The sequence below is a fragment of the Nicotiana tomentosiformis genome, chromosome 7, assembly GCF_000390325.3.
Source record: "Nicotiana tomentosiformis chromosome 7, ASM39032v3, whole genome shotgun sequence".
Taxonomy (NCBI): Eukaryota; Viridiplantae; Streptophyta; class Magnoliopsida; order Solanales; family Solanaceae; genus Nicotiana; species Nicotiana tomentosiformis.
In genome coordinates, this window is record NC_090818.1 from 16,234,442 (window position 1) to 16,306,530 (window position 72,089).

At 38.2% G+C, this 72,089-nt stretch overlaps 2 protein-coding genes, 1 long non-coding RNA gene and 1 pseudogene across 6 annotated transcripts; 2 read left to right on the top strand and 2 right to left on the bottom strand.

The window, feature by feature from the left end:
- The first annotated feature begins 12,601 nt into the window (after nucleotides 1-12,601).
- LOC104113251 (sesquiterpene synthase 15b-like) lies at nucleotides 12,602-16,700 on the top strand (annotated as a pseudogene).
- Nucleotides 16,701-19,715: 3,015 nt separating this feature from the next.
- On the top strand, nucleotides 19,716-21,545 carry LOC104113253 (uncharacterized). Its single transcript, XM_009623366.4, has one exon. The coding sequence runs from the start codon at nucleotides 19,882-19,884 to the stop codon at nucleotides 21,037-21,039; it is 1,158 nt and encodes a 385-aa protein (XP_009621661.1). The 5' UTR covers nucleotides 19,716-19,881; the 3' UTR covers nucleotides 21,040-21,545.
- A 103-nt stretch (nucleotides 21,546-21,648) lies between these two features.
- Nucleotides 21,649-36,243, bottom strand: LOC104113252 (ATP-dependent helicase rhp16-like). Of its 4 annotated transcripts, none has more exons than XM_070181336.1 (15): nucleotides 36,057-36,243; nucleotides 34,736-35,664; nucleotides 34,063-34,185; nucleotides 33,908-33,981; nucleotides 33,648-33,711; nucleotides 33,419-33,565; nucleotides 33,246-33,331; nucleotides 32,779-32,839; nucleotides 29,210-29,329; nucleotides 23,275-23,505; nucleotides 23,049-23,153; nucleotides 22,810-22,962; nucleotides 22,470-22,553; nucleotides 22,321-22,398; nucleotides 21,649-21,946 (listed from the first exon to the last, which is right to left on the bottom strand). In XM_070181336.1, exons 1-14 carry the CDS (start codon nucleotides 36,073-36,075, stop codon nucleotides 22,366-22,368), a joined length of 2,229 nt encoding a protein of 742 aa, XP_070037437.1. In that variant the 5' UTR covers nucleotides 36,076-36,243; the 3' UTR covers nucleotides 21,649-21,946; nucleotides 22,321-22,365. The 4 variants fall into 4 exon arrangements, with proteins under 4 accessions (XP_070037437.1, XP_070037436.1, XP_070037438.1 ...); XM_070181335.1 differs by having other exon boundaries at nucleotides 22,465-22,553; XM_070181337.1 differs by lacking the exon at nucleotides 22,470-22,553.
- Nucleotides 36,244-41,148: 4,905 nt separating this feature from the next.
- On the bottom strand, nucleotides 41,149-43,426 carry LOC138895102 (uncharacterized). The gene is made up of 2 exons (XR_011409299.1): nucleotides 42,890-43,426; nucleotides 41,149-41,518 (listed from the first exon to the last, which is right to left on the bottom strand). It is a non-coding gene; the product is annotated as an uncharacterized lncRNA (long non-coding RNA).
- Nucleotides 43,427-72,089: the final 28,663 nt, after the last annotated feature.

The following is a 72,089-nucleotide window of genomic DNA, read 5'->3' on the forward strand; positions in this document are numbered from 1 at the left end:
TTGTTGTGTATACATTCATGCCTTTATCTTGTCTAGAAGGTTATGCTCTTGTGGGAAATGGTTCATCTACCACATGTCGTGCTCACATGCCATTATGTGCTTTCAACATACAGGTTTAGGGCCAACCAACTACGTTGATAAACAATATAGTGTTGCTGCTTACTTAATGTAATGACCCGACCGGTCGTTTTGAGTACTACAACCCTGTTTCCTCATTTACTGCTCAAATTGGGCTTTACAGTTGTTGTGTGACTTGCCGGGGGCAATTGGTTTGGGTCCGGTGAGGTTTTGAAATGAATTGGAACACTTAGTTCCAAGGTTTAAAACTTAAGTTAAAATAGTGATCGGATATCGACTTATATGTAAACGACCTCGGAATTTAATTCTGATGATTCCAATAGCTCCGTATAGTGATTTTGGACTTAGGAGAGTGTCCGAAAAATTATTTGGAGGTCCGTAGTGGAATTAGGCTTGAAATGCCGAAAGTTGAAGTTTTGGGAAGTTTGATCGAGGGGTTGACTTTTTGATATCGGGGTCAGAATCCGATTCTGAAAATTTGAATACCTCTGTTATATCATTTATTACTTGAGTGCAAAATTTGTGGTCAATCGGACGTGAATTGATAGGTTCCGGAGTCGTTTGTAGAAACTAGAAATTTCAAAATTCATTAGGCTTGAATTGGGGTGTAATTCATGGTTTAGCGTTGTTTGAGGTGATTTGAGGGTTTGACTAAGTCCGTATGATATTTTAGGACTTGTCGGTATATTTGGTTGAGGTCCCGAGGGGCTCGGGTGAGTTCCGGGGGGTTAACAGATCATTTTTGGCCTTGGTGAGATTGCTAATATCCGTTGGTGCATTTTTCTGATTTTTCTCTTTCGCATTTGCGAGTAGGCCCTCGCGTTCGCGAAGAGTGTTTTCTGAGTGTGAGGTTTTGCTCTTCGCATTCGCGAAGGTGAGGACGTGAACACGAAGGTATGGTCTGTGTGTGCATCGCGAACGCATGAGAGGTGTCGCGTTCGTGAAGAGGAGTGAGGCGAGTGGGGACCCCGGGTTCTTGTTCTACGCGTTCGCGAGGTGGCGGTCACATTCGCGAAGGTCTGAGCTGGTAAAGCTTCGCATTCGCGAAGCCGTAGTCGCGTTCGCGAAGGGTAAGATTTGCAAAGTTTCTAGTTCGCGAAGCCGAGGTCACGTTCGCGAAGAGTTAAATTTTTGGGCAGTCGAGTTGTGCTTCGCGAACGCGAGGGACTTGTCGCGTTCGCAAAGAAGAAAATCCTGGGCAGTGAGTTTAAGTTCTGAGAATGGTACTTCGTCCCATTTTCTATTTTTAACAGATTTGAGCTTGGGAAGAGGCGATCTTCGAGAGTTTTTCAAGGAAAACAACAGGGTAAGTGATTCTAACTCGGTTTTCGTTAAATTACACGAATCTATTATTGTTTTTATCAACAAATTAGTGTTTTGGGTTGAAAATAGTAGAAAAAGTCATAAACTTTAATTGAGAGACTGGAGAGATTGATGACTAAGGGAGGCCGAGGGCTTGATTGTGAGGATATTTTTGGAATCGGGCTGCACGCCGCAGCAGGCCATGTTGGCTTTATATATATTATACTATTGCACGTGAGTTGGCCGTGCGGATCTATATATTATACTATTGCACGTGAGTTGGCCGTGCAGATCTATATATTACACTATTGCACGTGAGTTGGCCGTGCGGATCCAGATATTATTATAGCACGTGAGTTGGTCGTGCGAATCCAGATATTATTATAGCACGTGAGTTGACTGTGCGAATCCAGATATTATTATAGCACGTGAGTTGTCCGTGCAACATGTGAGTTGTCCGTGCAGCACGTGAGTTGTCCGTGCTTATAGCGCTTGGGCTGTAGGAGCCCCTCATGAGTTTGTACACCCCCAGTGAGCGCAGTCGACTATAAACAGGGATCGGGCTGCACGCGCAGCAGGTATTGTATAGCGCTGAGTGATTGAGTGTGCTGAGCACAGTGAGAGAGAATGTGAGACAATGAGATTGAGTACTCTGAGACTGTGAGTACATGAGTGCAATCTCTGAGATACATTGCATTGACATGCATACATGACATATATGCATAGAGATGTGTTTTCCTCATGTTGTACGGTATCACATTATTCATTATTTTTCACATATGTTGACAGATGGGCAAAGTGATGCATTTAATTTACATTGGTTATCTGGGAAAGAAAATGAGATATTTTATTTACTATTGAAATGATTTTTGGAAGAATTATTGTTCCCAAATTATTCATATTTTTGGCAACTTCGGCAAACGATTTGGGTTTTTGCTGGTGTATTTGAAAGGAAGAACTATTATTTTTGAAATCATGTTTTGGCTGAGCATTTTTATCTCTGTGTTTCTTATGGTACTATTTGCTTTATGTTGTTATGGACTGTTGTAGAATAGTGGTTTTGGACCCGACCTTGGTAGAAGCTCGTCGCTACTTTCAACCTACAGCTAGGTTTATTACTTACTCAGTACATGGGGTCGGTTGTACTGATACTACACTTCTGCACATTGCGTGCAGATATTGGTTGCTGTTGTTGTTGTGCTTGATGGTTGCGGGATCTGAAGATGTACCTGCGTTCCTGTTGTAGCTGCCTCTTGTTCAGGGTAGCCTTAGATTTATATAAGCTCTGTTTATGTATTATTCAAACAGACTATGTATTTATTTCATTTTCGCTTTGTACACTCTATTCTTAGAAGCTCATGATTTGTACTATCAGTTCTTGGGAAGATGTATTGGTTTTAGATATTTTTTTTAATTAATTTTATTGGAATTAGATAGATGGAAATTGGCTTACCTAATGGGTTGGGTTAGGTACCATCACGACTAGTGGAATTTTGGGTCGTGACAAGGTGGCATTAGAGCCCTAGGTTCATAGGTTCTACAAGTCATGAGCAAGTGTCTAGTATAGTCTTGCGGATCGGTATGATGACGTCCATACTTATCTTCGAGAGGCTACGGAGCATTTAGGATATATACTTCCCATCTTTCTTTCCTTATCGTGCGGGATTGATTTAGCTTGGGACATAATTCTTTGAATTCCTTCCACGTATTCGTATGTGCACATGAGCGCTTAGTATTAGTTGTGTATCGCCGGCTTGTGATTTCAGGGATGATGTGCGAGATGTGAATTTTATGTTTTGGTGATGGGCCAGTCTGGAGGACTTGAGGCCATGGTTAGACCGTAGTTTAAGCTCGGCAGCTTCAGTTATAACTTGTACAATTGGACTCATATGTCCGGTAATGACCCTACAGTGGAAATTGTGGCTCAATTAGCGGTGAAATGGCGGTATGATGGGTATGATGTGACCGCGGGATGTGTTAAGACGATTTGAATGTGACGAGAAGTATTTTCTTGAAATGTAAAGAAATGGCCATTGGGTGCTTGATTTTTGTTTTAATGTGACGTACAGTCTCGGGTATGAATGTTTTGAAGGATCTTTCATATTGTTAAATTTTGGGGTAAATTAAATTCTCATGTCTGGATAATGAGTTTGGACTTAGATTGACTAAGTGATTGCATAGTAATTGTGACTGCGAAAAGATATAAGAAGATGCCAATTTGAGGCTAGGGAGGTGAGTTATCTCCTGGAGAGTAATCTACGTAGGTGTGTTCCTTATATATGAGTGGAGAGTTACTTTTCCGCCAGCAGGGCGTATGTGTGGAGATTTGAATTTGAATCTGGCTGAGAAAGTTGACTTGAGTGTCAAGAGAATGATTGCGAGCTTAGTAGATGATTTGGGGTATTTTTATGATTGGCATTGCATGAGCTTGAGAAACATTTTGTGATACTGACTACGGTATTATGACAGTAATAGGGTATGGGTATTGTGAGTTATGGAGTGTTTAAATTTATGGCTTTGAGCCAAGTGGGGGAGCCTGCTGCAGACGGCTTAATTTCATGGTTATATATTAAATTTTAGTTTTGGTCTGAGGCATACTTGTGGATTAGTTATGACTTGCAGAGATGGAGTTCGAGAATGACTTGAGTAAATGAATTTTTGGATACAGGTTATATTGTACTTTATGAGTATATGAAAATCGTGGGAAGAGTGAGTTGTTATGGGTGAATGATGTAGTGCGCACGAAGTATGAATTTTATAGGTGGTGTTAAAGTAGAGTTACTTCTTTAAGTGTTGTTGTGCTAAAGGGGCACGTGTCTTTTGGCACATTTGGGCGGTGCAATAAAATTTGAGCAAAGTGGGTGACTCCCGAGAAAATTCTAGTAGGTATGAGAATTATATATAGCAATTGAGAAAGTTTCCGGACTTGCGTATGGTTAAAATCTGAGATTTTCATTTGATGGTGCCTGGACTTACGGGAATTCTATATGAGTATGGATTCTACACTTTTATATAAGGAAGGTAAGAAGAACAATTTCAAATTCACATAAGGTATTTTCAGAGTAAGGGTTATAGTTGTAGTAGTTTTGAAGGTGCTTAAGAAGAGTACAGTTGCTTATGTGCCGTAGGGCATTGTGGTTCTATGCTAAGGTTTGTAGGATAAGTTGTGGTTAAATATCATGGTATTTTAGCAAGAAGAAGTATCAATTTGAAGACAAATTTAGAAGGGACTCGGAGAAAATAGGACAACTGGGTAGTAGGTTGGATCAGTATGGTAATGGATATGATCGGTTCTTTGGGTGCTTATGATGTGGGGGTTTTCTACAGGTGCTTTATGGCAATACACCTGGACTTGGCGACCTGCGTGGCTTGGTCGAGTTAGAAGAATTTAGTTTTAAGGGCTTGATTATGTGCAAATGGATTCCAAAGTATTCTTGATGGTTTCTACCGGTGTGGAGAACGTGTTGTGTATTGTGATTTCCTCCTAGAAAAAAGCAAGAGAAAGGTTTCTAACTAAAATGGTATGTAAATTAGTGGTGTTGTATAAGAAAGGAGCGGACTTCAGAAGTCGCATTGTATTTTGACTTACAGATGTATAAATTAGTATTGCGGTACTCACATGGTTGATAGACTGTGATATTCAAATTTTGTCAAGTGGCACGGAAGAACTTTTAAAGTATTTTTCGTGGGATGATCGTGTATGAGAGAGGTGTTAGGCATTCGGGCGGTGGAGATGGAATCAAATATGGTGATTTACGTGTTCTATAAATTTGGAATTTGGGAGTTTCAGGAGCAGATTGTACATGGTTGCGGACTGTGAAGTCATGGCCGAAGCTAGTCAGATGATAAGATGTATTATGAATTAGTCGCGGTGAATTTTTGGAGGGTTATTTATCTACTGTGGGTGACCAGAGTTTATTTGGGGGTCCATTGATAGGCCCAATTAAGATGTGTATTCTACACCGAACCGGAATGGTTGGTTCCATACTGCTATTATTGAGGGATGTGTCATTCAGTTGATGTTGAACTTATTCGTGTTATCAAATGATATGTGAGTTACTCCTTTATTCTACGAGGAGTTGTGATTCATTAGTTATGTGCACAGATGGTGCGGTTCTATTTGAGCTTTATAGCAAAATTTGAGTGTGATGAGTATTTGGGTATTACATGATCGATAGCATAATGGTTATGTCCTTTCAGGTTTTGTGTGGTATTTTTGTCAATTGCCTCTCCGTCGTTATTAATTTGGAGCAGGGTGGCTCGGGGTATATAATATGAACCTCGTATTAGAATCGGGTGATAGTTCTACGGTGTATGATGAATTTTCAGCGTTTCATTGCAGAGGTACTTGTTAATCTGGCGGGGCAGTTCTCTCATTTGAGTCATTTTCCATGACTGGGTACATTTGAATTGTTGCGTATTAGTGCACGGATGGCACGAGTTGTGGCTCCGAGTTATATTGGTGCGGTATGTCTGTGGAACAATTATGTTTAGTAATATAAGGTCATTGGACCTGGAATGGGTACTATCAGGTTTAATTTCTGTATATTCGGGAGTATAATATTAAAAGGCGGCTCAGAAAGTGATTATGGTTCCGGTTGGGGTGAGAGATCTCCATGACTTGTTGGTCTGATAAGGGGTTACGAGATTCTGCGTGTTTCTTTTATTATCAACAGTGTACGAAGGTTTTGGGATAAGGTTTGGTTCGATATGGGTTTAATACTAGTATGTGGGTGGTTTTGGAGTAGTCACTGTGATCAGGAATGGTGCTACGAGCATGCGAGTTGTGTAATATATTGGTTGATTATATACGGGGTTATAGTTATAGCTCGATGCAAATTGTTCGGACTTATACGATGTGTAAATGTAAGATTTGTATCTTAAAAGAAATTCTAAAGGTTGGAAATTAAACTCCAAGGTTTATGGGTTAAGGTTAAATTAATGATTTTCAGTTGTATTGTGTAGTCAAGCCTATATGGAATAGGGTGACGTGGGTTCACCCCAGAGTACGTGTGTGGTAAGATGGAACAGTGATTTGATGGCTTGGAAACAACTCTTCGCACGTTCGAGGACGAACGTATGTTTAAGTGGGGGAGAATGTAACGACCCGACCAGTCGTTTTGAGTATTACAACCTCGTTTCCCCATTTACTGCTCAAATTGGTCTTTACAGTTATTGTGTGACTTGCCGGGGCAATTGGTTTGGGTCCGGTGAGGTTTTAAAATGAATTGGAACACTTAATTCCAAGGTTTAAAGCTTAAGTTAAAATAGTAACTGGATGTCGACTTATGTGTAAACGACCTCAGAATTTAATTCTGATGATTCCAATAGCTCTGTATGATAATTTTGGACTTAGGGGCATGTCCAAAAAATTATTTGGAGGTCCGTAGTGGAATTAGGCTTGAAATGCCGAAAGTTGAATTTTTGGGAAGTTTGACCGGGGGGTTGACATTTTGCTATCAGGGTCGGAATCCGATTCTGAAAATTTAAATACCTCTGTTATGTCATTTATGACTTGTGTGCAAAATTTTAGGTTAATCGGACGTGAATTGATAGGTTCCGGAGTCGTTTCTAGAAACTAGAAATTTTAAAGTTCATTAGGCTTGAATTGGGGTGTAATTCATGGTTTTAGCGTTGTTTGAGGTGATTTGAGGGTTCGACTAAGTCTGTATGATATTTTAGGACTTGTCGGTATATTTGGTTGAGGTCCCGAGGGGCTGGGGTGAGTTCCGGGGGGTTAACAGATCAGTTTTTGCCTTGGTGAGATTGCTGATATCTGTTGCTGCATTTTTCTGATTTTTCTCTTTCGCGTTAGCGAGTGGGCCCTCGCATTCGCGAGTGGGCCCTCGCATTCGCGAAGAGTGTTTTTTGAGTGTGTGGTTTTGTTCTTCGCATTCGCGAAGGGGAGGACGCGAATGCAAAGGTATGGTCTGTGTTTGCATCGCGAACGCGTGAGAGGTGTCGCGTTCACGAACAGGAGTGAGGCGATTGGGGACCCCGGGTTCTTGTTCTATGCGTTCGCGAGGTGGCGTTCGCGTTCGCGAAGGTCTGAGCTGGTAAAGCTTCGCGTTCGCGAAGTAGTGGTCGCGTTCGCGAAGGGTAAGATTTGCAAAGTTTCGCGTTCGCGAAGCCACGGTCACGTTCGCAAAGAGTTAAATTTTTGGGTAGTCGAGTTGTGCTTCGCGAACGTGAGGGACCTGTCGCGTTCGCGAAGAAGAAAAGCCTGGGCAGTGAGTTTAAGTTCTGAAAATGGGACTCTATTTTTGAGGATTTGAGCTCGGGAAGAGGCAATTTTTGAGGATTTGAGCTCGGGAAGAGGCAATTTTCGGGAGCTTTTCAAGAGAAACAACGGGGTAAGTGATTCTAACTCGGTTTTGGTTAAATTACACGAATCTATTATTGTTTTTATCAACAAATTAGTGTTTTGGGTTGAAAATAGTAGAAAAATTCATAGACTTTAATTGAGGATTTGAAGGCCGAGTTATGGTCGGATTTGAGTAATTTTGGTATGGTTGGACTCGTGGTTGAATGGGGGTTCGGATTTTGTGAGTTTTATCAGATTCCGAGATGTGGGCCCCAAGGGTGATTTTTGGAGCGTAATTTCGGATTTTTGGAAAATATTAGTATTTTGATATGGAATTAATTTTTATAATTTTTGTGGGCTGAATCAAATTATTTTGACTAGATTCGAGCCGTTTGTAAGTTGATACGCGCATAATGGAATTTCTAGAGCATTGTTTAGCTTGCTCGGCATTGGATTTGGCTTGTTCGAAGTAAGTAACTCTTCTAATCTTGGAGTTGAGGGTATGAACCCTGAATATATGTATTTCATGAATTGTTGGGAGGTGACGCACATGCTAGGTGACGGGCATGTGGGCGTTCACTATAGAAATTGTGACATAATTATTTATGTGGAAGTTTGTAGTTAAATGATCTTGGCATTTTTCATGCGATTTTATGAGTTAAAGAAATTGAGCTGAAAAGCATATTAAAAATCATGTTGAGGCTATGTGCCAGTATTATTGGGACCCACAAAGGTCATATTATTGTGAAATATTTATTTTAAAATGAAAATTTATACTCAGTCATATTCATTTCATTGCATATCATATCTCAGTCTCTGTTATTATTTATTGATACATCATATCATCATTTTTGGGCTATTCTCATGACATTGTGAGCCAATGAAAGAGAGACTAGAGAGATTGATGACTCAGGGAGGCCGAGGGCCTAATTGTGAGGATATTTTTGGGATCGGGCTGCACGCCGCAGCAGGCCATGTTGGCTTTATATATATTATACTATTGCACGTGAGTTGGCCGTGCGAATCTATATATTATACTATTGCACGTGAGTTGGCCGTGCGGATCTATATATTATACTATTGCACGTGAGTTGGCCGTGCGGATCTAGATATTATTATAGCACGTGAGTTGGCCGTGCGAATCCAGATATTATTATAGTACGTGAGTTGGCCGTGCGGATCCAGATATTATTATAGCACGTGAGTTATCCTTGCAGCACTGAGTTGTCCGTGCGGATCCAGATATGATATTATAGCACGCGAGTTGTCCGTGCAGCACGTGAGTTGTCTGTGCTTATAGCGCTTGGGCTGTAGGAGCCCCTCATGAGTCTGTACACCCCTAGTGAGCGCAGTCGACTATAAACAGGGATCGGGCTGCACGCGCAGCAGATATTGTATAGCGCTGAGTGATTGAGTGTGCTGAGCACAGTGAGAGAGAATGCGAGACAATGAGATTGAGTACTTTGAGACTGTGAGTACATGAGTGCAATCTCTGAGATACATTGCATTGACATGCATACATGACATATATGCATAGAGATGTATTTTCCTCATGCTGTACGGTATCACATTATTCATGATTTTTCACACATGTTGACAGATGGGCATAGTGATGTATTTGTTTTACACTGGTTATCTGGGAAAGAAAATGATATATTTTATTTACGATTGAAATGATTTTTGGAAGAATTATTGTTCTCAAATTATTCATATTTTTGGCAACTTCGGCAAACGATTTGGGTTTTCACTGATGTATTTGAAAGGAAGAACTATTATTTTTGAAATCATATTTTGGCTGAGCATTTTTATCTCTGTGTTTCTTCTTATACAATTTGCTTTATATTGTTATGGACTGTTGTGGACTAGTGGTTTTGGACCAGTAGAAGCTCGTCACTACTTTCAACCTACGGCTAGGTTTGTTACTTACTCAGTACATGTGGTCGGTTATACTGATACTACACTTTTGTACATTGTGTGCAGATATTGGCTGACGTTGTTGCTGTGCTCGATGGTTGCGGGATCTGAAGATGTACCTGCGTTCCTGTTATAGCTGCCTCTTGTTCAGGGTAACCTTAGATTTATATAAGCTCTATTTATGTATTATTCAAACAGACTATGTATTTATTTCATTTTCACTTTGTACACTCTATTCTTAGAAGCTCATGATTTGTACTACCAGTTCTTGGGGAGATGTATTGGTTTTAGATTTATTTTTTTAATTAATTTCATTGGAATTGGATAGATGGAAATTGGCTTACCTAACGGGTTGGGTTAGGTGCCATCACGACTAGTGGGATTTTGGGTCGTGACACTTAAACACCTATAGTGGGCAGTTATAGCCAGTGGGTGCTGAGCCTTATTGACCGCCGGAACCATTTAAAATGGTGTGTAACAAGGACTATTTGCGTCGAATACAGGTGCAGAAGAGAACGCGTATACGGAATTAAATGGATGTTAGCGATACCGTTCATGCACGCAAATGTGGTATATGCTCGCAAACAGGACACGACCGTTAAAAATGTCCTTCGGCTGGTTTGGGTGGCAGTGGTAATCAAGCTCGTGGTGGGTGTTTTTCTAATGTGCCCAACTATCATTGAGTTTATGTTATAATAAGTAGTTGTTTTGTTTATGTTGCAAGATGTATCAAATAAAATTATGTTTCCATTGTTGTTAAATCATATTGATATTTAATATTTTTTAGTTGAGTAAATTAATGTATTTCTCCCTCCCATTCATGTAATCAAAAATAGTATTGGATTAAAAAACGGAAAAATATGTGAATATATTTGATAAATATAGTTCAAAAATAGTTGAGTTAAAGGTAGATTTTTGATAAATATGTGAATACATATAGCACGGTTAAATACTACGTTATGTGAATATATATAGCGCGGTTAAAAACTATGTTATGTGAATATATATATAGCGCAGTTATATACTACGTTATGTGAATATATATAGCGCGGTTAAATACTACGTTATGTGTATTGTCTTGTCGAACTGAAAAGCTGCGCGTCTGAGAAAAAGTTATTTTGTATCCGAAAGAATCTTTAACATGCAAAGCATAGCGCGGTTAAATACTACGTTATGTGAATATATATATATATATAGCGCTGTTAAATACTACGTTATGTGTGTTGTCTTGCCTATAAATAACGGGCGCATTCTAGTTATTTTCTGTGCTTAACAATAACCAATAGCAAAACTTTTCATAAAAGCAAGGTTTTTTTTTTTACGCTTTAACAAATATCTGAACTCCTTTATGTACTAAGGTGCCAGTGCAGCAAAAAATATATGATGAATGATTGTTGGGATGAGGTGAAGTTGGACGCCGCTACTGGATGTGTGTGAACAAGTTTTATAGGGTTCCCGATGAACCTTTTTGCAATTTTGAGGTATGGATTGATGAACCCTGTAAGTAGGAATGCTACAAACGATCTTTGCAGTATCTTCATGATTTGACCTTAAAACAGTGTGAATATGAAAAAGAATATAAATAAGAAATTGCGGAGTTAAAGGAGAAACTGAAAGAGGCAGAATTAGAAAAAAATAAGATGGAAGAGAAATTTAAGTGGTTGGAGCAGATAATAATGGGCGGCAGTGACTAAACAATGACATGTATGTGTTGAGTGTACTACTTTATCTTTATGTTTCCCATGTCATGTATTTTCATTAGTTATACTGAATTTAAATTATGTTAAGTTGCTATGTTTTATGTTTGTGTTGTAGTATTAAAATAAAGAAGGAACGGGAAAATAAAAATATAATGCGCATATTATGTAAACATAAAAAATTATTGTTATTATTTACATAAAATACAAAAAAAAAAAATCAATGTGTCCCACAACCTGTGTGCTTCAATGCAGCCGCTGGCCTGAGACGCATCCCATCCCGCCCGGCAGCACTATACCCATTTGAATTATTGTTATGTCAGTTAAACGCAAGAGACTTATTTGTGGGCCCACAAAACGGGCATAGCGCGTTTATATACCGCGCTATGCACCTGTATAGTGCGATTTAAAGTGGCGTTATATATATATATATATATATATATATAGCGCTCTTTTAAAGAGCGTTATACTTTAACGGCCAAAACTCTGTTAAAGTATAGCGCTCTTTAAAAGAGCGCTATATATAGAAAGGTCACTCATTTTTTTAAACACACATTTCCGTCACACTTGTCCAAAAAAAACACAAATAGGTTCTGGACTCCGTGAGAGAGGGGGTTAGCTGATAGGGAATAACTGATGCATCTGTATTTGTTCCCTATTAAATGCATTAATATCATAACGATAACAATAACAAACTTACAAGTACAAGTGGGGTACAAGTGAAGTTTGAGTAGGATAGTGCGTACGTATCCTTATGCCTAGCTTTTGAAAGTAAAGAGACTATTTTCGATAAATATCTAATATTATGGTATCCTAAATTATCATTAATTTATATATTTAAATATAATTAAATGATAACCTCTCTAGCATGGATAAATAAGTCTATTAAATAATATGGATCGGTCAAATCTCTTTTTTTCTTTTTGAAGTCTCCATTATCAAATTGGTGCCGTTAATTGACCTCCGGTTAATAATTAATTCTCTTTCCGTTCATTTTTATTTGCCTATTATACGAAAAATATATTTTCACTTCTACTTATCTACTATACTAAATCAAGAGAAAAATAATATTTTTTCTTGTTTTACCTTTATCATTAACTACTCATTTTCCAAATCATTTCTCAAAACTTTTGGAAATGCTATCATTATTATGGATAAAATTGTAAACTATATACTTTATTTATTTTTTGTTAAAGGGAGTACAAATTCAAAAATAGACCACTAAAAGTGATATACTTTGTATATGATATTTATTGGTATTACGAAGCTTTATAAATACTAACGGAATCATGTTGTGTGTGTCTGGGTAACCTAAAGACAACTTTCCTAATTTACATTCTTAGTTTTTAAGCCTAGTTACAGAGCCTAAGCCACACTACTTTGCATTTGGCAAAGAGCCAAGAACTGGTAATTAAAAGGTATGTTCCTGTTTTCCTTTATCAAGGGCAATTCATATAATAGTGCTGTTCTGCATAGAAGTATAGCATTACTCCTATATTGCTATATTTTGTTCATACATTAAAAAGTTACTAGTAAGTATGGAATATGTTCTAACATCCACACACTTTCAAAAAATGTGAATAATCCCCTTGTAGTAGTAAGTTAATGGATCTATTTGGGGATGCATCCTAAGAACAGAAACTTAATTACTCGCATCACGTGTTTATATCAAACCAGTAAATACATGATATATATTTTCACAAACATAATTATGACTAAACCATAATTATGATGTAAACATTGGGTGCGAATAAATTTTGACGGCACGGTGACCATAAGTTCGCCTTTTGAGTTCATTAATATCACACTAACACCTATATTGATCAATCTTGGTTCTTTTCCTTTACTCCTTCAAAAGAAGAAGAAATGGATGGGTTTGCTGGTGAGGCTGAGGTCACACGGCGCAGTGCCAATCATTATCCTACTATCTGGGGAGACCATTTTCTTGCCTATGCTGATCTCTTGGTATAATTGGATTTAGTTACTCTCTCTTTTTTTACCATCTTTTTCGGGGTTTTGAACACACTATATATGCCTTAATCCATCTTTCCAAAATACTAACATATACTCCATAGTAACAAATTTCAAAATTTACTCGTGTAGGTAGCAAATGAATGGGAAGAGAAGGAGCACGAGGACCTAAAAGAAGAAGTGAGAAAAATGCTAAAGATGGCTCCTTCCAAATCTTTGCAAAAGCTTGACATAATCAACAAAATCCAATTGCTTGGATTGGCGTACCATTTTGAACATGAGATTGAGGAATCATTGGCTTACATTTATACTAGTTATGAAAAATGGATTGGCCAAGTTGATGAAAGTGACCTTCATGCTGTTGCTCTAAGCTTTCGATTACTTAGGCAACATGGTTATTATGTTTCATCTGGTAGTAATCTTCCTCCTACTTGACATTATGCAATGAGTTTAAGTTGTCAGTGCAAAAAAGATATTAACACAATCAGATCACTTATAAGATAGCTATAACTGGTAAATTTGTAGAATGAGTATTTATTGCTAATTTAAAATTAATGATAACCAATCTACTATAATAGGTTTAGCTACACTGATAGCGCAAATAAGTTTTATACTTATGCAATTGTTACTCAAGCTTGTTTGCTCATCCGGAGCCTTGTCCTTTTTTGAATAAGAGTTAACTTTTGTGTACTGATAATATAAAAATTATTTCGGAGCAGATGTTTTTAGGAAGTTCACTGACGATCAAGTAAATTATAAGAAAGCATTGGTTAGTGACGTGCAAGGATTGTTGAGCTTGTATGAAGCAGCCCAATTTAGAGTACAGGGTGAAGGAATTCTGGACGAAGCAGTTAATTTCACCAACGCTCATTTGAAGCAAATGTTGCCTAAATTGAGCAATTCTCTCGTGATGCAAGTGAGCGATGCACTAAAGTATCCAATCAATAATACTATAGTAAGGGTAGGAACGAGGAAATACATTTCATTTTACCAAGAAGATGAATCACGCAATGAAGTGTTACTAAATGTTGCTAAATTGGATTTCAACATCTTGCAAAGGTTGCATAAAAGGGAGCTATGTGATATCACAAGGTAACTGGCAAGCTACACATTCACTAACCTAACTTTACAAAATTTAACTTTATACTCACTGACAGTGTAAACAACTTTTATATGATTAAATTACTTTATCAAATTTTCTCTTCCAATTACTTTACATTTTAGGTGGTGGAAAGAATCGGAAATAGCAGAGACACTACCTTTTGCAAGAGACAGAGTAGTTGAGTTATACTTCTGGAGTTTAGGTGTATACTTTGAGCCTCAGTATAGCGTTGCCAGAAAAATACTAACCAAAGTGTAATGCTTCTGTTCAATTATGGATGACACTTACGATACATATGGCACATTAGATGAACTTACTCTCCTCACAAAGGCAATTGAAAGGTAATTTTTTAATTTTCTCACATCAATAGCTTACTTCTTTATATTTCGACATTTGGAAAAACTAGGGCTGTCAAATTTGGCTCAAGCCCAAATAACCCGCCCAACCCGTCGTTTGGGATGATTGTTGACCCGCTCATTTATTGAGCTCAGTCTATCTTGACCCAATTTAACTCAACTTAACTTATTTAAAGTTGGGCTGATTTTTAGCCCAAATTGATCCATGAGTAACTTTACCGAAATATCTTTAAAATAATATTTTTTGTTTGATATGTTATATATGACCATAATAAAAGAAAAAAATTCTTATTTAGTAATTATACAATTCATAAGAAAACAACACAAATTAAGTAAAGCTTGTTAAAAGTTGGGCGAGTTGGGTTATGACCCAAATTTTAGCCCATCTTAATCCAATTAATTTTCGGGCGGGTCACTTGACCTGCCCAATTATTGACTCAATCCGTTTTGATCGGCCCAAAATCAGCCTAATTCGCTCATTTGACACCCCTGGGAAAAACATTAGGTAGAGAAAATAAGAACTTAGCAATGCTCTTTTGCACAGTAGAATATAATTTGACTGAATGTGATATTTGACATAAATGTAGGTGGAACATTGATGCTTCAGAAGAGTTACCGCCGTATATGAAGCTCTCTTACCGTGCTCTTCTTGATGTTTACCGTGAAGTGGAGAGAGAGTTGGAAAATCATGATAATAAGTCATTTGGAGTCGAATATTCCATAACTGAGGTAACAAAATAGTGAACAACTTCGGAGATGGATGCAAAAATTAAAACTTGATGGGTTCAACTCTTAAGTACCTGACATTTAATTCGGTTACTTTGAAAATATGAGTTTAAACTTTTAATATTTATTCAATTTTTAGTAAACCATTCACATATATATTTGCGTATCGCGTCAAAGTACTGGATTTAGTTAAACTCAGTGAACCAAATTCCATGAACTTTCAGATGAAAAAGCTGTTGAAGGCTTACTTCCAAGAGGCCAAATGGTATCATGGGATGAATGTCCCAACAATGGAGGAGTATATAAAGAATGGAATTCCATCGAGCACTTACCTATTGCTTGCCACTACTTCTTGGTTAGGCATGGGAGAGGTAGCAACTAAGGCGGCATTTGATTGGATATCAACTGAACCTACAATTCTCGTCGCTTCGTGTATAATTGCAAGATTGCTCAACGATCTTGTAACACATGAGGTCTTGTTATTTATTGGTGCAATCCTTGAATATATATAAATAAGATCTTACTTTTATATACAAACAGTATAAATGCTTTTTATACTATTAGTGTAATTTAACTTGTACCCTACAGTTATCTTCTCAAGTGACGTGATAGTATAAATATTCTTTCCATATACACAAGTAAAAAGTTGAAGAAAATTAGTGTACATGCAAATAATAGCTCAAGGATTAGGATGTATGATTTAATCCGAAATAATGTTTCCTTCTTATTTTAATTTTTTTTTTTCAATTATATTATGGATGCAGATAGAGCTTGAAAGAGGAGATGTAGCTTCAGGTATCGAATGTTACATGAATGAATATGGTGTCACAAAAGAAGAAGCATACATGGAAATTAGGAAAATAATAGAGAATAGATGGAAGGATTTGAATCGAGAATGCCTAAAACCTACAGCTGTACCAAGAGTTTTGCTAATGCCAGTGCTCAACCTTACAAGGGTTGCAGATTTCTTTTATAAAGATGAAGATGCTTATACATTTTCCAAAAATAACTTGAAAGACGTCGTCTCTATGGTGCTAATTGATCCTATCGCAACATGAGAATTTTACTTTATAGCTTGATGTTTCTTGGGTTGCGTCCAAACTAGAGTTGTCTCTGTGTAGTTAATTAGATGCTCCGACTATATACACGATTTGAGTAAGTTACTGTTGTTTGTATTGTATTTTATTGTATTGTATTGTATTGTGTTGTTACTTAAATACAATGTTTGTTTGTTTTGATTGTTATTTAAATTTTATTGTATTGTATCGTTAAATCCGTCGTTACGTAACGATGAAAAGTGTCACTTTATGGAATGGCCGCTTTGGTGTGGTCGCGTCGTTACCTTCTTTTTTTTTTCTCATCATGCTCTTCCTTATTATTAAATAATCATATTTTATCCTTTACCCTAACTTTTATATAATAATTCTACGTTGTACCTTATTTTTTCTTTATAATATTGTAAGTTTATTATTCATATTATACTGGTTCATGATATCATGAAACGACGACAAAAAAATACAATATATCCAAACATTGTATACATCAAAACGATACAGTATACTACAATACGATACGATACATTATGAAACAACACGGAACAACCGTCCAAACAAACTGGTGAGTAATGGTTCGTGGCTCACTAAGTGCTGGTCGCAGACTTATACAATTGTGACAAGAATAATAATCTAAATCCTCTTTCAGAAGTTTGGAAAGGGAAAATCATTACATAAACTTAATTTTTACTTGGGAACAAAATATCAAAATCTGAAAAATAAGGCATTTGTCTTTTGTTGTTAGAAATAATGAACGTACATGGACCGGATTGGTTCGGTTTTTATCAAAACCAAACCAAACCAACTATATTGGTTTGGATTGGTTCGGTTTTATCGGGTTTTTCGGAGTTTTATTTTGTTATATGAATATTATTTTAATCTTACCTTGTTAAATTTTTTATAAGTAAATATATGTTTAGTAAAAATTGAAAAAATTGACAAATATATGATCTATTAAAATATTCTTGTGGAAGAATTTTCTTAGTAACACATGATATTTATTTTTTAGTCGTCTGATAATAATTTTACGTTGATATACACTTTCAAGCTTAACCGAATTTAATAATTAAAAATAAAAATAAATATGAACCTATATAATGATATGTTCTATTTAATTTTAAATTATTGAAATATCATTTCAAATTCGAAAAAAGATATAATAATTTAATAGATCTTGATGTATGAATATGAAAGAACAAAGAGATTGACGTATTTCACTAACACTTGATAAGAAAGTGATCATACAACCCATTATTTAAAGTTAATAAATATAGAGCACTTCATATTTAACTAAATATTACATCCCATAAGAGAATCGCAAATGTTTTTAGACATTTTTTAAAGAAAATTCTGTAAAAACTCTTAAAGGTATATATAAAAATTATATATTTATATGTCGTTTTGGTTCAGATTTTTTAACTCAATACCAAACATATTCTGATTTTTTAATCGGCTTGGTTTGACTTTTCGGTTTGATGCGATTTTCAGGTTCGGTTTGTACACCCCTAAGAAATATTATTAATAACTTGTTCTAGAATCATGATTAATTTCATTAAAGGTATATGAATTTAATAGCTTGATATATTGACAAGGCATAATTAGTGATAAAATTAGAAAAAGAAAGTTGTCTTAATATTTACAACAATTATTAAGACGTTAAATTGCAGAGAAGTTGCAAAAATTGGTGCAGTGGAAGGTGAAGATGAAGAGGTAGGGGCGAACAAACATCGATCCAGTATTTTTGGTATAGAGATAGCAGCGACTTGGTTTTAAATTTTGATGAGTACGTGTTGGAATTAACAAAGCCAAATTGGTCAAAGACAAGATAGTATGGTTACGTAAATAATGTTGCATTGTGAAACTCAATGTAGTCTAATCTTTTGCCACCATCTTGCCTTCTTGAGCATGGATGGCAAAATAGTGGTTAACCACTCATATTATCTAATAGAAAATGAGTTGGATAATAAATTTTTTAAAAATGGGTCAAATATGGATAAAAACCATATTATCTATTTTAGAAAATGGATGACCAACGGATGACCAACGGATGACCAATAGATAACTAATGAGTTTTAACTTTTATATTTCTAAAACCTCAAATTGAGGGTTCCTCAAGTTTGGGAGACTAAGGACCCATTTGGCCATAGATTTTGCCAAAACTTTTTTTGGCAAATACATATTTGTTCATAAATTTTATCCATATTTTGGCAAATTCACAAAACCCAAAACCCAAATCCCAAAACCAACTCAAGATTGACCCAAAATATTACTATTATATTTTTTAAAAATTGCCCCAAACTTTCGTATATTATAAAAGAGCCCACCATTTATTATTTTGTAACAATGTTGTTTCGTCTTCTTGGTCATCTGATAGTGTATTATGTAGTTCATTATAAAAATGATAATTTTGTACCAAATTTATTTATGTTTCAGGACTATGGTTTGTGATAATAATAATGAATGTTATTGATGAAGGTAATATTGGGTATTTGTGATAGTTTTTAGAACTTGTGGGTATAAGTCATGTTTCATGTTTTTTTTTTCAAAAAACTAAAGTGAAATATGTTTTGAAAACTGATGTCCAAACACATTTTCATCTCCAAACCAAATTTCACCCAAATTAAATTTTTCAAAACAAATTTGGGAATCTATGGCCAAATGCTAGCTAAGAATTCTCCCAAAAGTGATCATATTCATGAAGCCATGGATAATATGGTTACTTATATTATCCGCCGGTTAACCCATTTTTTATCCGTATTAAATATGAGTCGGGTCGGATAATTTATCCGTTTTTTATACACGTTTTTGACTCGTCCCATATCCAACCCGACCCGCCCGTTTGCCGCCCCCTATTCTTGAGTCACATTTGAATCACATTGCCATGTGACTAGCATTTTGAGTATGCACTTGCTCTATATATGACAAACCAACATTTTTTTTTAATGAAGATGTCTTGGTTTTAAGAGGATTTAAGGAAAAAATTTGAATATAACAAATAAGCACCCCAGGCAACCATGTAACTTTCTACGTGTCATATAACATTATTTTATTATATGTTATAGTGCAAAATACAAGTTGACTGGTTGATAGAAACTAATTGCATCTACTAACCAAAAAGTATATAGAATATGTATATCATATGTATATAATACACAAATATACAAAAAAAAATATTGGCTATTTTTTAGAGCAACAAAAGATATGTATTTCTCTATATTATATAACTTAAAAGGGGAACTCGAATCCTACACTGCTTAGGCCTTAGTGTTGCTATGCAAAGTCTTTTGTAAAAGGGAATTCGAATCCTACGCGGCTTGGGTTTAAGTTTTGCTATGCAAAGTTTGTATAAATAAATGCAAAGTAAGTTTGGACGTTGATTATGAGATTCTCTCCGTTTGTAGTTAAACCTCCAATTCACGACATGGATACACTGAAACAGGAAGCAGAAAAGCTACGAGAAATCCTAGCCCTAGACCTCCGTTGCCGGAAATATTTCAATAAGTTGGAGATCGAACAGAAACGCCAAAAAAGAGTTCGCGAAGAGGAAAAACGCGAAGCCGAAGCGAAAGCCCTACGTAAAAAGCAATTATTAGAACAGAAGAGGAATTCTACAGTTACTAAATCCGACATACAATGCCCGATGATCAAACCGGAATATTCATCATCTTCTTCATCAGCCTCCCTTCCGCGAGAAGAAGTAATTCGCCGCCTAAGGTTTCTAAAACAACCGGTGACTTTATTCGGAGAAATTGAAGAGGCGCGGCTTGATAGGTTGAATTCTGTGCTGAAAGCTGGATTGTTTGAAGTTGATGATAGTGATATGACTGAGGGGCAAACCAATGAGTTTTTGAGATCTATTCTTGAATTGAAGAAGCGACAATCAGGGATGACGTTGAGTGCAATTAAGAAGCGCAAGGCCACAACAGATCAGGATAAAGATGATGAAGAAGATTTGAAGAGGATGAAAACGAATTTTGAGGAATTGTGTGATGAGGATAAGATTTTGGTGTTCTTCAAAAAGTTATTGAATGAGTGGAATGAGGAGATTGATGAGAATACCAGGAGTCCTAATCAGGCTGATCAAAACCGGAGGGTAGCTACATTTATGGAATGTGCTAGGGACTTGAATCCGTTATTCAAGCTGTGCAGGAAAAAGTTACTTGCTGAGGACATAAGGCAAGCACTAATTGTGATGGTTGAATGCTGTAGGAAGAGGGAATATTCAGCAGCAATGGATCAATATATTGATATAGCAATTGGTAATGCACCTTGGCCTATTGGTGTTACTATGGTTGGTATTCATGAACGTTCAGCTCGTGAGAAGATTCACACGAGTAATGTTAGTGTTGCTCATATCATGAACAATGAGACAACTAGGAAGTATCTGCAGTCGGTTAAAAGACTGGTGACATTCTGCCAACGACGTTACCCAACAATGCCATCGAAATCTGTGGAGTTCAATAGCCTTGCTAATGGCAGTGACCTGCACTCTCTGCGTGCACAAGAGGAAAGGCTTCCAATAATGCCTGCAACTTAATCGAGTATAGTATTAGCTGAAAATTGAAAAACACATGAAACTCACTCTTATTGTAATTATCTTAACGAATTGAATATAGCATTTCCACTCTCTAATCTATTTTAACAGTTACTTGAAAAGTTGCAGAAAACTGTCTAAACTGTTTTGTTGACAAGTAGCTATTTTATTACTCAAATATCATAAATTGTGAGTTGCACCAGGTGTCTTAAAATAGGCTTTACTCGACTTTGGCATCAACTACTTCAGCCTCAAATTGAGAGGAAAAACAAAGGACTCGATTCAGAATGACTACTCCAAATAAATCTCACATGATGAGCATGCAATTGAGCTAAACGGTGATCCTTTAGAAGTAAAAAAACTATAAACATTTTGTGTTCTTCCATTATGCTAAAACGTCATAAAGGTAGGTAGGCACTTTCACCTACACTTTATGCACGAGTATGTGAATGTATGCCTTACCTGATACAACAGGATAAGCTTATCTGCACCAAATCCGCGAAAGAATTGGAAGGGGCCTGAAGTTGGAAACTATCACGTAAATAAAACAAACCAAAGACAAATAGGGATGCACATTTCCATGGCCTTGCCTTGAGTGTTGAATTCAGATGCTTCTTTTATCATGTTGGTTACGTTTAAATGGAAGTTTACTAGTGGAATCAATTAGAACAATTTACAATTGAAGGAGTTAATCACATTGATTCAGAGCAACAGAAACTCACTTTGGACAGATCAAAAGCCATAGAACCACCAAGGGCAAATGTCATAACACTAGCTACAAAATTTTTGTAAGAAGCTAAAAAAAGTATATACTTGTCGATTTGTTTGCTAAACAAACTCGCACTCAAACAGGAACACCCAATCTTCTAATGATAGTTTTTCCCAGGCCTCGAAAGAACCACCGACCATCCTGCAATCAAATTTGAAAGTTCAGTATGTCAGAGGGAAAAACAAAATGGAAGGGGAAAATGGTTTTCTACAGAAAGGAAAGGGCGGAGGAAGGGAGGGTGGGAGCAAAGAAGGGAACAAGAAATCAAAATGTAACAAAAAGGTGGATGATTTACAACTTTCAAAGGAAAATCTTCAATGGCTTATCTCTGAGAGTTATTTGAATTATGAAACATTAAAAGTTTTATGAGCTCTTACCATAAGTAACTTTACCCAACTATCAGTTGTAACATCTAAAAGAAAATTACTTGATTACCATGACATCAACTCATCACCATTTTTATTGTCAGAAAACATGTGCAACAATCTAAACGACTATAAGAAAAAGGCACTTGCCTTTGAAAATGTTTCTTCTTCTCTTGTGACTGTAAGATCCTCTCGTCAATTGTATCCTCGATAACAAATCTCACAATCCTAGTAATGAGAAGACAAAAATAAGACACATTCAAGGGCAAAAAATACAAGAAATGCAAAACACACCTGACCGGTTTATGTTGCCCTATTCGATGAGCTCTATCTTGGGCTTGCTGCTCTATAGCAGGATTCAAGCAGGAATCCATCAAGAAAACCTAGCATAGGTCAATAGATGAGCCACATATCTTGACATGTATCATGCACTTATTCAATAGATAATTACAAGTCATAATTCTATCCTGAGCTGGTTCTTTAAGTGCAGAGAGAAGTGAAGTTGAAATATATCAAATGAACAAAATAACAGGAGATCTGAAGAGCAACAGGAATGCAACACTAGATATGCACAAGCCTTTGGCATCTGAAATGGTTATCAGAGTCTGCATTCACAGAGAAAGAAAGTAGATCCCTTACATGTGATGCAACTGTAAGATTGAGGGCAACACCTCCAGCTTTAAAGCTCATAAGAAATATCCTGCAATCTGGATCCTCAATAAATCTGGTAATTGCAGCATCTCTTGCAGCAATAGACATGGATCCAACTAACTGAACACATTTGATGCCTGACTGCATGCCGTATATACACAAGACAAGCTTATTTTGTTACAGATTGAAAAAAAAAGGAGCTAGAGAAAAGTATCTTTATATCTTACTTTCTGAAGAGAATACTGTATTAGATCCAAAAACGATGCGAACTGGCTGAAAACTATTCCTTTTGCAGAACCATCTCTTTCAACCATGAACCTAATTTCTTCCCTCTACATTCAACAAAAAGTAGAAATGAGCATCAAGCATGTAATTAGCAGACCCCATCACTTTAAACTCATAATGGAGTCCCATACTATCAAAATAGAGGTACTGTAGAAGGTAATTGCATACCAAAGCTTCTATTTTAGTGCTTGTCCGGAAATCATCAAGCTGTATTTTGTTCACTATACTTGAGGATCTAAACCCTTTGACAGTTGGTTTAGAATTCGAATCTCCCTTACCATTATATGTACTGGAGTCATCAGTTAGGGGTTTAGAACACGAAGGGCATGACACTTCTCCCATACTTCCAGTTTTGTCTAAAAAACACGTCTTGCAAAACACATGCCCACAAGAAGTAACCTGCAACAATCAAAAGAGGTGCACAGTTCAAAGAAGACTGTCTAATGAATAAGGACAATGTAGCACGCCACCACAAGAATTTATAGAAGCATTTTTAGATGTTCAAAGGATACTAAAAGTGTTGAATTTGACAAGATTAATGTGAACTAGTGTGAACATTTGAAGCCTCCTTTTAGAAAGAAATTGGTAGATGCATTTTTCATGCATTTACATTGCATGTTCACACTTAATATGATGTCATGCATGACATTATTAAGGCAATTTTCCTTCTATAAATAGCAAGGGTTTTGTTCATTTGAAATCATCTGTCACTTGCCTTCTTATCTCTAAGGCATTTGAATCTTCTTTTTCTCTTGTAGTATTTCACTTGTATTTTTGGAGTGAAATAAATTTGAGTTGATTGTGTCTGAGGACTAGGCAAAAATTAAATTTTGCCGAACCTCGTTAATATCTGGTGTTCATTTTATTATTGTCTCACTTACTATTTATTAGCTACCTTTAAATATAGTAGTTGTGATTTAATCACTCTCTATATATTCGGCTTCCGCAATAATTAGTATCAGAGCCAAGGTTCTATCTTAGTATGTTCTGTGGTTGCAACATAGTTTGAACCTCCACATCAGAAAAGAATTACTTTGGTGTTCAGTAATGTCAGCAAATAAATAGTATCTGTAGCAAAATGGGAGATAATAAAAATAAAGAGTCCACATCGGGTGTCAGTAATACGTCGTTGGCATCTTCGCTTATGACAAGAATTATGTCAGAGGTGAAATTTGCAGTTGAAATTTTTGATGGGTCAAGACATTTCGGGATGTGGCAAGCTGAGGTTCTCGATGTCCTTTTTCAACAAGGGCTAGATATTTCCATAGAAGAAAAGAAACCAGACAATATCGGAGAAGGAGATTGGAAGATTATCAACCGCGTTGCTTGTGGTACCATTCGATCTTACCTCCCAAGAGAACAGAAGTATCCATACACAAAAGAAACTTCTGCAAGTAAATTGTGAAATGCGCTGGAGGATAAATTCTTGAAGAAAAACAGTCAAAATAAACTTTACATGAAAAAAAGATTGTTACGCTTCACATATGTTCCTGGTACTACAATGAATGATCATATCACCAGCAGAATATGGACGTGACTTTTAGTGATGGAGATATGGCCTTAATGTTATTAAGTTCACTTCCCGATGAGTACGAGCACCTCGAAACAACTCTACTTCATGGGAATGATGATGTATCTCTCAAATAAGTTTGTTCTGCATTATACAGCTATGAACAAAGAAAGAGAGAAAAGCAAAAAAGTGGAGAAGGAGAAGCACTGGTTGTGAGAGGTCGTTCTCAAAATCATATGAGAACGAAGAAAGGAAGATCCAAGTCAAGATCCATACCTAGCAAAGATGAATGCGCCTTTTGCCGAGAAAAAGGGCACTGGAAGAAAGACTGTCTAAAGTTGAAAAACAAGGCCAAACCTAACAATGGGAAGGTTGTCATGGATTCAAATATAGCTGATTGTGACGATTCTGATTTCTCACTAGTTACAACTGATCCATTCAAACTATCTGACATATGGCTAATGGATTCAGCTTGTAGTTATCATATGTGTCCCAACAGGGACTGGGTCATTGATTTTCAAGAAGGGGAATATGAAGTTATTCACACCGCGAATAACAATCCTCTTACCGCATATGGTATTGGTTCAATCCGATTAAGGAACCATGATGGATTGATCAGAACATTAACAGATGTTCGATACGTATTGGAATTGAAGAAAAATCTCATTTCTGTAGGAGCCCTAGAGTCAAAGGGGCTCAAAGTCGTTGCAGAAAATGAGATAATTTGAATATGCTCCGATGCACTAGTGGTAATGAAGGGAATTCGGCGAAATAATAACATGTACCACTATCACGGTAGTACAGTTATTGGGAAAACAACAGTGACATCTAGTGATGACAAGGAGGCAGAAGCAACCAAGCTATGGCACATGCGCTTGGGACATGCTAGAGGAAAATCCTTGAAGATTTTATTAGATCAAGGATTGTTAAAAGGAATAAAGACTTGCAATTTGGAGTTTTGTGAGCATTGTGTCAAGGGAAAAAAGACAAGGGTTAAATTTGGAACAGGAATCCATAATACTAAAGGTATTTTGGATTATGTTCACTCTGATATTTGGGGTGCTTCCAAAACACCTTCATTAGGTGGGAAACACTATTTTGTAACCTTTATTGATGACTTTTCCCGGAGAGTGTGGGTGTATACTATAAAAACCAAAGATGAGGTGCTGGGAATTTTTTTCAAATGGAAGGCGATGATAGAGACTCAAACAGGCAGAAAGATAAAGTGTCTCCGAACAGATAACGGTAGAGAATACAAAAATGATCTTTACAATAAGATTTGTGAAGATGATGGCATTTTGAGACATTTCACCGTCAGAAATACACCACAACAGAATGGAGTGGTAGAACGCATGAACCGGACTTTGCTGGAGAAGGTTCGGTATATATTGTCCAATGCTGGCTTGGGCAAAGAATTTTGGGCTGAGGCAATAACATATGCATGCCACCTCATTAATCGCCTACCATCTGCCGCTATTGGTGGCAAGACACCATTTGAAAAATGGTATGGAAAACCTGCTGAAGATTATAATTTTTTACATGTGTTTGGCTCAATTGCATATTATCATGTGAAAAAGTCAAAATTGGATCTGAGAGCAAAGAAAGCTATATTTATGAGGATTACTTCTGGAGTCAAAGGATACCGATTATGGTGTCTAGAGACAAGAAAAATTATATTCAGAAGAGATGTTACCTTTGATAAATCTACCATAACAGATAAAGTGACAGTTGAAGATGTCAAACAAACTGATGGTACTTCAAAGCAGGTGGAGTTTGAGGGAAAATTAATTTTTCCAACACAGGGAGAAAACGAGGAAACAATAGAAGATTTTCCCCTAGAAGAAGAGTCAGTGGAAGGAGAGATTCCAACTCAGGAACCCCAACAGCAACTTGAATCAATAGCAACCAGCAAGCCAAAAAGAACAATAAAGAAACATGTTCGTCTCATAGAGACGGTGGCTTGTGCAGCCTCAATTATAGCTGATGGTGTTTCTACCACTTATAAAGATGCAATCCAAAGTTCAGAAGAAGATAAGTGGAGGATTTCCATGAATGAAGAAATACACAGTCCCTTCATCAGAATCGCACATGAAAATTGGCCAATCTCCCGAAGGGCAAGAAAGCAATTGGGTGCAAATGGGTATTTGCAAAGAAAGAAGGATTTCCTAACCAAGAAGATGTTCGCTACAAAGCAAGATTGGTGGCCAAAGGGTACACTCAAAAGGAGGAAATTGATTACAATGAGGTATTTTCTCCAGTTGTGAAACACTCCTCCATTAGAGTTTTGTTGGCTTTGGTAGCACAATTGAATTTGGAACTAGTTCAGTTAGATGTAAAAACTGCATTTTTACATGGAGACTTGGAAGAAGAAATCTATATGACTCAGCCAGAAGGATTCAAAGTTGCTGAAAAGGAAAATATGGTGTGCAAACTTGAAAAATCGTTGTACGGATTGAAACAATCTTCTAGACAATGGTACAAACGATTTGACAAGTTCATGTTACGGCAGAAGTACAGAAGAAGCAAATACGATCATTGTGTGTATTTGCGTAAGCTTGAAGACGGATATTTCATATATCTTCTCCTATACGTTGATGATATGTTGATAGCTTCCAAAAGTCAAGAAGAAATTGAGAAGTTGAAGATTCAACTAAGAAAGGAGTTTGAGATGAAGGATTTGGGTAAGGCGAAGAAAATTCTTGACAATGGAGATAAAAAAAGATAGACATTCAGAAAAACTCTATCTATATCAGAAAGAATACTTGAAGAGAGTAATAGATCGATTTGGCATGAATGAGAACACAAAGTCGGTTAGCACTCCTCTTGCTCCTCACTTTAAGCTTAGTGCTTCTATATCGCCGAAGAATGAAGCTGAACGAGAGTATATGTCAAGAGTGCCATATGCAAATGCCGTTGGTAGCTTGATGTATGCAATGGTTTGCATAAGACCTGATATTTCAAATGTCATCGGAGTTGTAAGCAGGTATATGCATGATTCAGGAAAGGAGCATTGGCAAGCTGTGAAATGGATTCTACGGTATATTTGTAATACTGTAGATGTTGGATTGATTTTTGAGCAGGAAGATAGTCAGTATCTGGTTGGATATTGTGACTAGGATTATGCGGGTGATTTGGACAAGCGTAGATCAACTATTGGTTATGTTTTCACTTTTGCAAATGCACCAGTTAGTTGGAAGTCTACTTTGTAGTCAACGGTTGCTTTGTCTACTACTGAGGCAGAGTACATGGCAATTACGGAGGCTGTAATGGAGGCAATTTGGCTTCAAGGGTTGCTTAGAGATCTTGATATTGGCCAAGAAAGCATCACACTATTTTGTGATAGTCAGAGTGCTACCCAATTAGCAAAGAACGAAGTTTATCATGCAAGGACGAAGCATATTGATGTTCGATATCACTTTGTACGAGATATTATAGAAGAAGGTGGAGTCATGGTGCAGAAAATTCGGACTACGGACAACCTTGCCGATATGCTAACAAAAGTAGTGACTGCGATCAAGTTTCAATATTGTTTGAACTTGATCAACATTGTTGAACTTTGAAGATTGAAGTTGAAGACACAATCAAAATTTATCAGTAAGAGAAAATTGCAAAAGTAGACTCTTGCCAAGGTGGAGATTTGTTGAATTTGACAAGATTAATGTGAACTAGTGTGAACATTTGAAGCCTCCTTTAAGGAAGAAATTGGTAAATGCAATTTTCATGCATTTACATTGCATGTTCACACTTAATATGATGTCATACATGACATTATTAAGGCAATTTCCCTTTTATAAATAGCAAGGGTTTTGTTCATTTGAAATCATCTCTCACTTGCCTTCTTATCTCTAAGGCATTTGAATCTTCTTTCTCTCTTGTAGTATTTCACTTGTATTTTTGGAGTGAAATAAATTTGAGTTGATCGTGTCCGAGGACTAGGCAAAAATCAAATTTTGCCGAACCTCATTAATTTCTGGTGTTCATTTTATTATTGTCTCATTTACTATTTTTTAGCTACCTTTAAATATAGTAGTTATGATTTAATCACTCTCTATATATTCGGCTTCCGCAACAAAAAGTACTTCTGATATAATATCAGTGTCTATGGTACAATGCTGGAAAGAGAGTTCCTCAAATGCTCATCTTCATGAGGACTCCCGAAAAAAAAGGCCAAACTGGGGAGCTTTCATAAAAGGGATTGCATATCATCACCATTTTTCTCAAAAAGAACTAGAAAACATTTGATCTGAACGTTGGTTTAAAGAAAAAGTATTTTATATAATTAGTTCAACACAAGTAAATGGCATTTAAAGAGTGTACATACAATATTCAGGAATCGGGCTGACAATGAGCAATTGAAAGGTGCTTGAATGGCCAACAAAAGATAATATAGTAATGCCAAAAGGAGAAAGCTATCCACCATAAAAGTAACTCGCAATGCAACTAAGGCTCCACCAAATTAAACTTCAGCAAAATTTGATGTTTTCTGGATGTGCTTGTTCTTTATTTCTTTGTTTTTTATTCCCTCTTTTTCTTATTTTTTGGTTTGGGGATGGTGGAGACAAGAGGAGGAGGGGTAGAGGTGCACAAACTCACTACTGGACTTTCTACTTCATCGTGACATAAGCAACATGATTGCTCAACACTGCCAGCATCTGTATTCCAACTAGCATAATATGTGTCAGAGTATTCCACAAGGTAAGGATGATCAACTGCCTGCCAATTAAAGAAAGACGTTAGCCAGACATTTGCCACAACCAAATTTGCCTGAAGACCCGTAATAAGACAAATACACATATGTTGTGAAAAGTCAAATTGCGTGTTTTAGCTGTTTAAACTGTTACTTTCTCATGAGCATATCATTCGAGAGGCAAGTACAGAAGAAGCAAAAGAAAAAATGAGCTCATGTATAAGGGAGGTAATAGTACATAATACCTGGGCCAAGCATAATAGAAGGGAAAGAAACTAAAAGCAGCCGCTTCAAATTTAAGTTCACAAAAGAAAAGAATAAAGGACTATCACAAAAGATTTAGCTTTGACATAAGATAATTTAAGCAAGTAAATATGTTTAATAACCTTCACCAGTCGTGTGATAAGCTGGATGGTACACTGTACATCAAATAAGTCTTCCATAGTCCAATCTTTACACCGATTTTACATTTGGTCCAGTGCCAGATTAATTCCTGAGGTTACATAAATCCCTTGACCAAATTGTATTAACTGTCCATTATTATCGTCCAAATATGCATCCACTCATAAAATTTACCAATCCAAGACTTCATTAAACTAAAACAATGTAATATGTAGTGATGAAATTATAACGAGAAAATGTTTATATAATAATTACAGCAGAAAATGGAATAAGAAACAGAAGATGAAATTATAAAAGAAGCTGCAGAACAATCATATACACGCACACATAAGAAATCAATGAAGTTCACTCAAAGGTAATGGATTCAAGCAACTTGAAGGCAAACTTCCTTGAATAACAATGTTAGGATCGAAACCCGGGTAGTGCGAAATTTAGCCAAACAACGGTATAATGACAATAACAAATACAATGGAAGTTGATAACAACAGCAATTAAAGCATATAAAGAAGACACAAATTTAACGTGATTCGGTCAAAGTGACCTACGTCCACAAGCGGAGAGGAGCAATTTTACTATACCAATAAGAGTACAAAATTAGAGTAAATACTCTAATTAATCCCAAATACCCTAAGAGAATAACCTCACAAGATCACTCCAAAGAAAGGGTTCACACAAGTGCTTCCCAACGCTAACTCTCGTACAAAACACTCTTAATAAAGAAGGAAAGGAAGAAACAAGAAATGAAGACTCAAGTCTTGTTGGTGTGTCTAAAATGAACTAATGGCCTTCCCTTTTATATGCAAAAATGTCTTAGTCTCTTAGGTGTAAAAGAAGAGATACAACTTGTGCAAATGATGTTCACCACACAATGCAATATTTTGGGGTCCCAAAGAATATTGTCAACAAAGTCTATACTTTGCAAATATGCTTATACTTATGTGAGATGGACCCCATTAGCTAAAATATTGGTCATATTACAAATCTCCTCCTTGGCCTATTTTTGGATGATATAGTAAGTTTGCTCCACCTTCTCCGCAAAAGCCCAAATGGGCATATGTCAAAATTTAATGCCATCAAAATCAGACAAGTCAATTGTTTGATTTTGTTTTATATCCTAGTCTGATCTATAATATCCTTGCTTAACTTTTTATTGCTTTCAACATGTTCATGTGTATTCTTGTTTGTAATACGACCAATATTTTGGCTAATGGAGTACATCTCACATAAGCATAAGCATATTTGCAAAGTGTACACTTTGTTGGCAATATTCTTTGGGACCTCAAAATATTGCATTGTGTGGTGGACACCATTTGCACAAGTTGCATCTCTTCTTTTACACTTAAGAGGCCAAGACATTTTTGCCTATAAAAGGGAAGGCCATTAGTTCATTTTAGACACACCAACAAGACTTGAGTCTTCATTTCTTGTTTCTTCCTTTTCTCCTTTATTAAGAGTGTTTTGTATGAGAGTTAGTGTTGGGAAGCACTTGTGTGGACCCTTTCTTTGGAGTGATCTTGTGAGGTTATTTTCTTAGGATATTTGGGATTAATTAGAGTATTTACTCTAATTTTATACTCTCTTTTGTACTCTTATTGGTATAGTGAAATTGCTCCTCTCCGCTTGTGGACGTAGGCCACTTTGACCGAACCACGTTAAATTTGTGTCTTCTTTATGTGCTTTAATTGCCGTTGTTATCAACTTCCATTGTATTTGTTATTGTCATTATACCGTTGTTTGGCTAAATTTTGCACTACCCGGGTTTCTGATCCTAACAAATTGGTATCAGAACCAGATCTAACTGGGTTTGTTTCAGTAGCCAAAATGACTCTAACAAAGACCTATGTTGAGAAATTTGACCGAAGTGCAAACTTCGGAATGTGGTAATTAAAAATGGAAGCTATCCTAATTGAGGATGGCTTAGACTTGGCGTTGCAAGGAAAGGAGAAGAAGCCAGATAAAATGACGGACGAGGAGTTTGTCATCATAGATAAAAAAGGCAAAATCATGTATCATCTTAAATCTCTCGAATGAGGTTTTACGTGAAGTTTCTATAGAAACCACAGCCAAAGGTATGTGGGAAAAATTAAAAACCTTATATATGAAGAGGACGGTGGAAAATAGATTTTTACTTGAAGCAGAGGCTTTATACAATTCGTATGGGTAAAGGTACATTTATTCTCTCTCATCTTGACACCTTTGATTCCATTCTTATGGATTTGAGTAATATAGATGCTGAAATTAAAGATGAGGATCAAGCCGTATTACTGCTTTGTTCTCTATCCTCATCCTTTAAGCATACGAGAGATACTATCTAACAGTCAAACCCAATTAAGAAGAAAGAAAGGTCAAATCAAATACACGAAGCAATTAGTCCATAACAAGCAACAAGACTTGAGACAAACTAATTAACTATCAAAGGCAAGAAGAGAAAATTGGAAAGATATTGTAGACACAAAGGTCTGGGGAGGATCATGTTGACCAAATCATGAGGGATGGGAGGGTAATACATAGGAGTAGGGACAAGTCAAGAAAAAGAAAGTCGGAGGACGGCAATCTGTGATGGGAGGAAGTTGATGGAAAGAAGAAAGATGAAAAGAAGTTGAAAGAAAAAGAATGAGAAAATGAACGGTTTTCTCTTATCAATTCATATCCAAGGAGCAAAATACCATTCACTCTAATCTGGAGGGATTGTATAATCTCCCCCTCTATGAGTATTTCTATCCAGTGATTCTGGATGACTTATCCTAATCTGGCCTTGATCTCTGATGCTGATCATTTGTATAATAATTCTATCAGGTCCAGTTTGAAAGCTTATTCCACTTATCAAATGACCTTGCATGACGAAGGATAAAACATGCTTCTACTATTTGCACTAAACACCATGAATCCAATAAAAAATGGATAAAGTTGATTTAGAAAGTTTTAGTACTGAAAACACCTCGCAAAAAAATGAATCAAGAAAGAGAGTGAAATCAGAAATAAACAAGTAGATGAATGCAAGAACCCATTACAATTATCAAGAACGTTTAAGGTTCCACGCATGTCAAGCATTTATACAACACAGTCTTGGTACCTGCTGTAGGCGTGTGAACATAGCAAGCAAGTTATTTCTTTGAGTTCCAGCCCGATCATATCTGCACAAAAGACAACACGAGAAAAAATACAGTTAGAAATAACAATATCCTCGTTGTACTTTTTGTAGGCAAGGTAATGACACAAATGATTGAGAATTTTACGGGAAGAAAAAAGATGTGTAAGATCTTAAGTATTTAGTATACCAGGATACTAATCCAATATGTTCCAGAACTACTTTAGAACAAATAATTGTAGGAAGAACATTCCATGCAAGTTATGCATAAGACAAGAAAACGGAATATGCAACCAAAAAAAGGAAAAAATGAGCCAGCCCCATGAAATAAATTCTATGGAAACACTACTTCAGTGTAAACAGCAAATTTGTGGAGCAAGAAACAAGCTGAGTGAACTTGCAAGCAAAAAGAGCTCGAGTTTGAGTATAAAAATATCAGAGAAATAGCATACCTATCCATCTTTGACATGGCTTCTTCGCACAGTGATATGTAGTAGTCTTTTTCATTGTCATCCAAAGAATCTTTTCGCAGAGTAATCTGAACCCAAAAATAAGTAACAAGCTCCACCCATGAGAAGATTATATCAAATTGAACCACACGGCATTAGTGTAAGACAGAACTTACAATCTTCGGGGGAAGTGCAAGCTCAGCAGCTCTCTCCTTTTTGGTACGTTTTAGCAATAGGTTTTTCAGAATTTTGTGCTTCAACAAAACCATCGCATCTCTACCAGCCCCATTGTATTTAATCTTTCTTAAAGGTCTTGCGATACACTAGAAAGAGAAGATGTTTCAACTTTACCATGTCAGCATTAACACGAAGCGTCAAAAGTATGTATATTAATTATTAACTTACTTTCTTCCACCAGAGAAAATGGCGTGCACGGTTGTGGTGGCACTGTGGGCACTCAGTTGAGAAGCTGTAGTACATATAACATTTATCAAAGAACAGATTATAAAAAGTGATTTCAGACAGTTGTTGGACCATTTTCAATAACATTGGTTGAGAAGCAAAGAATAACATATATAAAGTAAAATAGAGTTTAGCCCTTGCATTTTTCACCCTCAAGGATAGGAATAAAGATTGTAAAGAAAAAACAGAAACTTATTGTCTACCTATAATCAAGTCCTCTGCAATCACAATCTTTGCAAAAGTAATAAGCATAAGGAATAACTTGTAAGAAACGGACCTGTGCAAAAGTAAAGAATTTAATCAACCTCACAACAATAGAAAGTTCTGGAAAAAGTTAAACCTGCAGATGTTAACTTACAAATGAGTACAGTTCTCCCATATGGTTCTGCAGGGATATACCAGTTAAGGCCCACTTGTAAGAAGATTCCAACGCAAAAACAGCTCTTGCCGTGTTGCAGCGTGCATCTTTTACATAATGAGCCTATGCCACAGAAGTGCAATCAGGTAAAAATGTTGCAGACAAAATGATTTTGTATCACAAAAAATTTAGGAATTCTACTCTCAGCGACTAGTTCTAATGACTAGAGCAGGCAGAAACTACAAATCACATGCAGTGTCGTTCAACATAGGAACCCAAACTACAATTGCAGATAAAATTTCACTTGATGAACAGTTAAGCAAAGCAATTAATTAACTTTGGGACAAAGATAAATTTCATGTTCTTATATTCGGCTAGAGTTTAATACCTAAAATATCATAGAGGTATATAGGTACACTCACCTACATTATTCAATAGTTAACTGCACACGTTTCATCATAACCACAGTAAGACTCTTCACATTTCGCATTCTAAGCACGTCTGGTTCTTACATGAAGAGGTTGCAGACGACCAAATGAACACCATATACAGGAAAACCAACTACATTATTCTCAAACCTCAGCTACTACAGACAAATAAGAGCTATGAGAGAATGCCAATTGAATAAAGCAACATATATATGAATGCAGGAGTATGTGAATGTATGACTTGCCTCATCCAGAATAATGCGATCCCACTTCACTGAATGTAACACGGACTTCCTCCTGGACACGTCTTCATCAGAACTGGCTGAATTATCAATAGAACCATTGTTGCTCCATTTTCCTGTCATGGTACTATGCCTCATGCCCTTTCTGCGACCTCTTTTCCGTATATCAGTCTCTGGGTCACTGTCAGTCTTTCCTTTGCCTCCTTTAAGAACTGTTTTCTGGTCCAACATTTCTACCAGAGGTTTTAAGTTCTTACTCTGCTGTTTTGACGGCATCGTATACTTGCTATAGTCATCCTCAATGGTGGAGTAGGTAGTAATGACAAAATCATATTCCGCCAATTTGTGCATATGTTTCTCTCTGTCAGTGCCATGATAAACAAGAATTTTGTTGCTTCCTTTAGTGGTGCAATGATCAATCTCACTAAACCATTGCATCACACCAACCACAGGACACACAACAAGAGTTCCTTTGACTGCTGGGAATTTCTGGGAAGTACCGGGTGAAGATGACAATATACTGGAATCACTAGTTGTTTTCTGTAATTGGCGTTTAGCAAGCACAAGTGCTATGGCTTGAACAGTCTTCCCCATTCCCATCTCATCAGCAAGAATACCTCCTCTTGTTGCAGATTCTTCTTGCTTTAATGACCAAGCCAACCACTCCCTCTGGTACCTCAGCAGTGGCAAGGTCAAATTGGATGGTGGCTCGGCAGTTTCAGACACCAACACATTCTGATTATCCAAGTCTAAATCATCTGAATAATTTTCAAGAAGGCACATACTGTTTTCTTCTTCCCATGTCTCCCACATCAAAGCTGGTCTTTTCTTTTTTTTCCTCTCACGTTCCTTTTTCCTAACTTGTAACCTTACCAACAACCGATTCATCGCATACTTCACATAACGATGGCCATTTCCATTCCTTTGATCTTCTGGCAGCGAAAAGAATGGATTTTCAGATACATTGACAATTCCTAATTTAAAAAAATTGCATAATTAAAAGTCATAAGGAACTTGACACCAATAACATTAAAATAAGATAAAAGGATAAGAGTCCATTAAAAGATGCATTGCGTGCTCCCTAGGGCTTGCATGCCTATTGCTGGCATTGTATAAAGGCGTAGCATGTTGAACATACTTTCCATTTTGGGGCATTTCAGAATTCTCAAGGTATTTCAATTTACATGTCATTCTTTCAATTATTTTGGACATTTCAGTATGTTGAACATCATCCAATTTCACATAATTTTTCAAGAATTCAAGAAATGGGTTGCTTTGGAAGAAAACTTAAAAGAAAAGAACAAGAAGAATGAAGAAAATGAACCTGGAATTGAAGGATCCATTATATTCCTCGGGAAAGCAGAGAGAAATCAGAGCTTTGCAGAGAGCTAGTTGGGGAATTGTTGATCGTTTGTTATCACAGAGTGGTGAGAGAGCTAGTTGAAATGGAACTGGGACGTTGGGCGGGAAGGACTATTATATCGAGACAATTTGATTCATGCGTTTTCTAGCAAAATCATCCACCTTTTTTAAAGTTGCACGAATCTTTTCGGTGAAATTATATACACCCTCAAAATTTTACTTTAAGGGTGTGTTTGGTATAACCGAAAATGTTTTCCGTGGAAAATATATTGGAAAACAAGTAGTAATTTTATTCATTTTCGGTGTTTGGTACGCAAATTAAGGAAAATAATTTCTCAAGAGTATTCATAAATAATTTAGATACAATAAACATGAAGCCATAAACTTTCGAACCAACAACCTTCCGAACTCACAAATTTCATAAACTTCTGAACCGCTAAACTTTCGAAACCGCGAAATTTCGAACTCGTAAACTTTATAATTTCTAAACCCGTAAACTTCCAAATACATAAACCTCCGAACTCATAACTTTGGAACTTGTAAAATTTTGAACTTGTAAACCGAAAGATGAAAAACCTAATTTTGGATAGATTGAGGTCATTGGAGGCCGTTTGGTTATTGTTCTAGACGTTACAAGGTCGGGGAACTTCCCATTAGCGAGGTAAGTGAGATTTAAGCTTTGATGCTTGCTTTTCAAAACATGAAAATTATATTTTATCTGCCTGGTCCGTGTGTTGGGACGAGCGTGCGCTTGGCAAAATCGGTGGTCTTTGACCAGCCTCAAATATATATTATTTTGTTAAAAGCTGAAATTACTTAATAAGTGATTTGTGGTGTGGTGTGGCATAGCCTCGTGCTATGGCGTTGGGGCGTTAGAAATTATTTCTTCGCTGCCGTAATATATTTTGGGCATTGTGTATGCCGCCGTGATAGATTTGAGACATTGTGTATGCTGTCGCGGACTCGTTAGAGTGTTTGGTCAATTTTCTGGACTGCCGTTAATGACAAGTCCTTAGTATAGATTATGTTGAGATATATATAGTATTGTTGTTGAATAATTATTTGGAACTTATAAAGTAATTATATGGCGAAAGAATTTTTGTGCATATTATTTCTGTGCTCGTTGTGTGTTTGTATTTTCTAACACTTGTTCCAGGGCTATTCAAAGTGGCTGGTCAAGGATCTTACTGGGTTATATTTACGTATAACTCACTCCTTACCTGCATGTCCATGCAGATAGTGTTGCTGAGGACGAGGCTAGTGGCTAACGAGTTCGTTGAGTGGATTCTGTTGCTGAGGTGAGCCACCGCATTATTTGTGGAGGCCGCTATTTCAGCTCTACCTATCTTATGATTATTATTTCTTTCGGGTCTGCGTGCCTATCAGTTAAACTTCCATTACTCTATTAGCTGCTCCACGGTCTCAGTATGGAATTTGGGTTAGAGATCCATTGTTTGAGTGCTCATTAGAATTTATAAATAAATTATGGTTTTAGTTGGATAATTATTTCGTATTTAGTAATATTTAATGCGTTTGGACTTGTACGTGTTTCTCTCGGTGCTTATATAAAAGGTTAAGAGTACAAGAATTGGTCTGCTTGGTGGGTGGTGTTAGTTGGGTGCCAGTCACGTCTAGGGAGTAGTTTGGGACGTGACAAATGCCCTACTCATTAGATATTATCTCATATATTCAATATTAATTACTAATCTACCGCTAGAATACTTTTTATTTGGACATGGTTTTACTATTGTTACTTCTTATCGGTTGTATAAATGTCTATGTTGCATTTCCTTGGTAATAATTTCATTACTTGAATACTTTATTTGGATTATTGCTGTGAGAATGAGAAACTTTTCAGGCAATTTAACATGAGTACTTCATTTGGATATTTATTTTTGTAAAAAGAAGAAACATCTCAACTTATAAGCTTAAACCGAAATCCAAAATATCCAAACAGATTAATCCGAAATCGAACTTAAAAAATCCGATCCAATCCGAACTTATTTGGATTGGATTTGGATTGTCATTTTCTCAATCCGAAAATCAAAAATTCATACCGAAATTTTCATATCCAATTCAAACAACCCGATCGCTGACCCCTAATGCCAGTGCTCAACTTTACAAGGGTTGCGGAATTCTTTTATAAAGATGAAGATGCTTGTACACTTTCCAAAAATAACTTGAAAGCGTCGTCTCTATAGTGCTAATTGATCCTATTACAACATGAGAACTTCAAAAAGAAAAAACAGAAAGGAAAATGATGATGGAGGATAAGCCAAAGTCGTTTGGTTACCTATATATATATATATATTGTTAGAAGTAATCCCAATATTACATCTCACATTAACAGTAAGATGTCTGGTTACCATGTTTAGTTTTTATATTAATGATAGGGGATTTTTAGCTAGATATACTATATTAGAAACTTATTTACTATCTTTATTTAGATTCCTTATTAATTACTTTATATACCTATATTTACTAGATTTATACAACATCATAAAAAAGAGGAAATGCAACGTACCTTAAATATAGCGTATCAGTTACACATAATCCCCTACATTTAAGATTCTCTTCCTTTTTCAAAGGATTACAAAAAAATCTTCACTCTTTCTTTAACAATTATCCAAATTTGTACTTACCCACTGTAAAAACTCTCTCTTACCCACTAATACCCAAAATCTTTCTAACCGAAAAATCTCACTTACTCACTCCTCTTCCAAAGCTTTTGATATCCGATTTCACTCTTTCAATCATCCACTGTTATCCCCCCAAAATTGTAGATTATTTCCTCTTCCAAAGCTTTTGATATTCGATTTCTCTCTTTCAATCATCCAAAATCTCTTTCTAATTTTTACAATACAGGAGAAATTAAAAAATTTGCTCTACAATCAAGTTGTGGGTAAGTTGTGGATACAATACTAATATAATTATAATACTATTATATTAAATTTTTAGTGTAGAGTTGTGATTGAAACTTGAGGAAGATGAAGATCATAATTGTATCACAATTTTTCAGAAAATATATCGCGATTGTATTATAATTGTATATGTATCATAATTATTGCAGGAATTGTATTCCAAATGTATGATAACCGTATATTCATTGTATATTGTTACGAGCAGTTATAAATTCGTGACGAATTTCACAATTTGTATCACAAATATGATAATTATATATTAATTTATTAGTATTATATCAGGTATTATTTTGTGTATTAATGTACCAGATACAAGTTAGATACAATTATGTTTTAGGCATTGATATATCTGATACAATTCAACTACAATTATGATACAACTATCATACAATTTTGAATATTTTTTAATAATATAAAGTTGTCGTCAATGGCAAAGAGAGAAGATGGAGATTCTAGACGTAGATTAAGGGATTTTGATTTATTTACTTTTTTTAAAAAGGAGAGAGAAGGAGAGTAGGGAAAAAAAGGAAAGGATGTAATTGAATCCCTTAATTGAAGGCACTAATAATGGAGTGAGAGCCTTTTAAGAAGCAATGTATACAAGTTGTAAGAAAAAATTAGATACTTATTAAAAACTGCAAAAACATAGAAAACATAGGTAAATAAGTTTCTAATATAGTATAGCTAGGTAAAAATCCGTAATGATAGTCGCGTTACTGATGTGGTAATTCCCGTATTAGTTCTATAGACAAATTCAATATGAAATAGTAACATAACGCGTACCAGTAATAATTGGACAAAGTAAAATCTTGAATGGAATAAAGTTTTAAATTCTCGGACAAGTAAAGTTTTCTGGCCTGTTGTTGATATTTACTTGTTTATTCTTCATCCCGAGTCGAGAGTCTTTCGAAAACAACTTCTCTATCTCCTCATGTAGGGGTAAGGTTTTGCGTACATATTATTCTCTCCATACCTCACTTGTGGGATTTTACCGGATTGTTGTTGTAAACAATACAACAACAATAACATACCCAGTATTATCACATACCGTGAGGTCTGGGGAGGGTAGTGTGTACGCAGACCTTACCCCTACCTTGTGAGGATAGAGAGACTTTTTACAACATTATTAATTCTCTGCAAAAACCAACCATAGAGAGGAGAGATTGATATATCATATCTAGTAACTTTCTACGTGTCATATAACTTAAATTATACTAGTAACTTGTGTATTTACCCGCGCTTCGCGCAGTTGTAAAAAAATTTAAAATATGATTGAATATTAATGTCATAATTTTATAGTAAGAGAATCAATCTTCAGTAATGAGAAAATTTTATTAATTGTTTTAACATACTACATATAAAATTCTTTTACATCAAGAATCTATATGAAACCAACATTCCAGACAATATATGAAGCAAGTCATTTAATTCAATATTGAAAACTCTAAAATAAGTAGAAAATAAAAAATAATTAAAAAGAGAATGGTACAATAAAATTCATTAAGAAGATACCGATGGCACTGCCATTCTTCATTTGCCAATATCTATTGGACTTTTTTCCTCCGACATTATACTTCTTCTGATCTCTTCTTTATCTGCAATAGAAGAGATTATTATGAGAATAGAAGAAGGGAGTCCACATAACCAAAAAGTAGTTTTTTTCAAAAACTAAAAATATTTTCTTTAAAAATAATCTATATATACAACTTTATAGCTTCAATGAAGTTCACAACGTAAAAAGACTTTTATGTCGTTTAACTATATTTGAGTACTCTCAACTTACTATTTAAATAAACACATAGTCAACTCATCGACTAACTCACAATAGCAACATACAAGGAGGAAATACATTAGTAGCATGACTGGAGCGGGGCTAGAGTGCTGAGAGTGGGTTCGGCCGAACTTAGTAACTTTAGTTAGACCTCTGTATTTGTCTTAAAAATTCATTAACATGTACAAATTATTAATTTGAAACCCATTAATTTAAAGCAATTAAAATCCCGAACCCATAAACTTAAAATCCTGACTCTAACTCTCAGCATGACGTACCATAAAGACAGTTACAATACATCCACGAACTCAAAGAGCAGCTTTTATCGCAACAAACATATGATCTCAAATAATCTCCATACATCTCACAACATGAGACACAGGCCCTTTTTTTTTTTTGATAAACTGGACAATTTTATGAAACAACAGTTAGGGCGTACAATAGTTATGATCCTGGGGATCGTTACAAGAGGTTGATAATCCATCCATTGCATGCTCATTACCAACGTAAGCTAGAAGTCTACAGGCAGACATAGAGATAGTTTTTACATAAATATTTCCTCTCTTGTCCGCCAGCATCCTGGCCATGACATAGGGTGGGGGAGAAGACAAAAGACATATTTTATTGGAAGCAGTAAGGGTCTCTGCATGCTTTGCTAATAGATGAACTACTTCATTGCTTTATCTGAAGTTATGTTGGATCACAACCATGCCCATTCCGGATATTAACAACCTGCATGATTTAATTATAGAGTAGTAAGTGACACATCCATCGTTGATATAGGTAAATACCTGCGTTGCATCCGTTTCTATTTCCAAAGGATATAACTTCCTTTCCTGAGCTATGTGAAGCCCTAGGTAGAGACCGAGACTTAGGGTGTGTTTGGTATAACGAAAAATGTTTTCCGTGGAAAATATTTTCTTGGAAAATAAGTAGTAATTTTATTCATTTTCTGGTGTTTAGTACGCAAATTAAGAAAAATAACTTCTCAAAAGTATTCATAAATAATTTAGATACAATAAATATGAAGTCATAAACTTTCGAACCAACAACCTTTCGAACCCACAAATTTCATAAACTTCCGAACCGCTAAACTTTCGAAACCGCAAAATTTCAAACCCGTAAACTTTATAATTTCTAAACCCGTAAACTTCCAAACACATAAACCTCCGAACTCATAACTTTGGAACTTGTAAAATTTCGAACCTGTAAACCGAAAGATGAAAAAACTAAACCTGAAAATATATAAAATTAAAAAAAAAATTCCCGGGGGGAGGGGGAAGATGCAGAAAAACGAAAAAACAGAAATTTGAAATTACAAAAAAAAAATAAAAAAAAACTTTTTTTTGTGCGGGGTGGGGGCAGTGGGGTAGGGGAGGGGGTGAGTGGTGCAGAAAAAAAAACAGAAATTTAAAAATTACAAAAACAAAGTAAATTTTTTTTTTGTGTGGGGTGGGGGCAGTGGGGTGGGTGGTGCAGAAAAACGAAAAAACATAGACTTAAAATTACAAAAACAAAGTAATTATTTTTTTGCGGGGGGCGGGGGGCGGTGTAGGGTGGATGGTGACGGAAAAAAAAACTAAAATTTGAAAAAAAAAACCTTTTTGGTGAGAGGGGGTGAGGTTAGGTGGGTGGGTGTGAGGGTGAGGGATGGGTGGGTGAGGGTGGGAAGGTTGAGAAGGGGTTTTGAAAAATATTTTCCTTTCTTTTGATCAGAAAAATATTTTCCTACAATTGGAGAAAAATGAGTTCAGAAGGAAAATGTTTTCCAAAACATTTAAGCCAACCAAACATGAAAAAATTGAAAAATATTTTACGAAAAATATTTTCCTTCGCACCAAACACACCTTTATTCACTCGTTATTAGCACTTATACATTAGATTCCAAACGCGAAACAACAAAGTATCTACTGCCATTCAATCCAAAAAAGATTAATTCACATAGCTATTCCGTACAAACATTGGGAAAAAAAAAATTCATAAAATCAGTAGCATACTAGCAATTTCTAGAAGATGCTATATAAATCCTTATACTTTTACAAAATTAAAAATAAACTAAAAAGCATTACAAAGAACACAAAGAAGAATGGAAAAGCAACATACCTTGAATTGGATGCCATTTCTATGAATACACGGAGGCTCGACGCAAGAGTCGGCAAAGAAAGACTATAAATAATAGGAAGAGAGGAAAATCAATTAAGGTAATTAATTAACGTCTAAAGATGTGATTTTTCAGTTTTTTTTTTCTAAAGACCCGACTGTGAAGTAATGAGTATTAATGGGGAGTGAACGTGGGTAAATAAACAGGAAATATAATTGGCGTTACATTTGATAAAGCAATGGGTGTTTAATGGACGTTGAGATATAGAAATGGAAAAATAATTAATCACTTAGAAGGAGGAGAAAAAGTCTCAAAATGAAGGAAACAAAAAGCAAAAATCTGAGAAAAAAGATAAAGGTGAATCTTAGGAAATAAGACGTGACATGTCAAACATTATTTTTCGCTCTTCTCTCTATATATATATATATACATGGTAACGGATTTGGCCCTCTTTAGTTCTATTACTACAGACTTTATAATCTATTTTCAATATTACCCTGTTAGGTTAGTTTTATATATCCTGTAACAGAGCATTGTAGAGATATATTGAATGAAAATTTGAATTTTTACTTTTAATTTCTTTTTCTTTCTCGGAATTTCTCTTTTCAAGTGTCAAGCTACAATCGGTATCAGAGCCACTATTCCTACTCCAGTCTCCCGCTACCGTGTCTGATGAACCCATTGTCGAGAGCACGAAAGTTGTCGAGAGTACCGAAGATGACCTTCAGCCGATGGAGCTTTTGCTTCAGACATATAGTACAGAGCTTAATCGTAGAATTGATCAATTTGAAGTCCGGCAATTGCAACTCGATGCAATGCTTGCAGATAACTTGGAGAGAACTCGTCGAAGCTGTCACATAATAGAGCAATTGCTTAGTCGAACGGAAACCCAGTCGATGTTGGATCCGTACGCGTATCAGTACGACAGTGCAAATCCAAATTCCTATGACGGTACCAATATGGGTTCTGCTGGTGTGGAGTTTGTATACGATCAATATACGATCAAAACCGGTTTTGCCCTTCATGTATTTAGTCGAGATTGGAACATGATGGACCGAGGGTCGTCATCATAATATCGAGATGATATCCGAAGCCAGGTTATCGAGCTCAAGATTCAGGGACCGATCAATACCGAGCTCGAGCCAATACCGAGCTCGAGCCAAATATCGAGCTCGAGTCAATATCGAGCTCGAGATCCAGAGATCGACCAATACCAAAACCAACCAAGATCGAGCTAAGAGACAAAGAGCCGTTGTAGCCGCACCCGGGGAGAGAATCTCGGCGGAAATTAAGAAAAATCTAATTAACTAATCTATCATGGGATCCCCACTATATATTTTTAATTATATCCAAAGTAGGATTCCTCCACTATATGAAAGGTGCTATCATTTCTGTAAGGCATCCTATATTCAACATTGAGACATCAATACACTCTCACATTTCAAAGATTATTGATATTTACACAGATATATAGTAGAGATTATCCTCTTTTGGGCTTTGGACATTGATTAATCTTGTTTGTTTGTAAATCATTCTCTACTCAATTCGGTTTGTATTACATTCCTTTTTTACAGTCAATATTCGATATATTTCTACTTATTTTTCCGATTTGTACCAAGTTATATCACGTATCCTTAAAACTACATATAAATTTAACTATATCCGTTTTTCGGATAAACAGTTTGGCGCCCACCGTGGGCTAAGGATAATAGTGGTTATTTGGTATGAATCTTTGCAAAACACATCATTTTATACTTGCTCTTGGAAGTGTCTTTAATTTCAGGTTTAAAACGATGAACTCTCAATCAATGGCCCTACCTATTGACAACGAAGCTGGCCTTCAAGATGAGAACAACAACCTGACGACCGGAGATGAAAGGCCACTCGTCGATCCCGTTGGAACTCAGGCCGCAGATCCAATCGACGTTAATTCATATGTGGCCATCGAGGCGAACCAACGTTCCGACCCCGAAAACAACATCCATGGTGGAACTCGACCTGCAATTCGAAATACCCAAAATATTGAAGAAGACGGGATCAACCTGCGTATGATTTTTGAAATGTTACAAGCTCAACAGGTAGCAATAGCTCAGTTGCAGAGCCAAACCCAGACACCGAGCAGGGCCAAGCCCGGTCCATCCCGAGAAATCACCCACAAAACGGGCCCAGCTGTAGTAAGATCAAATGAACAAGAATCGAGGACTAATCCCAAAATTATTAAGATGTTAGAGGAACTGACAAAACGAATTGAGTCAGGAGAAAAGAGGATTGAAGCAAACGACAAAAAAGTAGAAACTTATAACTTCAGGGTTGATCAGATCTCGGGGGCACCACCGGTATTGAAGGGCTTGGATTCCAAAAAATTCATACAAAAGCCTTTCCCCCCGAGCACGGCTCCTAAACCGATCCCCAAGAAGTTTCGCATGCCCAAAATTCCTAAATATAATGGAACGACCGACCCCAACGAACATGTCACTTCTTACACATGTGCTATTAAAGGGAACGATCTAGAAGACGACGAGATCAAATTCGTACTATTGAAGAAGTTCGGGTAAACCCTGTCAAAGGGGGAAATGATATGGTATCATAATTTACCGCCTAACTCTATCGATTCTTTTGTAAAAGCACACGTCGGAGCCATAAAGGTTGAGACTAGGAAGTCGGACATTTTCAAGGTAAAGCAAAAAGATAACGAGATGCTAAGAGAGTTCGTATCTCATTTTCAAACGGAACGAATGGATCTACTACCGGTCACGGACGATTGGTCTGTACAAGCTTTCACTCAAGGACTGAACGAATGAAGCTCGATGGCTTCACGGCAGTTAAAGCAGAATTTGGTCGAGTACCCGACTGTTACCTGGGCCGATGTGCATAATCGATATCAATCGAAGATCAGAGCCGAAGACGACCAGTTGGGTTCTGGGTCCGCTATTAAAAGGGATGTCGACCGAGAACCAAGGTCGAACAGGGACCGATATCAGCCGTATAACGAAGATCGTAGGGGTAGCGAACCTACACGCAACTTAGTACGAGACAAAAGGAGAAGTGATCGAGGCCAAGGGTCTCGGGGGCTGATGAACAAAAATGGGTTCGACAAGCATATCGGACCTAAGGAAGCACCGCGGTTATCATAATATAACTTCAACATCAATGCATCCGCCATCGTGTCGGCTATCAGACGCATCAAAGATACTAAGTGGCCTTGACCTCTACAGTCTGATCCATCCCAGAGGAATCCCAATAAAATATGCAAATATCATGGCACCCATGGCCATAGAACCGAAGACTGCAGGCAGTTGAGAGAGGAGGTAGCCCGTTTATTCAATGAATGGCATCTTCGAGAATCTTTAAGTCACCGTGCCAAAAACCATTTCAAAAATAGAGATTTCAATAGACAAAACGAATAAGAAGATCCACAACACATCATCCACATGATCATCGGAGGGATCGACGTTCCCCAGGGACCGGTGCTTAAACGCACTAAGATGTCTATTGTAAGAGAAAAGCGATCTCGGACTCAGGATTACACACCTAAAGGGACCTTGTCCTTTAGTGACGAAGACGCGGAAGGAATCATGCAACCCCATAACGATGCACTGGTAATATTTGTACTTATGAATAAAACTCAAGTTAAATGTGTATAATCCAGGTAGTTCGGCCAACATCATTCGATCAAGGGTCATAGAGCAACTCAGTCTACAGGACCAGGTCGTACCCGCTACCCTGGTACTGAACGGATTTAATATGGCATGTGAAACTACTAAGGGCGAGATAATCTTGCCAGTAAACGTGGACGGGACCATCTAGGAAACAAAGTTCCATGTAATCAAGGGCGATATGAGATATAACGCCCTGTTCGGGAGGCCATGGATCCACAACATGAGAGCAGTGCCCTCAACCCTTCACCAGATTCTGAAATTCCCAACATCGGAGGGAATCAAAATGGTCTATGGGGAGTAACCAGCCACAAAAGAAATGTTTGCCGTCGATGAAGTGATTCTGATATCCTCACTATCATCGACAAATTGATCCGATTCGAAGGAGGAACAAGACATCAAATAGCAATCACAAACGTTAGCCTCAACCCAACTAGAGAATCAGAAGACTGATGAAGATGATGACTATGGGGTCACTTGATCCTTTGTGGTCCCCGATAATTTCGATGCTACCCAGTCAACGGTCTAAGAACTGGAGCAAATCATGCTAATCGAACATCTACCCGAGCGAAAGGTATACCTGGGCATGAGGTTAGATCCTGAGCTCAGGAAAAAGCTTATTCAATTTCTTATAGCTAACATGAACTGTTTCGGTTGGTCCCATCTTGACATAACAGGGATCCCACCGGAAATAACCACTCATATACTGAGCTTGGATCCAAAATTCCATCCGGTAAAGCAAAAAAGAAGGCCCCAGTCCGAGGTCAAACATGCCTTCATCAAGGACGAGGTAACCAAACTTCTTAAAATAGGATCCATTCGAGAAGTAAAATACCCCGAACGGCTAGCAAATGTGGTGGTAGTCCCTAAGAAATGAAACAAACTTAGAATGTGTATAGATTATAAGACTTGAACAAGGCATGCCCTAAGGATTCCTTTCCCTTGCCTAGTATCGATCGTATGATCGATGCCATGACCGGCCACGAGACTCACAGTTTTATCGATGCCTACTTTGGGTACAACCAGATACAGATGAACCCGGAGGATCAGAAAAAGACCTCGTTTATCACTAAGTACGCTACCTATTATTATAACGTAATGCCATTTGGTCTAAAAACTATCGGTGCAACTTATCAACGCCTAGTAAATCGAATGTTCGAAAAACAAATAGGAAAATCAATGAAAGTTTATATTAATAACATGTTAGTTAAGTCCCTGTGAGCAGAGGACCATTTAAAGCATTTGCAAGAAACTTTCAACGGACTAAAGGAGTACAATATGAAGCTCAACCCCGAAAAATGTGCATTCGGGGTTGGCTCAGGCAAGTTTCTTGGTTTCATTGTGTCCAACCGAGGAATCGAGATCCACCCCAATAAAATCAAAGCTATCGAGGACCTCACGGTAGTAGATAATGTGAAGGCCATGCAAAGGTTAACAGGGAGGATAGCCGCACTGGGACGATTCATTTTGAGATCCTCAGATATGAGCCACCAATTTTTCTCACTGCTTAAGAAGAAAAGCAACTTTGCATGGACTCCGGAATGCCAACAAGCTTTAGAAAAACTAAAGCGGTATTTATCGAGCCCGCCTCTGCTTCATACCCCAAAAGTGGACGAACAACTTTACTTGTACTTAGCTGTCTCGGAGATAGCGGTAAGTGGAGTCCTGGTTCGAGAAGAATGAGGTACGCAATTCCCTATTTATTATGGCAGTCAAACCTTAGGCGAGGCCGAAACTAGATATCCCCACTTAGAAAAATTAGCGCTCGCTTTAATAAGCGCCTCTAGGAAACTAAAATCATATTTCCAATGTCATCCGATACATGTTGTAACAACTTATCCTCTTCGAAATATTTTGCACAAACCCGAGCTTTTAGGTCGATTGGACAAATGTGCCATAGAAATTGGTGGATACGATATCGATTATCGACCCCGAACCGCTATCAAATCTCAAATCTTGGCGAATTTCGTGGCTGACTTTTCACCGGCCCTCGTAGCCGAGATTGAAAAGGAGCTACTGATAAAATCGGGTACCTTTTCGGGAGTCTGGACCCTTTTCACGGATGGTGCCTCGAACGCAAAGGGGTCCGAATTAGGCAATCTACTAAAAGCACCCACAGGTAATATAGTTAGACAGTCTATCAGAACTACAAAATTGACTAACAATGAGGCCGAGTATGAGTCCATGATTGCAGGTCCCGAACTAGCTAGAATCTTGGGAGCGTAGATCGTAGAGACTAAGTGTGATTCCCTCCTCGTGGTAAACCAAGTTAACGGGACTTTTGAAGTCCGAGAAAATCGAATGCAAAGGTACTTGGATAAATTACAGGTGACTCTACATCAATTTAAAGAATGGACTTTGCAACATATACCCCGAGAACAGAACAGCGAGGCCGACGTCTTGCGAACTTAGGTTCATCGGTCGAAGATGACGAATTCAACTCGGGGACTGTCATACAACTCATAAGATCGGTGGTCGAAGAAGGTCGCGCCGAGATAAACTCCACAAGTCTAACCTGGGATTGGAGAAACAAATATATAGAGTACTTCAAGAATTGGAAGCTTCCATCAGATCCAAAGGAATCGAGAGCTCTGCGCATAAAGGCAGCACGGTTCACCCTGTCCGAAGACGGAACGCTGTATAGAAGGACGTTCGATGGACCATTGGCAATATGTTTGGGACCAGGAGATACCGATTACATCCTACGTGAAATTCACGAAGGCACTTTTGGAAACCATTCCGGTGTCGATTCGCTGGTCCACAAAGCAATCAGAGCAGGGTATTATTGAACCGATATGGGCAAAGATGCGAGGGAGTTCGTTCGAAAATGCGACAAATACCAAAGATATGTGTCCATGATTCATCAACCCGGGGAGCTGCTCCACTCGGTCCTATCTCCATGGCCTTTCATGAAATGGTGAATGGACATCGTCGGCCCCCTCTCATTAGCCCCAGGTAAAGCTCAGTTTATTTTGTTTATGACTAATTATTTCTCTAAATGGGTTGAAGCACAAGATTTCGAGAAAGTCAGAGAAAAAGAAGTGATAGACTTCGTTTGGGACCACATCATATGTCGATTCGGGGTGCCAGCTGAGATTGTATGTGATAATGGAAAACAATTTATCGGCAGCAAAGTAACTAAATTTCTCGAGGATCACAAGATCAAAAGGATCCTATCAACACCTATCTTCCCAACGGGAACGGACAAGCCGAATCGACCAACAAAACCATCATCCAAAATCTTAAGAGATTGATCGACGCCAAAGGAAAATGGAGAAAAATACTACCCGAGGTCCTATAGGCATATCGCATAACATCGAAATCCAGTACCGGAGCAACGCGATTCTCGTTGGTCTATGGCGCTAAAGCTCTGATCTCGGTTGAGGTCGAAGAACCTAGCATCATGTTTCGATATGCTACAAAGGAGTCGAATAACGAGACCATGAATACGAGCCTAGAATTACTGGACGAAAGACGAGAGGCCGCTCTCGTCCGATTGGCCGCCCAAAAATAGCGGATCGAAAGATACTACAATCGAAGAACCAATCTTTGACATTTCAAAATTGGGGACTTGGTACTAAGGAAAGTCACCCTCAACACCCGAAATCCAAATGAAGGGAAACTGGCTCCGAAATGGGAAGGGCCATATCAGGTTCTCAAAATCGTCGAAAAAGGATCCCACAAACTCGGAATGATAAAAGACAAACAACTACCGAGAAATTGGAACGTGTCGCACCTAAAATGATACTACTGCTAAGGTACGACCCTCCCATGTGCATTTGTATTTCGAAAGTTAACCCTTGCAGATATTCGACTAGAAACAAGGATGGATTATTCAACTCGAAGCCTTTAGGTTTGAAAGTACGTGTTGCACTCTTTTTTTCTTAGACCGGTTTTGTCCCAAATGGGTTTTTCGACAAGGTTTTTAATGAGGCAACCATTGATCGTGCTAACTTAGAACAATTCAACAGTATCTGAGGCCTCTTTACAATCAACCTCGAATACTGGGGGGCATTACCCTCGAATATATCAAGTTCGATGCAAGAAAGTTACTTCATGACAACAGGGTCTCGATAGGAAAAATTTGTAAGGGACAAATGGTCAAAATGAACCATGCCCGCGTAGTTTGCTCGAGCCCTGGCACAAAACATGAACACATGTATAATGACTATAAAGAGAAATTTCTTCTTTACCGATATCTCATACCTCAGAAAGATTCCTCTACTTCATGTTCATGATCTATTATGTAAACAGGCTTAAGGGCCGACCATGATCGAAGTTTGAATAATTACCCCATAAATCGGGTACTGCCAACCGAAAAAACAACGAGATCAAGCTCTATATAGCCGAAGGGCTACCCTTTCTTCAAGTTCGAGCAAACACTCACTCGACCATTAAGCCTAAGGACTATATTAGTTCGAGTTCGAGCAAACACTCACTCGACCATTAAGTCTAAGGGCTACATTAATTCGAGTTCGAGCAAACACTCACTCGACCATTAAGCCTAAGGGCTACCCTTTCTTCGAGTTCGAGCAAACACTCACTCGACTATTAAGCCTAAGGGCTACATTAGTTCGAGTTCGAGCAAACACTCACTCGACCATTAAGCCTAAGGACTACATTAATTCAAGTTCGAGCAAACACTCACTCGACCATTAAGCCTAAGGACTACATTAGTTCGAGTTCGAGCAAACACTCACTCGATCATTAAGCCTAAGGGTTGCTCTCATTTTGAGTTCGAGCAAACACTCACTCGACCATTAAGCCTATGGGCTACCCTTTTTTCGAGTCCGAGCAAAACCTCACTCGATCATTAAGCCTAAGGGCTACTCTCATTTCGAGTTCGAGCAAACACTCACTCGATCATTAAGCCTAAGGGCTACATTAGTTCGAGTTCGAGAAAATACTCACTCGACCACTAAGGGCTACGTTAACTCGAGTTCAAGAAAACACTCACTCGACCATTAAGCCTAAGGGCTACTCTTACTTCGAGTTCGAAGCGAACACTCACTCGACCATAAAGCATAAAGGGTTGTTCTTCGCTTCGAGTTCAAGAAATCATTTTCACTCAACCATTAAGCTCAAGGGCCATATTGATTCGAATTCGATTTATTGCCCCGAATCAAGCTTAAAAAGGCTAGCTCGGTTCGAATTCGGACATTCACTCGAGGACTGCCTATAAGAAACGGTTGAGTGCAGTACTTACTATCGGCCCTTACTATCTCAATCTTGGACCTTCGAATAATTATTCAATGCTAAAGCACTTTTGACCTTTGTATAAATTAACAAAAAAGCAAAAGATTCGGAAGCCATAAAAGGGAAAAGTTTTATATACAAATCTTTTACAAAGGCAACTCGGCCCGAAGGAAGTTCTTTACAAAGAGCGAAAGCAGCCTCAAAAGAAATAACAACAACTACCTAAGATCCTAAATGGCTTGGTCTTCATCCGAGGTCGCATTATTGAAGAAACTCTTGTTTAGTCGGCATCTTCCCCACCTTCAGATTCGCTCGAGCTATCAGAGTCTTCCTCAGGGAAGGCCAGCCTTCGAGCCTTGTTTTCCTCCGCCTTGGCAATTTCAATCTTGGCCCCAACATCGAAGCCCTGAGCATTGACCTCCTCGAGAGCTTCTCTCCGAGCCTGCCATTTAGTGTGCTCAACCATGCTTTTGTCTTTGGCTTGGTTTACCTCAACATCGATCCTGAACTAGGCCACTTTAGCATCAGCTCTATTATTGGCCTCGATCACCTCAGATCTGGCCACTTCAAGTTCATCAGCCAAGCTTGCTTTATCAGAAATAGCCAAATCTAACCGATGCTGAAGCTCCTTCATCCTCTCGATCAGCCCCGAGGCATTTTCTTTCGCAGATCGAAGTTGGGCCTCAGACAACTCCAACTGAGCTTGAACGACTTCAGTTTTTGAGGCAATGATATCCATATTCTTTTTAAATTCTTCCGCCTCGGCCAGTAGCCCATCTACCTGTGAGTTGAGCCGTCCGATCTGCTTGATCCTCTACCGAACCTGCAGAATCGGATCGTTAGTGGTTATCTCCAATTCATCTTCACTATCATCGAAAATTCGGAATACCTGCTCAGCTATCTCCTCGTGCTCTTCCCGAGCTGCTGTGAAATCTGCTCGAAGTTTCTCACTAAGAAGCTTGTAAGAATCACTCTTCTCAGTAAGGTTCCGAACCTCAGCTTCGTGCTCCTCTCAGATTCGGAGGAAGGCCTGGTGATGCAGCACCGAAGCCTACAAACATAGGAAAAATGTTAGAATTAACTACATATCTAAATATAAGAGAAACAACAAAGATGCCATCGAAGTTACCCGATTCAGAGTATGCTGGGCCTCGTTGAAAAGGCAGGCGAGTCCTTCCACATTCATCACTAATTGATCCTCTTCGGTTACCAAGGACCGAAGGTAACTGGCACCCCCCATGGGGGGAGAGAAAATTCGGGTATCTTCCGGGATGGAGAGCACTACCTTCCGCCTACGATCGGGATTAATACTCGGGGCCGGGAATCGGTCCACCAGTTTCAGAACTGATGAAGACCCGACAAAGCCCGACCATGATGCTTTCCTTGGTATAGGTAATCCATCAGACCCGATAACCTCCTCTGAGGCAGCTGACTCGATTCCATCCAGAAAACAGTGGATATCGGTCGGCTCCTGAATGCCCTCGTAGGATCGACTTTCCAACATGCTGGCCTCACGGATCATAGCATCCGATATATAAGGGGATCCAGTAATATCGACTATCCCGAGCTTGTCCATCGAGATATCTTCTATCCGAGATGTCCTACCCTTGGTCTCTCCCTCAACCATCTCAGCTCGAGATCGAATATTCTCGGCATTCCCTTGTTCGGGAATCATAGCCAGAACTCCCTTGTTAACCTCCGCTGATTTGGAGGATTCTTGTATCACAACATTGGCCCGCACGCAGGCTAACTCTTCTTCTTCTTCTTCGGACTCGTCCCTTAATCGGCGGATCGAGTCCAAAGGCATGATATCAGAGCCCCCTTTGGGTTTGCGATTTCTCTTCATCGGGTTTTTCTTGTTCGAGATCGGGGAACTCGGTGCATCTTTTCTTTTCCTCTCTTTAACTTGCTTCGATGCAGGGACCTCTTCATCTCCAGATGGGGGCCTCATAACAACATCTTTTCCGAGTCCTACAAAAAAAAGAGGGTAAGTAAGTGAAGAAGATCGAGCTACAAATAAAGTGAGAAAGAGACTTACCGTGACTACGGGCCTCCCATCGGCCCTTTGATAGTTCCACCCAAGCACGCTCAGAGTACAATCTCTGTAGCACGAGACCTTCAACCCATTGTTTAAGGTCTGGGATCGGTTCCGACATCCGAGACACAACTGCAACAGAAAAGAAAGAGTGGATCAACAAAATGAAAGGCAGCCCAAATTAAAATGCTCGAAAGGAAGTAAATACTCAACGCTCATATTCCATTTCTCAGGAAACGGCATGTCGGCGGCAGAAATCAGGTCCGAAGTTTTGATTCGAACAAACCGGCCCATCCAACCTCGATCACGAGTTTCATCTATAATTGAGAACATTGCTTTAATAGCTCAGCAAGCTAGCTTGATCAGCCCTCCTCGATAGAGTCGGAGACTATAAAGGCGTATAAGGTGATCGAGGGTGAAAAGACACCCCTCGATTTTGCTTGAGAAGAATCGGAGAAGAATCACTATTTTCCAAAACGAATGATGAATTTGGCCAAAGGTCACATCGTATCTTTTACAAAAAGTGACGATGACGGGATCTAATAGACCCAACGTGAAAGGGTAAGTATAGACACTTAAGAACCCTTCCACGTGGGTAGTAATTGATTCTTCGGGCGACGGGACTACCACGTGCTTGTCGCCCCAGTTGCATTCCTTTTTTACCTTTTCGAGAATGTTCTCGGTGATTGAACACTAGTACCTCGAGACCGGTTCACATCGGCCTTGTACCGAAGAAGGTTTTTCAATTTTGAAATCAATGACAGTCGAGCACCCTACCGGAACGAACTCCTCGGGGCGGGGCTCCGCCGTATCCTCGCCGCCGGTAGGCCGCGATGAAGAAGCGGCCTCTTTCTGCGACATCGTTTTTGAGGTTTTCGCCATTGATGAATAAAGGAAAGAGAACTGGGCTTGTTTGTGATGTAAAGTATATGAAGCAGAGGAATTTTTGAAGAAGATACAAGAGTAGAGGAATAACTTTTGAGTAAAAAGTTTGGATGTGAATACAAGTTTGAATATTTATAGGCCTGATAATGACGGTTCAGAACCTGTAGTGGCCGACCAACGACTGACAAACATTTAATGTCTTGGTAACTGGATGGATGGGACGTTTGTCGCATACATCATAATCGGGCTCATCACTAATGTCATTGCCCACCTAGTTGGAGTTCGGAAAATCATATCGTTTCTCGCCACATTCCTTCCGAGAAACGAGGGGACTATCTGTATACGATCAAAACCGGTTTTGCCCTTCATGTATTTAGTCGAGATTGGAACATGATGGACCGAGGGTCGTCATCATAATATCGAGATGATATCCGAAGCCAGGTTATCGAGCTTAAGATTCAGGGACCGATCAATACCGAGCTCGAGCCAAATATCGAGCTCGAGTCAATATCGAGCTCGAGATCCAGAGATCGACCAATACCAAAACAAACCAAGATCGAGCTAAGAGACAAAGAGCCGTTGTAGCCGCACCAGGGGAGAGAATCTCGGCGGAAATGATGGAAAATCTAATTAACTAATCTATCATGGGATCCCCACTATATATTTTTGATTATATCCAAAGTAGGATTCCTCCACTATATGAAATGTGCTATCATTTCTGTAAGGCATCCTATATTCAACATTGAGACATCAATACACTCTTACATTTTAAAGATTATTGATATTACACAGATATATAGTAGAGATTATCCTCTTTTGGGCTTTGGACATTGATTAATCTTGTTTGTTTATAAATCGTTCTCTACTCAATTCGGTTTGTATTACATTCCTTTTTTACAGTCAATATTCGATATATTTTTACTTATTTTTTTGATTTGTGACAAGTTATACCACGTATCCTTAGAACTGCGTATAAATTCAACTATATCTGTTTTTCAGGTATATTGAGTTCAAACGTGATTTACTGCTGTCAGTAACCTTAAATGGAGCAGACGGCTTACTCATGTCTGAGTAATAATTATTTTGGGACCAAGGAAACTATAGGGTTGAATGAGCTTCACACTAATGAATCATGTAATTCCTCTTCTTCTCCTTCTTAGTGGGCGGTGTATTATGGTTCTGCTTTCCCCAAACTAGAAGACAAAGAAGATGAAAATTCAGAAATCGACGGGCAGCAGCTGTTTGATGAATTTCCCCAACAGGAAGAAACAGGATTTCTGGGTGAACTTCAGTCCACCAAAGAAATGAAAGCAGAGAATATGCTAAAGCCTAGGGAGCAATCCGAGTTTAATACTGGGCTGGCAGAAAATTCATCCACCAAAGAAATGGAAGCAGAGAATATGCTAAAGCCTAAGGAGGAATCCGAGGTTAATACTGAGCTATCAGAAAATTGGATCAGTAACATTTTTAATTTAGTTCAGTTCGCTTCCTCTATTATGTCACTTAGTTACAATTGGGATAGGATTTCACTGTTTGACGTTCCCGATGACGTTGATCTCAATTCTTATAATGGTCATTTGGAGGCCAAGCATTTTGTTCTTGGGAATGAAATGTCAGGGGATGATTACAAATATCTCAATCCTTCATTCTTGGATTCTGGAAACATGAAGAACCAGCTGATTGGGATAAGGATTCTCCTATGGAAGTTGAAATGAAAAGGGAACCACAGGTAATGAAGCAGGTAAGATGTTCGACGTTGGTCCCGAAAATAATTGGAAGACTCCTATAGGTGATTCTTGTTGTGCTCGTGAGGATAAGGAAGGTACAAAGAGCAATGGAGGAATGGTTGTTGACACAGTCAATTTTGTCGAGCTGGGAAAGTATTTTCCTCCCACAGGTGCATCTGAGAAGGAGGAAAATTCAGAAAAAGATGCAGGCAGAGAGTTCGATAAATGCCTTCAAAGAGCCAGGCATGTTTCGCAAGAGGTTTCCATTCCTGAATTTGATGTACAGAATGTTGGTTCAGTTCTTAGTTTCAGTCTCGATGAAAATAAAGAGTTTCAGGTGTTTGATAAATCTTTCCATGGAGACAAAGCAGGATTTCCAGCTAGTTTTGCGACATTGACTGATGGAACTCTTACTAAAGTTCAAAGTGAACTCAATTATGAGAGTTTTGTGTTAACTGAACTCTGGCTATTTGAGCTAATAGGAATTTTTATTGATCAAGCCATGTGGAAGGAGTTGAATGAAACTGAAGGACTTAATGTAATTACTCGCATGAACTTCAACAAAATTGTGACAAGTTGGTTCCTAACAAGTAAGTTGTTTCTTGACAAGTTAGTTCGTAATAGTGTGGCAGGTCAAAAAGAAGTTATTGTTAAGGGGCCAAGTCTCAGAGAAATTGTTGAAGAAATGTTTGTTGCTAATCGATATATTTGGTGCTTCCAACATGACTTGGGCATGCATAAAGATAATTTGCTAGTTGATAAGGCAATCCTACTGATGAACATGGTCAATTATTTGCTGGACACAGGGCAAGTAACTTTGTTACTAGTGAATATCTACTACAAGGATGATGTGGTGGAAGACTTCATTACTAATTTCTTAAGATTTTGGATTCACAATCCAAATTTAGGAGAATTCTTTGATGCGTCAAGGAAGCAAAGTGACATGAATAATGTTAATAGAGTTAATTGGTGGCATAAAAGTTACTTTGGCTTACACTTGTGACTGTCTCGACACTGGATAGAGAATTAAAGTTAGTGGGTTCTTCCTAGATATTTCTATCTTAATTGCCTTGACTAAAATATGTAGCAACGACATTAGATCAGAGATGGTTCAGTTTATTTTCACGAAGGTGCGGGAGAAGGTCACTGTATTATGGGATGTAGCGACTGGTTGTACTCTCTGTTCTTATAGTTATTCAGATATTTTTCATAGGATATCACCTTTTGAGGACAGTAGAAATAAGGGAATGATGTATTTGGAGGGTCTTTGTGTTATGATTTTGGCTGTGGCAGTATAACTAAGCTAAACCTTCTGCAATCTATCGTAGGATCAATTTGTCTTGGCTATGACGCAAAGTTGCCAGATTACTGTTTGTATGCGAGTCGGGAATTCTCTTTTCAAGGGAACATTAGTGATAGAATATAAGGGTCCACCAAACTCTGTAGCTGGAATACACGCACACAGCAGTAAGTAAATGACTCGATGAATTTTACGTGGAAAATTCTTAGCTCAACGGGATTAAAAACTATGACCTACCCTTGTAGGATCTTCACTACTGAGCAACTTTTAGATTACAACCTATGTAACCTAGGAATTAACCTCTTAATCCCCAACTAATTTGTAATACTCTATTACAAGCCACTTTGTAATAACTCTATTACAAAGACTTTACAACTCGACTAACTCTAGCCAAGACTCAAACACAAAGGTTTAAGGTTTACAAAGAGTTTCCTACAGAATACTTCTAAACAAGCTAAGTAGGAAATACAGTTTAAGAATTATTACAAAGTTACAACTCAACTAAGGACATACAATGACTTGCTGTGGGGAACTGGTCCGTAGTAGTTTTGTTCTTTGTTCTTGATGCTCTTTGGAATTGATTGCTTGATGATCAATGACCGTAAGAGTACTTGGATGAATTCTCTAAGTGAACAAGTGATTTGTTTTTACCTTCTTTGATGTTAATAATGCATTTGTGACTTCATTATAATGATGTAAACAAGGTAGGTAAAAGATACTCCCCATAAAGTTGACTAATGCATTGTTTTTGCACTGTAGCGTGTGTAGGCAGCAATTTTACAAATGGGGCAGTTGACTCTGAAGAGTCGAAGCATATTCCAAGCTGGAACTTTTCGATCTTAAGGATATGTAACTGGTTCCTTATCTGGTTCTTGATAATAAGTTTGTTAGATCATCAAAACATAAAGCAAGGTACTTGTAACCTATCAATTTTCCCCTTTTTGATGATGACAAACTTATAATTTAAACATCCCAGAGGATAGCATTCCTTGCTTTCAATTTCCTTATCTTCCGAGGTAGCACTGTTCTGAGCATTGATCAGCTAAGATATGGTAGAAGTGCTTCCAACCCCTCCAATTTTCTTGATACACTCACATTCTTCAAGAGTAGCTTTGGAGAAGGTTTGCTTCTTTGTGCCCACTTTAGTTTATCCCAGAGGAACCTTGAAGTGCTTAAAGACCTTAGTGAGAAGGAACCCATATGACAACCCATGATTACCATCTTTAAAGTCTGCCACTTTGTTCATGTGCTCTATCATAATCTCAGGCAGATTGATAGTAGTGAAGTTGTCCAGTGCTTCCATGAGGAACAGGTCTGCACGAGAGGTGATAGATCTTCTCTCAGCTCGAGGCAGCAGTACCTTGTTCACCATCTCAAATAGCAGTTGGTATACAGGAAGGAGGACCTTCTTCTGAACCCGTTCCTCCTGCTGAACTGCTCTATCCTTTAATATGGCATTTCTGAAATTTTGAGAACAGGATCCATGAACACTAGACAGCCCTTCAGCAGGCACACCAAGAATGGATCCTAACAAGGTAGAGTCCATCACCATATCAACTCCATTCACCAACACACAGATGTGATCATCTTCAACTTTAAAAAGGTCAGCATAGAAACTTTGAACTTCCTCTTTATACACCATTGGAGCATCATTTGTGAACAAATGTGTCCACTGTTTGAACTCACAGATCTCAACCAGCTGTCTCATACCAGCCTCCTCCAAGATATCAGGGGCAAATGTGCGGCCCCATAGCACCTTTTGACTTCTTAACCTCTCTTTCCCAGCACTCCTTGGATCACCCACTCTGGCCTTCTTTGAGGAACCAGGTTCCTCATCCGTATCAACTTTTCTCTTAGCAGACTTGCAAACATTCTTTCCTTTTTCATCAGACTTCACAGACTTTTCACCCAATTCTTCCATCACCCTGGCAGCAAACTCTTCTACCAACTTATCACCAGATTCTTTCACCACATTTTCACTAGCAACAACATCATCAGACTTGTTCAGACTTTCAGCAGACACAGAAGATTCCCTTTTAGGCTTGGGGAGACCATGCTTCTGTGAGCGCTTTCTAGTCAAGGAACCAGGTTCCTCTTCTACTTCATCATCCATATTCACAACTGGCACTATCTTCTCATTCATAACTTTCCCATCTTTCACTAATTTTCTTTGCCTTGACTTAGCTTGGTTGTTCTTAAGTACAGACTCAAGAGCCTCCTTCCTTTTCAACCTTGTAGTATGTCGCTTAGGAGTAGACTCTTGAGCAACCATTGGTCTACGCCTAGTCAAGCTAGCAATTGCCATATCATCAGAATCCTCTTCACTATCGCCTTTTTCTTCTCTGAACACAGATCTTTCCTCAGGCATCACCACACACAAAGGCTCAACATCAAAATGAGGAGAGGGATAAGGGTCAACACTGACCTGGGGCTCTTGAGAGGACCCCTGAGTTAGATCCTCCTGAGAGGAATCAGGTCCCTCATTTGGTACCCCAGTAGTATTGTCCTGTGCCGATTGTTCAACAGGAACAAGCTCTCTACCCTCTTTCACAGTCTTAGACTCTTCCCCCTGAGTCCAAAAACCATCATCACCTCCTTCTATAACAACCCCTTCATGAGCTATGGACATCATGTTTTCTATTGCCTCTTTTTCTTGTACATCCATGGAAAACTCAGTAGAGAAAGGAGTGTTACCTGTGGACATTAGATCAGGAGCAGTCTTTGTTGAGTCAAACTTCTCGGAACTATCAGTTGGATCTACCTTTGACCCGTTTTTCATAGGCGAGCTTGAAATTTCCCGATTTTCTTCTTTGTCAGCAGAATTCTGTTCATCCCTTTTTTTCCGGCGAAGTAGGAGAAGGTCTTTGGGCTACAAATCTTTTGGGAGTCGAGATTTTGCGACTCCTATGAGAACCAGAACTCGAGTGGGTAGGAGAAAAGATGGAATGTGGGGGTGGCACTGTCCTAGGGTTTTGGTTAGTAGTGGTGTGGGGTGAGGAGTCTAATATTGGTGTTTCAATAAGTGAGGACTCAATGGGGATGTCACTTGGAACACTCGAGGTTGTTTGATTTTCAGCCATGGTGAGAAGAAGAGAAGGGATTTGGCAGTTTAAAGAGAGGCAGAAGAATGGGGTTTTGAAATTTGATGGGAGGAGTTGTGATAGTGATAGATGAATTTATGATGGATGAGGGACCGGTTAAGAAAGGGCGGCAGTTTTGGGAGTTGGGTCGGTTCTCAATAGGTGAGACGTTTGGGTTCAAAGGACATAAGGAAAATGTAACTGACATACTGATGTCGTGGCACTTGTTTTAACCGTTCAAAATTGTGCACGAGAGAACAGAGAAACTACTAACCCGTTGTCAGGAGAACCAGGTTCCCTGACTAATCTTGCATCTGTAAGCTTTGCCCTTTTTACCAGTGCGTACTGCATCAACTGCCTATTTGCTCTGTAATCATCACGCGTGTCTACCTGTAACGGTATAGAGGTGAGTTAAACTTTGCCAGAAAATACATTTTAGCTGAATTTACCTGAACATTTCTTTCATAGCCAATCATTGAAGGGCCAGGTTCTCCATTGGGTTTTATCAACCCCAGTGCCAGGCGAATTTTCTCAAAGTGTTCTTTGCTCAAGGCTTTTGGTGAAAATATCTGCAATTTGATCTTCAGTGTTGCAGAACTTCATGCATATAAGCCCTTTTTCAACATTGTCTTTGAGAAAATGATGATGTACATCAATGTGCTTGGTCCTCTTATGTTGAACCCGATTTTTTGCCATATTGAGTGCACTTGTGTTATCACATAAGAGAGGCACACAATCTGAGAGTACTCCAAAGTCTTCCAACTGCTGTTTGATCCACAATAGTTGAGCATAGCAAGAGGCAGCTGCTACATATTCTGCTTCTGCAGTTGAGAGTGCCACTGAGTTCTGTTTCCGCATACCCCATGAGATTAGGTAAGAACCTAGGAAATGTGCCATTCCAGAACATGCTTTTCCTGTCCACTAGATATCCTGCATAATCAGCGTCAGCATACCCAATAAGATTGTGATGACCCAAAATGTCATCTTTAAATTTAATAATTAATTATGTGTTCTAAGACCTCGAAAAATACTATTTATCATTCCTCGACTTGAGTGTGCAGTCCGTAGAATTTTCTGGAAAGTTTTTATGTGAAAAATGGATTAAAATATGAATTGGAGCTTTAAAACTCAATTGAGTTGACTTTGGTCAACATTTGGAGCAACCGGACTCGGATCAGTGTTTTGATAGTTTCGGTAGGTCTGTATAGTCAATTGGGACTTGGGCGTATGCCCGGAATCAAATTCTGAGGTCCCTAGCCCGAGATATGGAATTTTGATGAAAAATTTAAAGTTTAAGTTCAAATAGTGATCGGATATTGAATTTTGGGCAAATAACCCCGGAATAGAATTTTGATGATTCCAACAGCTCCGTATGGTGATTTTGGACTTAGGAGCATGATCGAAATTTTTTTTGGAAGTCCGTAGTGGAATTAGGCTTGAAATGCCGAAAGTTAAATTTTTTGGGATGTTTGACCGAGGGGTTAACTTTTTGATATCGGGGTCGAAATCCGATTCTGAAAATTTTCATAGCTCCGTTATGTCATTTACGACTTATGTGCAAAATTTGAGGTCAATCGGACTTGATTTGATAGGTTCCGGTGTTGTTTGTAGAAATTAAAAATTTCAAAGTTCATTAGGCTTGAATCTATGTGTGATTCGTGATTTTAGCGTTGTTTGATGTGATTTGAGGTTTCAAATAAGTTCGTATGATGTTTTAGGACTTGTTGGTGTATTGGGTTGAGGTCCCGAGGGTCTCGGGTGAGTTTCGGATGGTTAACGGATCAAAAATGGGACTTAAACAGCTGTTGCAAAGGCTGCTGAAAATTCTCTTCTGTTGTGCAATCGAGCCCCCAGAAATCGAGCCGAGGATCGAAGGTAGGCTCGAGATCCATGATCGAAGGCCAGTGATCGAAGGCCACTGATCGAAGGCCCAGGATCGAGGGCTATGACCAAGGCCAGTGATCGAAGCCATGATCAATAGCCAGGATTGATGGCTGTGATCGAGCCCCATGGTCGAGGGCCATGATCGAAGCTATGATCGAAGGCCATGACCGAGGACCATGATCGAGGACTATGATCGGACCCCATGATCGGACTCCCCTTAATCGGACTCCCCATGATCGGACTCCCATGATCGAGGTCCAGGATTGGACTCCACGATCGAGGTCAGCCTGGACAGATCCTTAAGTTATAAAAACAGGGGGGCTTCGTCCCACTCGCCATTTTTAACAACTTGGAGCTTGAGCAGAGGCTATTTTTGATATATCTTCAAGGAAAAATATTGGGGTAAGTATTCTTAACTCAATCTTGGTTAGATTACCCGAATCCATCACTATTTTTAACATTTAATTGGTGATTTAAGTTGGAAAGAAATTTGAAAACCTTCTTGGATAGATTTGTGGATTTGAGGGTCGAATCGTTATTGTAAATTAGTCATTTTGGTATGGTTAGACTCGTGGTTGAATGAGCGTTCATATTTCGTAACTTTCGTCGGATTTCGAGATGTGGGCCCCACATACAAATTTTGAGTTAATTTCGATTTATATTGAAAAAATATAATATTTTCTTATGAAATTGATTTCTATAAATTTTGTTGACTGTATCGAATAATTATGACTAGATACGAGTCGATCGGAGTTGAAAAATCGAGGAAAAAGCATAATACTTGATTAAATTGGAGCAAGTCGAGGTAAGTGACTTGTCTAACCTTGTGGGTGGGAAATTTCCCCTAGAATTGATATTAATGTGATTATTGAGATATATTGAAAGTCGTGTACACGAGGTGACGAGTGTGTACACGAGCTAAATGTGAAAGATTATATTTTAAAATTGTGTAGATCATTGTTGCGCATTTATTAAATTATTCTATCTTGTTATATTCTTCATCATTGATTAAATATTTATATTTTAAATTTGTTTGACCTTCTCCTGCTAATTGTTTTATCTGTTTAGTTGGAACTTGATTTCTTTTATTCTATGTATTATTTGAAGGTTGATTTTCTTTAAATTAAATATTATTAATTTGAAGTATTCGGCATTTTAAAACTTGATATTGAAGCAACATATTAAAGATTTTGAAATATTATTTTCCTGAATTTATATACTCCTGAATATTTTTGTAAGATTTTTGTACTGATTGTGATGGAGTACTGAGCTCTTTATTGTGAAAAAATATTATTTTTGAATTATTTTGACATGAGCCGTGAGCTCTTTATTGTAGAAAAATATTATTGACGATATATTTTGGCATGAGCCGTGAGCTCTTTATTGTGGAAAACTATTGTTGTTGAATTATTTTGGGCAAGTTAAATTATTTGATCACTTGAGGTGCAAATTGTGATATATTGTGATATTGATACGCATGCGATGGTATAAGGTATGGGTGTTGAAACACATGCGGTGACATAAGGGTGGCTTGATACGCGTGGCTAGTAGGGGTGACTACTAGAAGTCATGTGGTGTGATAAGGGTGGATAAAACGCGGGATGCTATTTCGGAAAAAATATTTTCTTTAAATAAATTGGGAAGGCTCCCGCGGTGGTATAAGGAAATGAGATATTGTGAATTTGTTTATGATTTGGGACTACGAGGCGGTACCTCGGGAGTGCTCTTGTTGATATTGATTTATGGCCGCAGTTGCCTTTGATTATTGTTGTGTTTTTCTTAAAGTTGAAAAGAGTTCTGTTTTGTTTCCACGAGGTATTTATTTGCCATTATTTGATGTAATTAAATGTGACATACTACTTGATTCATTTCCATTATCATTTTATCTTATAATATTGTTTAAACATTTTACCATGCCATTATTTATTCTCCAGTAGGGCTTGACCTGACCTCGTCACTACTCTACCGAGGTTAGGCTTGGCACTTACTGGGTACCGCTGTGGTGTACTCATACTACTCTTCTACACATCTTTTTGTGCAGATCCAGGTACATCTTATCAGACTACGCATCAGTAAATTAGCTGTACGAGGAGACTTCGAGGTATATCTGCCAGCGTCTGCAGACTCCGGAGTCCCCTTCTATCTTACTATATTGTTTTCCTTATTTGCTTTAGACTTTGATGTATAGAGACATAGAGAATAAATTCTTAGAAGCTTGTGACTTATTTTTACCGGGTTTTGGGAGTTGAAATTGTTTGAATTGTAGTTTAATTATTTCGGATATTTATTATTATTCCGCATTGATAGGCTTACCTAGTCTTAGAGACTAGGTGCCATCACGATATCCTACGGAGAGAATTTGGGTTCGTGACAAGTTGGTATCAGAGCTCTAGGTTCATAGGTGTCATGAGTCAAAAGCAGGTTTAGTAGAGTCTTGCGGATCGGTACAGAGACGTCTGTACTTATCTTCGAGAGGCTATGGAACTGTTAGGAAATATTCACTTCTTTGACTCTTTATCGTGCGACATTGATTTAGCTTGAAATATATATCTTATATTCCTTTGTATCCACTCGTGTATGACATTGCGCACTCGGTATCAGTTATGCGTCGACGGTTCGTGATGCCGTAGATGGACTATGAGGGAGCCAGAGATGCTCAAACATTGCCTCAATGTGTGGTTCCGACTGAACATGCGGGTGTATTGAGAGATCACCTAGTGAATCATGCGGGGGTGCAACGGACGTTGGCGTCTGGTTGATTTATACAAGCTATGAAGGTTATTATTGTGGATCATCGGACATTGTGACCTATGACTTCGCGTCGAGTGGGAGGGGGTCCACTGCCAATGGGTGGATTGCGAGGTCATGTGTTATATCAATTTTGGCAAGAAATGTATATATGTGGTACTGAAAGGTTCCCTAAAATTTACACATGTTTAAGACCTGAGATTTTGTAGAGGATAAGGTTGGGACTTGCGGTATGTCCGCCTCCTTAATAATCCTATACTTCAATACCAAAGGAGTTATAGAAACAACTCTAAATTTTTTAGAAGGTCTACTCAGCGTGGACGTCACTGTTACAGATTTTGGGGTGCTTCGGAGGAAGTACACTTGTTGACGAGAGTCTGGACTACGTGGTTCGTGACAAGAATTGTCTGTATGGAGCTCTACTTTTGTGATCGTTGTGTATAAATATGGGCAAGGGTTACCCCAAAGAAGAATCGAAGAGTATGTTAAGAAACTGGTCAGCTCAACAGTGTTGAGTCAGCATAACAAAAGAAGAAATTTGCCTTAGGAGAGATAATTCTCCACAAGTGTTCGTGGCAAGCCTATGAAGAGGGCAGATCAGCCAATGCAACACCGCCCACTTGGCTCAGTTCTTAGAAACACTTTTGAAAGAGTTTATTTCCCGGACTCTCCGTAATGCGTGGCACATAGGGTTTGAACGGTTGCGTCAGGTCACCATTGACGGTGTCAGAATATGCCATCAAGTTCAATAAGTTAGCCCGTCATACTCTTACTTTACTTCCTACAGCCAGAGGGCGAGTCCACAGACTCATTAAAGGACTCAATTATGATCGTAAAATTTTGTACGACTCGGGAGCTACAAGCTGATACTTCATTTCTGCTAGTTATACAAATTACCAAGATATTAGAATGTGTTCGGGGTGAGGAAAAAGGAAACTAAGGAGACCAAGACCTCTCGAGGTTCTAGGGGATTCAGTGGATTCTACTCTGCAAGTATAAATCATTATGGCGGGGGCTCGGCCAGTCGGCCAGCCCAGTCCGCACATCGGATTACTTGGGGTGCTCCAGTAAGTTCTTTTAATGCACCACCGACATGAGTTCCTACAATGGTTATTCCAGTTATCTGGCACAGACTTAATATGAGCAGCCTAACCCGCAAATGGGTTGTTATTAATATGGTGATGCTAGGCATATCATGAGAAAATTGTCCCAAACTTGGGAGAGACTTATTTCATCAAAGCACTCAGGCTACGTGCCCCATTGTAGTTACTACACCACCCACACGACCAGTTAGGGGTGGAGGACAGACGGGTAGAAGGCGTCCTAGAGGTGGAGACCCAGCCGTTGATATATTTGTTTTATGGTATGGCGGAGGTCGCTACATCAGTTGGTGTCGTTACAGGTACAACCTTGATATAATATGAAGGAATAATTTACTTAACTTGATTCGGTTCTAAGTATCGAGACGAGTCCTCCTATTGTGCTCCACTTATGAGTGAGTTTCATAATTCTATAATCTACTTATGTGTTTACTCCTGTTGGGAGATTCCATGGAGATAACTACGCCTATCATTCCATGTTGGTCACTAATAAGACCTATGAGGCTAAATGTGGTTTTCTGTTACTCATTTCGGTAAGTTTTGATATAATTTATGGATAATTAATTATAAATTGTGAATTATATGCCCTAGCGGTATGGGGTTCATTATGTGTTGTGATTTTCTTTTTGAACGGAAATTATTTAGAAGGAGCAAATGAAAAGTTTCGATTGGCACGATGTGCATATTACTTGTAATTCAGAACCGAGGACGAGATCCTCGCATTTTAATGTAAACTGATATGTTTAAACCGGGCTACGAGCTGCGGTGGAAGTTATATAAGGACGAGATCCTTGTGAGAAAAATTCTTGTGTTTAAGTTCTCCCTTGTGAATTTTAATTTGTACTATAGTACTAATAGGGAGTCATGCCTGTTAGGCTTATTTGAAAATTCTATATGAAATTCTCTGTGCATACTTGCCAATTTTGTGTTGTAATTATTGAGTTTTAACCTACGAGGTAGGTTCCCGCCCAGGTGACGTTAAATATGACTCATTATTTCGGGTAAATAATTTTGAGGTCTTCATGCCTCGTGTCTCGTTATCAGTATTGTGAAAGTTTGAAATGAGATTTTTGTTAACATGAAGTTAATTGACGATTCTGTCATTGATTATGAATAACTATTAAGACCAGATTGACCCAGAAGGGTGCTCCGTTCAGATGGACCGAGGAATGTGAGGAGAGCTTCCAAAAGCTCAAGAAAACTTTGACTACAGCCCTAATGTTGGTATTACCTACAGGTTCAGGATCTTATACTGTGTATTATGATGTGTCGCGCATTGGTCTCAGCGCAGTGTTGATGTAAGACGGTAGGGTGATTGCCTACGCGTCCCGACAATTAAAGGTACATGAGAAGAATTATTCGGTCCATGACCTTGAGTTAGCAGCTATTGTTCATACCTTGAAAATTTGGCGGCATTATTAGTACGGTGTCCATTGTGAGGTCTACACCGATCACCGAAGTCTATAGCATCTATTTAAACAGAATGATCTTAATTTGCGGCAGCAGAGGTGGTTAGAGTTGTTTAAGGATTATGATATTACCATTCTCTATCATCCTGGGAAGGCTAATGTAGTGGCCGATGCCTTGAGTCGTAAGGAAGAAAGTTTGGGCAGCTTAGCATATTTACCGGTAGCAGAGAGGCCTTTAGCCTTGGATGTTCAGGCCTTGGCCAACCAGTTTGTAAGATTGGATGTTTCCAAGCCGAGTTGAGTTTTGGCTTGTGTGGTTTCTCAGTCTTCTCTTTATGACCGTATCAGGGAACGTTAGTATGATGACCCTCATCTGTTTGTCCTTAAGGACACAGTTCAGCACGGCGATGCCAAGGAAGTCACTGTTGGAGATGGAGATGTATTACGGATGTAGGGCAGGCTATGTGTGCCAAATGTAGATGGTTTACGCGACTTGATTTTCCAGGAGGCTCATAGTTCGCAATACTCCATTCATCCGGGTGCTGCAAAAGTGTATCAGGATTTGAGACAACACTATTGGTGGAGGCGGATGAAGAAAGACATAGTGGAGTATGTAGCTCGGTGTCTAAATTGTCAACAAGTGAAATATGAGCATCAGCGGCCGGGTGGATTATTTCAGAAGTTAGAGATTCCATAATGGAAATGGGAGAAGATCAATATGGATTTCGTTGTTGGGCTCCCACGAACTCGGAGGAAGTTCGATGCCGTTTGGGTGATTGTGGATAGATTGACTAAGTCAGCTCATTTCATTCCTGTGATTACTACTTACTCTTCAGAGCAGCTGGCTCAGGTATATATTCACGAGATTGTCAGACTTCACGGCGTACCGGTATCTATCATCTATAATTGGGGTAGGCAGTTTACATCACGGTTCTGGAGGACAGTACAGCGTGAGTTGGGTACTCGGGTAGAGTTGAGTACAACATTTCACCCTAAGATGGACGGGCAATCCGAACGCACTATTCAGATACTGGAGGATATGCTTCGTGCGTGTGTGATAGATTTTGGGGGTGCTTGGGATCAGTTCTTACCACTTGTGGAGTTTTCTTACAACAACAGTTGCCAGTCAAGCATTCAAATGGCTCCGTATGAGGCATTGTATGGTAGGCGGTGCCGGTCGCTAGTGGGTTGGTTCGAACCGGGCGATGCTAGACTATTGGGTACAAACTTGGTTCAGGATGCCTTGGAAAAGGCTAAGTTGGAAGGTTCGTGATGTTGCATTCATGGTTGTTGAGCGGGTATTGCTCCGGGTTTCGCCTATGAAGGGTGTGATGAAGTTCGGGAAGAAGGGCAAGTTGAGCCTTAGGTATATTGGGCCTTTTGAGATTCTTGAAAGAGTTGGAGATGTGGCTTACAGACTTGCGCTACCACCTAATCTCTCTGCAGTTCATCCAATATTCCAAGTCTCTATGCTTCGGAAATATCACGGCGATCCGTCTCATGTGTTAGACTTCAGTTCTGTTCAGTTGGACAAGGATCTATCTTATGTTGAGGAACCAGTGGCTATTTTAGATAGGCAGGTTCGAAAGCTGAGGTCAAGGAACATTGCTTCCATGAAGGTTCAGTGGATGGGTCATCCGGTCGAAGAAGCGACTTGGGAGACCGAGCATGATATACGCAGCCGTTATCCACACTTATTCACCAGCTTAGGTACTTTTTCTAACTCCGTTCGAGGACGAACGTTTGTTTTAGAAGTGGAGAATGTGATGACCCAAAATGTCATCTTTAAATTTAATAATTAATTATGTGTTCTAAGACCTCGAAAATCACTATTTATCATTCCTCAACTTGAGAGCGCAGTCTGTAAAATTTCCTGGAAATATTTTATGTGAAAAATGGATTAAAATATGAATTGGAGCTTTAAAACTCAACTGAGTTGACTTTGGTCATCATTTGGAGCAACTGGACTCGGATCAGTGTTTTGACAGTTCCAGTAGGTCCGTATCGTGAATTGGGACTTGGGCGTATGCCCGGAATCAAATTCCGAGGTCCCTAGCCCGAGATATGGAATTTTAATGAAAAATTTAAAGTTTAAGTTCAAATAGTGACCGGATGTCGAATTTTGTGCAAATGACCCCGGAATAGAATTTTGATGATTCCAACAGCTCCGTATGGTACTTTTGGACTTAGGAGCGTGATCGGAATTTTTTTTGGAAGTCCGTAGTAAAATTAGGCTTGAAATGCCGAAAGTTAAATTTTTTGGGAAGTTTGACCGAGTGGTTGACTTTTTGATATCGGGGTCGAAATCCGATTCTGAAAATTTTCATAGCTCCGTTATGTCATTTACGACTTGCGTGCCAAAATTTGAGGTCAATCGGACTTGATTTGATAGGTTCCGGTGTTGTTCGTAGAAATTGAAAGTTTCAAAGTTCATTAGGCTTGAATCTATGTGTGATTCGTGATTTTAGCATTGTTTGATGTGATTTGAGGTTTCAAATAAGTTCGTATGATATTTTAGGACTTGTTGGTGTATTGGGTTGAGGTCCCGAGGGTCTCGGGGTGAGTTTCAGATGGTTAACGGATCAAAAATGAGACTTAAACAGCTGCTGCAAAGGCTGCTGCAAATTCTCTTTTGCTGTGCAATCGAGCCCCCAGAAATCGAGCCGAGGATCGAAGGCAGGCTCGAGATCCATGATCGAAGGCAAGCTCGAAGGTCAGTGATTGAAGGCCACTGATCGAAGGCCCAGGATCGAGGGCTATGACTAAGGCCAGTGATCGAAGCCATGATTGATAGCCAGGATTGATGGCTGTGATCGAGCCCCAGGGTCGAGGGCCATGATCGAAGCTATGATCGAAGGCTATGACCGAGGACCATGATCGAGGACTATGATGGGACCCAATGATTGGACTCCCCTTAATCGGACTCCCCATGATCGGACTCCCATGATCGAGGTCCAGGATCGGACTCCACGATCGAGGTCAGCCTGGACAGATCCGTAAGTTAAAAAAACATGGGGGCTTCGTCCCATTCGCCATTTTTAACAGCTTGGAGCTTGAGCAGAGGTGATTTTTGATATATCTTCAAGGAAAAATATTGGGGTAAGTGTTCTTAACTCAATCTTGGTTAGATTACCCGAATATATCACTGTTTTTAACATTTAATTGGTGATTTAATTTGGAAAACAATTTGAAAACCCTCTTGGATAGATTTGTGGATCTGAGGGTCGAATCGTTATTGGAAATTAGTCATTTTGGTATGGTTAGACTCGTGGTTGAATGAGCGTTCATATTTCGTAACTTTCACCGGATTCCGAGATGTGGGCCCCACAGGCAAATTTTGAGTTAATTTCGGTTTATATTGAAAAAAATATAATATTTTCTTATGAAATTGATTTCTATAAATTTTGTTGACTGTATCGAATAATTATGACTAGATACGAGTCGATCGGAGTTGGAAAATCGAGGAAAAGGCATAATACTTGATTAAATTGGAGCAAATCGAGGTAAGTGACTTGTCTAACCTTGTGTGTGGGAAATTTCCCCTAGAATTGATATTAATGTGATTATTGAAATGTGTTGAAAGTCGTGTACACGAGATGACGAGTGTATACACGGGTTAAATGTGAAAGATTATATTTTTAAATTGTGTAGATCATTGTTGCACATTTATTAAATTATTCTATCTCGTTATATTCTTCATCATTGATTAAATGTTTATATTTTAAATTTGTTTTACCTTCTCCTGCTAATTGTTTTATCTGTTTAGTTGGAACTTGATTTCTTTTATTCTATGCATTATTTGAAGGTTGATTTTTTTTAAATTAAATATTATTAATTCGAAGTATTCGGCATTTTTAAACTTGATATTGAAGCAACGTATTAAAGATTTGAAAATATTATTTTCCTGAATTTATTTACTCCTGAATATTTTTGTAAGATTTTCGTACTGATTGTGATGGAGTACTGAGCTCTTTATTGTGGAAAAACATTATTGTTAAATTATTTGGACATGAGCCGTGAGCTCTTTATTGTAGAAAAATATTATTGACGATATATTTTGGCATGAGCCGTGAGCTCTTTATTGTGGAAAAATATTGTTGTTGAATTATTTTGGGCAAGTTAAATTATTTGATCATTTGAGGTGCAAATTGTGATATATTGTGATATTGATACGCATGCGGT

Bases quoted from the DNA above. Each gene is read 5' to 3' on its own strand.
- LOC104113253 (XM_009623366.4), top strand. From the start codon at position 19,882: ATGAGATTCTCTCCGTTTGTAGTTAAACCTCCAATTCACGACATGGAT.
- LOC104113252 (XM_033660539.2), bottom strand. The intron at 22,963-23,048 runs GTAAGATATAAA...TACGGCATGCAG, and splicing joins TACAGTATTCTCTTCAGAAA to TCAGGCATCAAATGTGTTCA. The intron at 22,554-22,809 runs GTAAGGGATCTA...GACCTATGCTAG, and splicing joins ATCTTACAGTTGCATCACAT to GTTTTCTTGATGGATTCCTG.